The sequence below is a fragment of the Camarhynchus parvulus genome, chromosome 3 (assembly GCF_901933205.1).
Source record: "Camarhynchus parvulus chromosome 3, STF_HiC, whole genome shotgun sequence".
Lineage (NCBI taxonomy): Eukaryota > Metazoa > Chordata > Aves > Passeriformes > Thraupidae > Camarhynchus > Camarhynchus parvulus.
Genome location: NC_044573.1, coordinates 25075497 through 25136916, shown reverse-complemented (window position 1 = coordinate 25136916; position 61420 = coordinate 25075497). Strand labels below are relative to the sequence as shown.

The 61420-nt window shown below is 37.2% G+C and overlaps 1 protein-coding gene across 3 annotated transcripts; it reads right to left on the bottom strand.

Annotated features, from left to right (window-relative positions):
• Nucleotides 1–2434: 2434 nt before the first annotated feature.
• PLEKHH2 (pleckstrin homology, MyTH4 and FERM domain containing H2) lies at nt 2435–57632 on the bottom strand. Of its 3 annotated transcripts, none has more exons than XM_030945739.1 (30): nt 57568–57632; nt 53185–53314; nt 38705–38767; nt 37527–37676; nt 36995–37078; nt 35366–35447; nt 33642–33824; nt 31307–32295; nt 30216–30291; nt 29681–29775; nt 28904–29048; nt 26655–26791; nt 25513–25623; nt 25162–25248; nt 24490–24648; nt 24145–24225; nt 21826–22005; nt 20947–21055; nt 20731–20843; nt 18421–18600; nt 16366–16463; nt 15726–15903; nt 13900–14055; nt 12424–12521; nt 11887–12028; nt 11016–11161; nt 9333–9462; nt 8318–8404; nt 6480–6617; nt 2435–5236 (listed from the first exon to the last, which is right to left on the bottom strand). In XM_030945739.1, the coding sequence occupies exons 2-30, from the start codon at nt 53305–53307 to the stop codon at nt 5054–5056; spliced, it is 4503 nt and encodes a 1500-aa protein (XP_030801599.1). In that variant the 5' UTR covers nt 53308–53314; nt 57568–57632; the 3' UTR covers nt 2435–5053. The 3 variants fall into 3 exon arrangements, with proteins under 3 accessions (XP_030801599.1, XP_030801597.1, XP_030801600.1); XM_030945737.1 differs by lacking the exon at nt 57568–57632 and adding an exon at nt 56586–56741; XM_030945740.1 differs by lacking the exons at nt 28904–29048; nt 29681–29775; nt 57568–57632 and adding an exon at nt 56586–56742.
• Between the last annotated feature and the right edge of the window lie 3788 nt (nt 57633–61420).

Here is a 61420-nt window from a genome sequence, read left to right as displayed (position 1 = left end):
CCTCACCGGAGGTATTCAGGAACCAACTGGACACAATCCTGAGCCGTGTGCTCTGGGATGACCCTGCTTCAGCAGGGAGGTTGGAGCAGATGACCAACCCTTCCAACCTGACCTATTCTGGGTTTCTGTGACTTCGTAGTTACAAGGGGCATCCAAAGTAAGACACTGTAACAAACGGGCTGGAGTATTTCAAATAAATGTATCAAAAATCAAGTCCAAAAATGGTGGGCTTGGATTAGAAAGTAGGATTTACAGGGTGCAGTAGGACAGCAGGGTGACCCTGGGTATGAAATGGGTATGGGATGTAGGTGAACCCAACAAGTTTAAAGTGTCCTACAGAGAAGTGGCCCAAAATCCAAGACAGCAATTACAGCTCTCTTCTGTAGCTAAGGAGCTGCTTTGTATCTTGAGAGAGTGGAGACAGAAAAAACTGACTGAAATAATTCAGTTACCTGTTTGATCAAAGCCAGGAAAATGGCCTCATTCACAATGATTAACTCAGATTTCATTTTAACTGTTTCTTCTTCCTTACTCAAAGAAGGCTGAGTATCCTAACCCTAAGTAATGTTCATTCTTTAAATAAGATTCTTTTTTTCTAAATTTAGCTTGCATAATCACTCCGTTTCAGTTCCAGAAGCCTTTATATAGCTATTTTGGTTGTTTTTAATTACTTCCAGGTTTTTGCATGCAAATTATTAGGAATTTGCTACCCTTCTATGGAAACCATGGTCTTACAAATTAAAATCCAGAAAAAACCTTAATTATGTAGTGTTATGCAGTGCAGATCATGCTGATGTCTGTCTAAGTGCATTTCGTTCATCAATTTCAGTTCAACAGAACACTTCTGATATCTTGGTATATATATGAAGCCAGTGCTGGTCTGTAATCAGCATCTAGAGGTAGCAAAATCCTTGGACAAAGCTGCTCTTGCTCTGCCAAAGACAGCAAAACCATGGTAGGAATTGCTCCTGGCACTGTGACCTATGCAGGCATTACTGTAACAGCGAGAGTGTAAAAAGCAAAGTATTTTTACAGTGATTTACTCAGTGTCAGAGGTGGCATATCTGGAAGATGCTGCAGTACAGATCTGAGCACAGTGAAAGTGTGTACAGTTAGTAAATGCACTGAAACCCAATCTGGAATTTATATTGGAGTTTTTAGTATTTTATATTTCAACTTTCTGTGTTTCTTTTGCCCTAATAAACTTTAAAGAATACCCAAAATAACACAGGCACAAAACTTTATCCCCCTAATTCAGTATTACTGAGTTACTTATCATCTTAGTTAAAATTAACTCAGACCAATGGATTGCACTAAGCTGTATGGACTATTAAAGTTCTACCTAAAGCTTTAAGTGGTGCATTCCTTTACACAAGAATGATTTTCTTCCTTCAGGAACCATTAAAACCTAGGAATACTGGTAGTCTGACAAGGAACTTTAACACCAAATACCTAGCAGCCTTCTTTCATAGGGAAATATATGCTTTTATTTCAAATTTAAACAAAATTTAAATATAAAATAACAAAACCCTTTAACTTATGAATTGTATTAACACCTTAAAGCTTCATCCTTTGCCTCATGGGCTACAGGAGTAAATGGGTCCTGCTTGTTCTAGAAATCAGCTGTTCTTTTACTAATACTGTTCTTTTGCTAATACTGCTGCTCAAAAACTGACAAGGCAAAGTGAAGTTCAAGTAATATATTAATTTACATTGCATTCCAAATAGTCTTCTCAAAACAATGTGATTTTTTATACAGACATTTGCGAGTGATTTTTCTGTCACTGTCAAGCTCAGATACATGGATCATTTACACGGATTGTTAATTCTGACCACTAACTCAAAGCAAGCATGAAAGATATGCTAAAGTTCATGGTAGAAGGTGAAGTCTCCTTGCAAGTGCTAACATATTAATCCCATCCTGCCAATATTTTTACAACCTAGGTTCTGCAAGCTTTGAGCATAGGAATTTTTCCAGCAACAGTCCCAGAAGCTGCTGCTCACTGACAGCTCCCACAGAATCATCACTGCTGAGGTGAGAAAGGTCAGGTTCCTACCCTGCTTTAGTCATGGATTATGTAGCACAGTATGAATTTCTTTGGTGCATGACTTCAGGTTAAGGCTGAGCTCTGGATCACTCATGAGGCTTGGGCTGGTGGGGAAGGCAGAACAGATTATCTGCTTGGACTGAAATTTTCAGCCTTGCTGTCTTGCATTGTATGGTATTCTTTAAGTAGCTCTGGAGCTTGATTACCATGGAGCAAGGCCCTGAGATACACAGAGCTGTGTTTGGGAGTGTGCTTGCACATCATGAAAGGGACTCCACTTGCTGACCCTGTTACCTTGCAGGGAAGTGTCTGCTGAGGTTACTGTCACTACAGAAACCTCACTCTTGCTGATCAAACTGGAAGCAGCTCCATTGTTTAACACAGGGTTGTCACAGTAACTGTGAGTGCATTTATTTCATAAAATAACTCAGCATTTCTGGTCATGTGACTGGGTGGCATTAATGGTGACCTATAATGAGCAGTTAGTAAGTCTGGAAAGTCATACCAAAAAAAGGGATCTAATGCATGAATTGCTTCTGGTTATGATGATGTAGGGACATACTGCACCAGCAAAAAAAAAAGCACAGCAGTGTCTATAGAGTTTCCTACCCAAAGGCAGGCAGGAAGGTCATACTCTGCTCATAGACTGTACAGGGCTTTATAAAACAACTGTTTGTAATGTTGTTAATGAGATCTCCAAATGTGCACATCGGCTGTTTGTATTGTTTATCACGTTGTTCAAAGTTCAACAAAGATTTTAAAAACTACAGTAAGTATCAAGCTCACTAGCAAAGTGCTCCTCTTTGTTCCCCTTCTAATAACAAAAGGCGATCTGCCACATTCATTTGAAATTGGTCAATTAGGTAAGACTACTAGTTGGAGTATTCCAGGTTATCACAATTTCATGATTACAAGAAGACTTTTTTGTTTGTAAATTGAAGTTTTTAATCATATTTGAGAAGCTTTATACTGTGACCTAACGGACACAGTAACATGTTTGTATTTGTAAACACCTTTATCCCCTCAAATCTGAAAGTTAATTATTCTGCTGATTGCAAAGGGGTGTTAATTCCTAAATGAATTTCACCATGGGATCTCTATCACTTCCCATGGGGTGCAACACAAGAAGTAATGCCATTGGTCTCTTGGAGCTCCCAAGATGCTTCCCTGGATGATGGCAGGGACTGGTTGCCTAGGAGGAGGTAAAACCTCCTGCTGCTGGCCCTGCCTCATGGAAAGAGAAGGGTCTAGTGCCCCCACCAAAGGGTGGAAATTACCAGGAAGCCCTTTCCACCTTGCAAAAGTGAAAGCATATGGATATAGTATGTGAGTTGTTTGGTTGTAATTTTCAAGAGGAAGCATTGGCCCGTGGTACCATTCATCAAGTGGTGCTTGAGTCCTGTGCACTTCAGTAGCTGTGGCAGGACTTTGAGAGCTTTCTAAAGAAAGCCAGCTTGCCTGCCTGCCTTCCCCCTTTTTAAGACCATGTTCTCTTCATGGCCTGTATCTCCCTTCCAATCTATTTTCATTTTTTAGGAGGATACTGTATCCCCTGCTTTTAAGAGAGGGCAAAAAGCTGAAAATATCTCTCAGTATAAGCATTTGAAATGTTTAGAGAACATAAACCAGAGATTTTTCAGTGTGAAATTACTTCAGTTTAAGTAATAATTAAACAAAAACCAATGAGGACTGGGTGTAAGGGATTAATGATCCATGATCATTAACATGAGCCAAAGTGGAAACTGTAAAATGTCCATGAATCAGTGATTTATGTTTGAGTACCTTCTTCGTGGTTGTACCTAAATTATCTATGAGAGTACGGTGCTGATCCATTTTGGAGCCTGCAGAAGTGGTTTATTTGCATTGGAACAAAAAAGAGAAGACTGGAAGAAAAACAATGGATGTAATTTCTATACATTTGACCTATGTAGCACTGAGGCTTGCACCTGAAAAAGGCAACTGGAAAGTGTTCCTATGTCCAAGAGTGCAGATGCAGCATCATGTCTTCAGTGTGCAAGAACATTATATTAGTATTAGAATAGGAAATGTATAGATACAAATTAAAACCAAGAAGTAAATATTATTCAGACTCAATGTATATACATTATACATATTGTACACAGATTTTAGGTCTCCAAGTTTACTCACAACATTTCTGTCAATGGTTTTATGTGTTATTCTTGTGTTTTGAATTGTGAGTCATTCTTGCCATCTGTATTAGATTATTATTCTGGATTAAAGGAGAAATTAGGTACAGGGTGTTGTTTAACAGAACTGTACTAAATACAGTGTCTATCCATTTTAGATTCTTTTCAAAAGGCTGGAGCAGAGAAGGTTTATTTAGACATTTACCAGACCAAGGCTGAAAATTTGCCAAATATAGCAGCTGTATAACAAAGGCTAGAGTGTATCATGAGAATACTCTTTAAATTTGTAATAGTTACATGATGTGCTTATGTGTTTGTTGGTTGTTTTTTTTCAAAGGAGAAACAATTATACACAATTTGTTCCTTTTAGTCCCATGATACTTGTATTGCAAATAAGGATGATGCTGGAAGTGAAAAGTATTTTGTATTTGACTGCTTTTCTAAATAAAAATTCTTTTTCAAAATGAAAGTTATAAAACTGGTCTACTTTTGAAAAATAAGAGATGAAGAGCTGAAGACAGTTTGGTCCCTGAGAATATATCTGTAAAACTGTAAAATCTATACAGTTTTTTCCAATGACACCTTTCACCATCATTATAAACAGATGTATTTTTTCTGAGCTGTAGGCACAAGCAACCCCCAGTCAATGATAACCCTTAACTGACTCATCATCTTTCCAATTCAGGCCAGAGCTTTAATTTAAGGGTTACTCCTGTTATATGCAACTGCATGAATGTAAACCTGTCCACCTTCCTTTTGTTTATGGAGCTGCTTATGCTCTACATCTTGTACCTCAGAAGGTTTTCAGTCCATGTAGAAACCCTCTAACAAGGGTTATTATCATGATACATAATCCTTTCATAACAAAGTGGGACATTTAGTTGGTCTGTTGATTGCAGGAAGTGGCTGGCTCCCCATCTCCTTGAGTTTCTGTCCACTTTGAGGTGCCAGTAATGCTGGAGCAGAGAGGTGATGAGCAACTCCTTTCAGCTGATGAAAGTTGTTCATGTAGCTGGCAATCAGTAGAGTGATCTCAAGAATCTATAACAGGAACATACAAAACTCTTTGAAAAATACAGTGATGTGTTTTGACTGCTGAAAAAATAGCTAACTTTTTAGCAAGTGACAATCACCATCAACTGGATAAGTACTTGTACTTTAACAAATTAATGATGGAGGGAGAGGAGATAATTAATAAAGCTTTTTTTATTGCTCCTTTAAATAATGTAATGTTATTCCCATCAGGACGTATCAAAGATACTTTGTCTTTCACATCTTAAATGATTCAGAGATGACTTCTTTAATTTTGAGAGAGATGTTAAGTCCAAAAGATGACACCCAGAGAAGTTTTGCCAGAGAGCTCAGAGAACTCAAGATGCAGGGTACATAAAGGGAATAAAGACTTTGGGGAGGTTTTTATCATATTTTCTCTTTGTGACTCATACAAACCTTGCTGAGATACTGAACAGCTTGCCCAGAGAAGCTGTGGATGCCTCATCCATGGAAGTGTTCAGGGCCAGCTTGGATGGGGCTCTGAGGAACCTGGTCTAGTGGAAGGTGTTCCTGCCCATGGCAGGGGGGTCAGAGGTCCTTTCCAACCCAAACCATTCTGTGGTTCTATAAGGGCACAATCTGAGGGAAACTTCATCATGTGTATTTTACTATGCTTATTTGTATGAAGAATCATGTTTTGAACCCAATTTATATGTGGAATTTTGTATTATTTCATAAATTTGTTCAAACTAACAGCAAAACCTTTGGGGTTTTGGTTTTTTTTCTTTTAATATAGTCAGTTTTCTCAGTAAAGGAGAGAATCTAGATTTTAAAAGCAGGACTTTTTTTTTCTTTTCTTTTTTTTTTTTTAACCAAAAGGAAAAATATCCTAGGATTTCTAAGAATTGACTGATCTTTTAGATGTCGTGTTTCACAATTTCACTGTAGATCCCAAATGTACTTTTTGAAAAATCATCTCTGGTGCTGATTAGACAAAGAGAGTAGGTTTTAGGTACTGCATGTAATTTCTGTCCTTATCAGCCTTCTTTGTCCTTCTATGAAAACTTTGGAATGTTATAGACAGGGACATGAAAAGAACAGGAACACATCAATACTGTCACAGTTAGCCCTGACATTACTAATTCTTCGCTCTCTAAAATCATCTGGCAAAAGCCAGTAATCTGAGCAGGCTGGGAGTAAAGAAAGGTGTTTCATCTTTCACATCTGTTAGGGATTACCCACTAGAGAGATCACAAAAGCAGATGGAAACTGTTTCAGGTATTAGACCAACCTTTGGCTTTGTCATTGCAAAAAGGTGTTTTTCAGTTGATTTGTCCTTTGTCTGAGCAGTGTTAACAACCAGCATAAAATCATCTTGATAGCCTCCAAAAGTCATCAGGGTCTTATATGTATATGTAACTGTCAGTCTCTGGAAAAAGGAAACCCCCAGAACAAAACACAAACAAAGCTGTTAAGCAGGACCGTGCAGGAAAAACAGATTATGAGAAATTCTTCTTTTAAAAATATAATTACACCTATATTTTTCAATGGAGGTAGCCTCTTATGAATCTTGTAATTAACTATGAATTTTGGGATAGCTTCATTTAGACTTTCATGATGAGGAGTTTTCACTGTAGATGATAACTCTTGTAAGTTTGACCTCTGTTTCTATTCCAAATTAATTAGATAAAAGATATAAGAACATTTCAACTCAAGTGTGTAATTCTATTTACCCAAGTCTTGATTGACTTTGAGAAAAGTTAATCTTACAAATTCCACTTGAAATTGAAGCAGTATCTAAATAAATTAAATGGCAGAGTATGAGACATCTGAAGGAATTTAACTCCAGGTATTCTTTTTGTGCAGTGATATGTTTTGCAAACACAAAAATTAAATTCTGTTCTCTTTTTTTCATATCGCTGATGAAATATAAATGCTCTTCAAGGCTCTTCAGCTTTTCATCCCTTGATTCTTACTGTTCAGGGTTTAACACCACAATAATGGCCTCCAGGTTAAGATCAGCATTTAATTTATTGTTACACTGCACATTAATTCGCTGCAGATGTTTGCATTTAAAATTCATTGTCAGACAACATTTGTACCATAACTGACCTACTGTTCTTCCTTAGTAAAACTTTTTTTGCCCCAGTTTTGAAATAGTATTATCTCTACCCCTTGCAGCATCATTTCTGATATCCCTGATCCTTCCTACAAAAAATCCCAATGTTCCCTGGAAGCTGAGCATTCCTTGAATGTCAAGTAAGGCCGGCCAGTACTTAACCTGGCAATGCCCTACAGAAATGTCACAGCTCCAGCAGTGTTTGTAGAGCTCTCTGCAGTCTGGTGCAAGCACGTTTTGCTTGTTCCCGGAGAGCTGCTGTTTCCTCTCCTCATGCTCTTTGTTTTATTATTTCTTTAACTGCAAAGAAATGTAATGTAAAGGCCCATATCAGCACAATTATAAAGCTGAGATTTTAATTTTCTGATATTCAATATTAGCACTTGCTAATAGCAGCATGCCATTCTTTTTCTTTGCAGGATATAAATGAAAGCAGGGATCTTCTCAGGCATTGCTTTTCACACTGATTACAAGTCGTTTTCTATGAAAACTTGTATTGCAAATCAAAGAAAAATCTGAGCCTAAAATGACATAATTAAATAACACTGGGTTATATTACCTACTATTAAACAAAAATAATACAATGAAAATAACAATCTATTAAAGTAACTGCTCTTTGCATAGTGTATGTATTATGAATAATACTGGAAAATTAAGTCTCCAGGAAAAGAAAATTAATGTTATTGTAATAACATTACAATAACTATGGATTTCCTGACATCTGAATGATTAAAACATTAACATTTCATTAAATGATATAAAAACTGTATCTGATAAACAAAAATAAATTCTGTGCAAAGAATTCATTACTTACTTCTATTATTAGTGCTATTGTAATGATGATAACATTAAAGCATTTTAAAAGGAATGAATTTTTGTTTTAAGAGAAGGACTGGATAACTTAGCATGGAAAGCTAATGCCATCTTTTACATAGTATGGTGGTGAATCTCACCAAATCATTAGTACTAAAATCTATCTTGACCAAATTAGAAATAGGAATTTCACTTACCATGGAGCTGTAATCCAGGATGCTTATTCCATCTTCATGGACAGCAAACCATATGAAGGACTTCTCAACTGAGGCTGTTGCTAGAGGCTACAGAGAGAAATGTTCTTTAGTTACTACTTCAAAATGAGGCAATATGTGAATAATTATTAATTCTCAGCTATTACAGACCTTTCTCCATCCATAGTTCTCACTTCAGTTCCCTCTCAGTGTAAAGGAATGGCTTTGGGCAGGTATTTCAATTCCTTTCCTTTTCAGGAAAGGAATTGAAATACCTGCCCAAGACCATGTAGGTGGCCAGTGGCAGAGCGATGAACTCAAACTGATACACTTGAAACCTACCCTGGTGCTTAGTCCAATGAAAGATATAGTCTCATTAATAAAATAGTCAGGTGTCTTACAGTTTGTCCACTTCCTCATATATCTAAATACACAAAGAACAGAGTGCAGACAAGCAATTATATATATACACATATATATGTTTACATACACACACACACACTGGGTTTATCTATTGAAACCGAAGGCATGAGGTGACAGTTCTGTTTAACAGAGCTGTTACTTGAATCAAAAGAATTAAGATATCAGTAGTTCAGAGAAATTGAGAAGGGGCCAGCATAGAAGGGAGTGCTCTAAATACCCTTGACCACATTTAGTCCTTCTGCAAGGTTCAGCTTCCACAGCCAGCTAATGATACCTTTTCAATGTTCTATTAGTTATCAGGTAAAAAGGGTCTGAACCTAAAAGGCTATCTCAAACAAAGATAGAAGGAAATGGAAACACAGATTAATAGTGTAAAACAAGCAATAAGAGTATTGGAAAGTTACTATTATGATACACTTAGTACTATGGCTGTTATATTTCACCAGTCTATGACTTAAAAAGTAATTTGACAGGAGGTTCAATTGGCTCATGTATGCACAGTTATTTTTAACAAAAATGTATTATTATTTGCAAATTATATTTATATTTAAGACCCTGCTCCCTCTCCCCAGTCAAAATGATTAAAAAGTCTCACTTTTGCTGCAAAGAGTTTAGCCCCAAAGAAGGGCCATTTCCTGGCCACGGTGAGGTAAATGCGCACACAGTCTGCGGCGCTGTGCCCACGGAGAGCCATCCATCTTGTTGACAGTCGCTGGCAAAGCTGTCTGTTGAAATGAAGGGTGGAATTTACTTACTGAAGGGAATTCCAATGCTTGCCCACAGCAAGTTTAATGAGAAACAGAAGAATCCATTTCTTAAAATGGTAATTTCAGTTAATACAAGGACTATCACTGATACAGTATTAAATAAATCCAAAATGTCATTTAGTATTTTAATGCACATGAAAATTATGAAGTATCTTCTAATTTCTGGAACATTATGATTAAATATTGATGTAGCAGTTGCAGCATAAAGGCAGAAAGTCTGGGACAGCTTTTAACATGTCTTTACAGAGAATCAATGTACCTTTATCAGTACTCAACAGCTATGTCAGCTGTCATTCCAAAAATCCATCCAGCTTAGCACATATCTTTACCTGTGGCTGGTAGGAGTCGTGAGAGACATAGCTTAGCACTACTCCCTTTTAGTGTATCTGGGCACTGCTACCCAGAATGCTGCTCCTGATGCAATGTGCTCACACTGAGGCTTTTTTTCTGGCTCCTTTTGTCAATTTGTGGCTCCTTGGCAAGTTTGTTCAATAGTATGGAAAAACTAATTCTCAGAAAATCCCCAGAATACCTTTCTAGGACACTGACCTGCAGGGATGACTTACCCAGCAGCCATAAGGTTATTAGATGTAGCCAAAGAAAAGGGAGGGCTAATGTGTAGTAAAGGGAGATCCAGCACTTGCAGCTTTGGTCTTAATGTTTATGAAGTCAAACTGCACCCTTAGCAAAAACAATATAGGTAATAGGGCAGGCACAGAGTGATCCTTCCCATGCCCAGATCTCCAGCTCAGCCAGTTGGAAGTGTAGGACTACTTAAACAGTCCAACAGATGTTTCACTTTTCCTCCATGAGTTAATCTAATCTGAGACCTTTCATAATTTGTTCTTTGAAGTTAATTGCATAAGCCTGAATGCCCCATTGGCTTTTGAGTATGTAATAATGTTACTATGTTCATATAATAATAGCTTTAAATTTTCTTAACCTGAAAATTTTCTGTACTGAAGAACATTTCTATGATGTTTACTGGACTTCAAAACAGGTGTATCACTGACTTTGGATAATTTATTACACTGTTCTGCTCATTTTCATGTCAGTAGGTGTTGATTTAAATGCCTTGCAGGTTATTAATTTTAAATAAAGTGATACCTTACTAGTAAGTCCACTAAGTTACATTGCAAACTTGACTGGCTGCCAGAGATTGCACACTAGAATAACAAACAGATCATGTCATCCTTTACTTCATAACTCTTTAGTCTGTACACAGTCAGACCTCATTTAGACCTCCTGAGTAAGAAAAATAAGAATTTCAAAATCGCTGTGTTTTGTAATACTATGTACTAACTGCTACATCTTTTGCTGGAATGTGTTATTAATAATGGTCCTTTGTTTAGATTAGAAATGTGCAGAGGAAATGGGTTGTTTAGATTAGCAAGAAAATGAGTTTCAAGCACAGGTTAGGCAAATATAGCTCAACATTATTCCCAATGACAATTTAAAACTTGTTTCACTCCTAGATCTTTAGAGAATATGACTCAAAAGACCCATCTCACCTTAACTGTTCATCTGAACAACCTTGCTTGTATCTCTTAGGGTAGAATCTCTCCAAAACTTGCTTTAGGGTTTGGTTGGACTTGGACTGGGAAGTGACCTGCCCTGCTGGAGTTGAGAAAGGCCGTTCAAAATCTCCAATCTCTACCTAAGGGGAAGTCCATGAAAAAAGTTTTTTGTTACTCTAAAGTAATTTTCTAGCTGGATACTATGAACTGTCTTTTGATCTATTCGACCAAGTATAAAAGAAAACAAATTTGTCAAATAATATATACTTTTCACTGATAAAAAAGTCACACTAGTGATTTTCTTATTTTCTATCTACCATGGAAAAAAGTTAAATATCAAACACAAATTGTACAGATATAATATTACTTCTGCTTTTAGATTGCTCTATCTCCAGCTCACACAAATCAGTTTACATTTCTTGAATAACATCATCAAATTACTTTCTCATAACCTTTCATTTGAGCTTTTGATTTTTTAAAAATAAAACATCAAGACCATGTCTAGTAAAGGAGTCTTAGACTTTCATTGAAGAGCTGTTCCTTTGGAGAATTAACTTGCAGAAATCATGGAAGGAATAGTGAATGAAGAAAAGGTACATGATCACATGATATTAAATGCCAGAGGGCCTTGCTGTGCAAGAGGGAAATCACATTTTAGCCATACTGCTGCCAGCAGCACAAAGGCTGTGAAGCATTTCCACTCCAGTTAAGAATTGCCCTACACAGAGATCCCAGCCCAGTCTGTTTCCTGCACACTCATATATAAAAGGTGAAGGTCAATTGAGTGTCAAGCAATCCTGGATCAGTTTGTTTAAGATTTTCTCTTGAAAAACTGCTGTGTGAGTTATCCATGCATAAAGATTACCTGAGCTAAAAGGGCTGTCAATTCCATTGCTAATTCTTTGTTTACAGGGAAAAGTCCATTGACTATTTGATCATTTGTCTGATACACTAGCAGCAGCTTCTCTCTGTCTGTCTCGCCATGAACTTGAACTGAAAAATAAAGCCTACAGAAAAGACAGAAAGTTATTAAATGAAGAAGATACGGAAATGCATTAGCCCTGAGGATTAGCAGTATCTGCTCTGAATGTGACATGTTTATTTCAGTGGCAAAACACATTAGCAGAGCAACACTTGTACTTGAACCAGTGGGTAAATATTTAATGTCAATCTTCTGACTTCAGTGGGGATTTTTTGCAGCCCTGTTCACCTCTTAAGAACTAAAAAAAAAAGGTAACTCTATTTTAAAAAAATTCTCCAGTTACACCCATTTACTATTTTTATTGCAAGCTTCAAGTCAGCCAGTGTTTCTCAGCCAGTGTTTCTTCTCAGATGAAGAAACTGCAGAAAGTGAAAAACAAATCTTGGGACAAGGCAGAGATACTCTACTTGCTAAACAAACCTGTTTTTGTAAGTAAGACGGACAGTCCTTGTGCCTTCACATTTCCCTGGGTGTTGTTCTTTGGAGGCTTGTTCCCATTTTGAAATAATGTCACAGATCTAGAAGGAAAGCAATACAAAACTGATTTGGCATGCCTTCCTATTTGAAAACACCTTGAAAAGAAACTGTCGACTTATTTTCATGTCCTCTACCTATCACCTATTAGATACGTACACAGCTTGAATTTTTAAACTCGCCAAAGTATAACTTTACTTGTATTTCTTAGTCAAAGTGTTTAATAATTAACATTTTGGGTTTTTGTTTATCCTGCAACACATGCACTACCTTTGGAAACAAGCCATAACATGGAAAGGCCATGATTTAGCAGCTGCCAATGAATGTGTAATAACACAGAGTGAGTTGTTATATAATTATTCAAATGCCTTTGATCTCTGCCTTCTACTACATGCCCACGTTTTTCAGGACTTTTTGCATTAAGTTTGTTAAAAAATGTACCAAAAGTGGTTCACAACAATCTGCATAGGTGGGTAGGTGGGCAGAGGGGGAGGAGGTAGAACAGAGATCCTAGGACCCCAACTGGGCTTCATGTCACCATTCCTTCATGAAAGAGCCTTCCTGGAAGCAGTAATGTGAGCAGTTTCTAAAGTTACAGTTACCTAGAAAATAAGTACATCTTTTATAAATTTTGCCTTCCATATGGTAATTTTTCTGATTGTGGTGACACCGCTTGTTTATCACCAAGGCCAGGTTGTACCACACCTTGTAACTCACAAGTGCAGCTGTGAACATTGGCCAGAGAGTGCAAAAAGCTACTTGGTAGAAATACAAAAAATTAATGATTCATTAGTTGTTAAAAGACCTGGAAAGTATCTAATATTTTACTAAAGCACAGATTATATTGCCTTTTGTCACTCCTTACTGCTAAGAATTTAATTCTAGCAATAGAGGGAGCTAAAGTTTAGAATTCAGGAAAATGGCAAGCCAAAAATTGGAATTTTCTTAAACTGAGCCTTAAGCCTATTCTGTATTAGAGAAGGAACCATTTCTTTTTTTTAATTTCCCAGGATCTCCACCCCAGTATCAATGACTTCTTGGACCTCACATGGTCATCTTTTGGAGCTATATCAGAAATGTTGACTGAAATCTCTAAATCCATGTTTGACTCTAATGCTCCTTAAAGAACTTAAATTCTACTCCTTAAAGAACTGTAACAGCTTACTTTTTGTTTTTTAACACAGCTGTTACTTCTCGGAATAATACAGATCTCTTGGAGAAAGCTTTTAACTGTAGTTCACTGAATGAACTTCAGCAGCTGAAAAAGTGATCTTTAAAAAAAGAAAAATCTTTCACATTTCAAGAAAAAAAGACAGTTTTCAGCCTGAAAAATGTTTTCCTTTGCATTGCCTGAAGAGATCTCTGTCAAATAAAGATACTTTGTATTTTTATATGCACAGCCCATTAAAGGCTTTTGTTTACCTTGATGTTTCCTTGAAGACAGTGCTCTATATCCTTGCCAGAGGGATCATCAGAAAACAGTGCAAATCCTGACTGAGCTGGTTTCCTCATCCCTGTATCTTGGTTCAGAGTGTTCAGAAATTCCTCTACTGTGGTAGAGGCATCAAACCCAACAACCTAAAAAAGAAGCCAAAATGTATTTTGCTATCAAACTCATACCTGTTTACACTTTAAATCTAGGATTTTGAAATACAGTACTTCTAGAATAATGGTGGAACTATAAGACCCATTCCATCCATGAATGTAATTGGAAATTAAAAATTGCCATAAAGGGCCTGAAAAAGATTTCCACATGGGAAGTCAGTTTAGTGGAATTGGTTTGCTTGCACTTGTTATACTTGGAATTCTACTACAGAATTTATATGACAGATAGCAGTCTAGTATCTGAGCTTTTTGTGAAAAATACCACTTGAAAAATGAAGATTATAATTTCCTGTACCTTTCAATATAGTGCAGAAGCAAATGAGATCAAGTAATCATTTTTCATAATGTGCAACTTTAGAGGGATATCAGGTGACAGATCTACACTGGCAGCTCTAAAACAGTTTATGAATGTTGCTTTGTCACTATTACACAGGTCAGTAATATACAGAACCTTCTAAATTTTACTTCCCCAAATATCAATTTCTGTTTGCTGTGACTGATATTGAAGCATTTTAGCAAGAGATTGCAAATATCTTCTTTACAGGTAGCAGTGGCTGATGTTCACTTAAATCTTTAGCGTATTGAGAGTGTTTTCCTGTATTTGACATGTTGAAAATGTTTTGGTAAAAAAATGTCTTGAAAATGGATCATGAACAATTGTTTGAACTTCTCAGTGCCTGGCATTAAAATAAAAATCTGATGAATCTTCAGAGATTAATACAAGAGTTTTTAGTACCATTATAATTGTTATTTGCTGATCCCACTGAAGAAATTTATGTATTTAATTACAATTTTCTTAGCCCTCATAACTATACAATTTTGGGCAGTAAATAACTAATGAGCAGTTACTCCTTTTTTTCTCCAAACTTCAATTTTGAAACCCTTTAGGATGATTTAAATGTTAGTTGGTTTAAATGTATGTTGGTTTTTTTCTGTTTTACTGGCAAGCAGTAAGCAATTAAGAAACTTAGAGATGAAAAAATGCAAAGTACTTCTGTTGCAATCTGAAATAAAAAAAAATTATTTGATATAGCTTTGATTTCATATAAAAAGTTGCTTTCTATCTAGGAATACTCTGAATTGTTAAAACTCTTCTCAGCCATCTCTCACAGCTGGAAACATAAACCAGGATGTGAAGCAGCATGCTTGGAAGCCCATGGAATGTTTCCTAAGGGCTTTGACTAATGACGTCCCCAGAGAGTTAAGAATGGAGCCATGTTTGTTCTGTAACAAATATGGTTATCCTTCAGGACTGATAATGGGAGTTACAGCTGTGCTTCCAGGCCTTCACTGAGATATCTGACTTCCAAGATGTCTGATGAAAGGAAGTGGAATTTAATACCTTTCCTTTTCCTTCAGTCTAATTCATTCATCTGGTGGTCAGGTTAAATAAGAAACAGAATTTTGGCAGTTCTCACTCTTGTAAGGTTTTGCTTTTTTCTTTCTCTTCAAGATTTTCCCCCAAACCTTTATTCTTAGTTGATCAAATCAGATCACAAGTACTTTGTGCCTGCCATTCCTGGCACTGGCACAGGAGGAAACTCGAGCCATGTTTACCTTCCTCTTTTTGATGTACTGCTTCGTGTATATGCTGACAGCAGGGGGCTGGGAGAGCTCAGATTTCGTGGCCTGCATGACATTACCTGATATATGCCATTCATGAAATGAACTGGAATGCTGAAGGGCAGGGAATGGTGGTAGGGATTTCTCAGGAGAGTGGAAAGGATTTCCATTCTGGAAGGTCTGGCTTCTCGGTCTCCGTTCTGCTGGGTACGTTCTACACAGCGCTGGCAATATATAGCGTATTTCCCAAATTCAGTCCTGTGGCAAAAAGAGAAATAAGGCAATTCCTGGGGACTGATTGAAAGGATAGGAAACTGTGAGTGAATATTTCTGGAGAGGCCAGATGGGAGGACATTCAGATTTCACTCTCTGAGATTTCCAACACATTTTTTTGCACGTGGAATTAGAAAGAAAATTAGTCTACTGAGACCAGCAGAATTGTGCCAAAGATCAACATGGCTCAGGGTATGTTGTGTAATGGCCATATTTTGGTTTTCACAGTTTTGCAACAGTCAGAGTATGCACTGCAAAATATTTTTTTTTAACTTATAATTTTCCCAAGTGATGCACAGAAGTAACATGCACTATATTTTAGTAGCAATTCTACTCAAATTCATTTTAAAATATACATCAAAAGATCTGATATATTACAGGAAAGATTGAAAACAAGGTACTTCAAAAAGACCACTTGACTAGCTGGGTAATAATATTCAGGCACACCTGGAATCTGCATTCTTCTTTAAGTGAAGTTTAAGAAGCCAAAGGAATGGATGCTGGGGCAGGAAGAGTCCAACACAGAGGGCCAAGAGCTGCAAGCCCTGAACAAAAGGAATACATTCACTGTTTTAAACATCCTACAACATAAAACTTCCTGCTGTGCCTGCTGGCCAGCAGTGCAGCTTACTGCCAAGTTGAGACTGCTGAAATAGCAATGAAAAAAACAGAGAAAAAGCTGAGTAAATAAGCATATAACCTCATTGAAAGGCCTAATACTCTCTGTCTATTTACATGTGTACAGCCAGTTTCTTTTGGGGTTGGAAATGGGAAAGCAGCTGAGTTTGTATAAGAAGCAGTTAATACAAAGGAACAGAAATACTTAGGCTGCATGGCCAAGCATTGTGATATGAGGAGAAGCCTGTGCAATTTTAATTCAGCTCGCCTGTTACACATATTATGAAGCAACACATAAGACATTTTGTCTCCTACCAAATTTACAGTAACTATTGAAAAAAACAGTAATCCAATATTTTGGTATATTGTTGTTGCTCAGTATGCATTCATTAGTTTCACTTAATACAGAGTGCTGTCATGTACCCTGATACACACTTACCAACATTACAGCTACTTTTCTCACAATCAGTATATCAGTGCTTCCCACTAAGATTTAAAAAAGGGTGTTTCTCTATCTTGATTTATCTGACTTGCCTGGTATTAAACAGAAAATTGACAGCACTGGCACAGATACTCCCTTTCATCAAATATCTATACTTTGATGGAGGATGCTCTTGGGTCTGTTGAAGGTATGTGCTGCAACAGAAGCAAGGGTAGGAGACTACAGCAGGAATTTAGGACTTAAAAAACTTAGGGTAAGGCTGAAAACCTTTTACTGCATGTATTAGCTCTTAAAAATAATTCCGGGGGGTAAGGATAACAACAACTTGTTTACCTTCATTAGAAGGAAGGCCTTGCCAATGGTAAGAAGAGTACCAAAGAAGAATTATAGTAAGTTTAAATTCCATCAGCCATACGTAGCTTCAGTGTGTGCTAATTGACGTGAATGTACCACGTCATAAAAGCTTTGTGAATGTTTTAGCAATGCACACATTGAATCATAGAATGGAAGGAACCTTAAAGATATCTAGTTCCAACCCCCTGCATTGGGCAGGGACACTTCCACTAGACTAGGTTGCTCCAAGATCAATTCAACCTGGCCTTGAACGCTTCCAGGGATGGGGTACCCATGGCTTCTCTGGGCAACCTGTGCCAGTGCCTCTCCAACAGCAGCCATCTCCCAGGTACAGGCTGTTTCTAGCCAATAGGTATGGCTGCTGGGCATGGGCTACTTTCTGTGGGAAGAGAAAAACATGTCTATTACAGAAGCCTTGATATAGTAACTTCCTTTGTCATTTTCTGATCCATCTCCTAGTTCTGTAGGCATTGCTCCATCATAAGTGTAACATTCCAGTTCTGTTAATTCTGTGCAAGCTCCAAGTATTGGCTTTCCTTTCAATTCATTTTGTGTCTGGATAGCAGTGAATAGCTGGTAGTGGACAAAGGGAGGAATTTCAAGTATGTATTAATAATGTAGCATGGAGGGTGAATGCAGAACAGCATGGCACACAAGAGGGGACATCTATCAGAAGCCCGGATATTCCACTACATGACACCATAGCTTTACTTCACACTCATATTCTATTGAGTCATTTGCTATGTGGTTTAGCCCACCAAGCTTCCTGAGGCAGCACCTCTCTTAGGAAAGAAGCAGTAAAAAAGAATTAGGTTTCTTACATTCTTACTTAACACTTGACTTGAAGACAGCCTGTTTTATGTCCACCCTGTACCAACAGCATGGGCTAAGATATATTCTACCACCAGATACACATACTTTGTTGGAGGATAGCATCAGCTTTGTTTCAGGAAAACACAGCAGCAGTGAATTGGATCTTAACTCAGTAGATGCTGCAGAAAAGCAGAGCCTCTTTACCATCCTAAACACTCTGTGTAGTTCCTTCACTGCTGCTGAAATCAATATCATTAAAATAAATACTGGGTTACCTGTATTGGTCCTGCCTGGTTTTGTGGATGTCGACGCCTGGTCTGTTTAATAAGTTGGCAACAGATCTCATTTTGAAGTTCAGGATGTGTGAGGCAGATCTGCAAAGCACTTTGGGCCAAAGATACATGGTAATCAATGGCAGGAGAGTCAACTGCAGCATTTATAAACAACTGGCAGGTCTAGATATAAAATAATAAGCAAGTGAGTTTACACACAAGGGAGCTTCAGCAAATCTTTAAGATGTTCTGTATATCAAAAGTGTACTTTAATTAAAATCACAATTATTAAGTTTACCAGTAGACTTGGAAAACTCTGCTGGTTCTGCAAAATGGGGTGAAAAGGGGCCAGAATGGATGAAAATCTATACAGAGAGACTTGAGATAAAACACCTCCTACAACCCGTGCTTTTCACTCTGTATCTAATGGAGTGAACTGTAACAGGAGTTGGAGCAATTGTGGTGGCAGGCAAGTTTAAGGACAAGCTGGACACACCTCACCCCTCTACAGGACTTGGAAATTCAAAGTCTACAGCTCTCAGTGTCAGACAATGTAAAATGCTTCTGTAAGTAGTGAGCACAACACAGCAGCAAATACACAGATAAAAAATCCATAACTCAGAGCCATTGATTTACATCTTGGCTTTCCATGGTATTTTTACTGTAGGTTAAGTTTGACCTTGCCTATACCCAGTACTGTCTCAGGAAAGCCAGCATTTGTTGTGCTGTGTTAGAAGAAAGGATATATATCACTTCTTGCATTTACTGTATTCAATAGTTGAATTTTTAAGAGATATAAGCAAAAATACAAGAAGTGGATGGAGCCCAATTTCTAGTCTATTTTTATCATAAATGGGATAACTGAAATACGACATGATCTAAATTCCCTACCTGACTTCTAAGCTGATTTATATGAGGTTTCAATGAAGGTCATACAAGTATTCTCTAGTTAATTTACTTTAGGCAAGTGTCTGTGATTTGAATTAGGTCTGAAAAGTGATTTCCAAGTAGATGTAAATTTGTTTTACAAATCAAAGAAGGACATTTCCTAGTAAATTTTCATGCTGCAGGATTGCAGAAAATAAGATGGATGTACGTCTTTGAAGTGCTTCAAACATCCCAGAGAAACAAGTTGGAAAGTTTGCCTAAAAGTGTCTATGACGAAACATACAGTGCTTGTCTTGAATTCCTCTCTAGATCTGAACCATAACATCAAAATTCTCCAGATAGTTGATGCTTCAGGGAATTTGTTCTTTAGGCCCCGGGTAAGTTTTGTGGAGAAAGTTCATTTATCCAACCTCCGTGCTTCCAACTTGTAATTTATTTCACAACGTACAGACAAAGGAATAGCAAAATTTTATTTTGTCTCTGAATTAGCCTTTATAGCCTGGAAGAGGTTAATGGCATTGCAGCATACCCCCTCTCATAGGCATTAACTACCTACCTGGCCTCCAGCTGGGAAAGCTGTAAGGCACACAAGATTTCTCAAGAACCTAGCTGTGGCTCAGTGGTTATGAACCAGTATGTGTCTCCTAATGATAAAGCATTTTTACTACATTGGGACACATATATATGTATGTGTATTTTTAAAGATCTGTGAGAATCTTAAAAAGTGAACTCAACTCTTGTGAAATACTTTTAATAATTTTTCTATGGAATATTTTCTCTACTTATATTACTGAATAATTGGTCTTTTAGGAATAGCTACTTCATATGAAAATATTTTCTTTTTACTAAAAAGAGCAGTACAATCCCTGCTTTCTATCTCAGTTTTAAATAATCCATGACTTGCCTGAGTTTAAAATTTACTTTCTTTTTCTTCTGATTTTTAAAATATCTCCCTGATTATTTAAATGTATCTACAACAAAACTTTTTCCTATGATTTTTCCCTGAATCTAACTGAAAAAATAGTATTTCAGATACGTTTTTCTGAATGCAGAGATCTGTCCATGCTGTTAGATTATTTGGAGCTATGAACTTCAAGGTAAAATTATTATCACTCATGATGGTCATGGATTTCTCTACTAACTTGCACTTTATTAATAACTTATCACATAAGTAGGAACACCAAAAGCTGAAGCCTAAGCTGCTCCCTCACAACTGAAGGTTATCTCTACATTGGAAGTGATAGTCTTTGGTGAGGTAATATGGGCACATTTTGCTGCTGTCCATTAGGTACCTCCACTAAAGATAAAAATAAACATCTCTTTTTTCTCATCTGTTGAATATATCTGGTAAGCCAACTAACAGCCATTCTTTAGCAAAGAGTTGAAATAGTCAGTTAATAAAAAAGGCATCTGCTATGGTTTTACCTTAAATAATTTAATTGCTTCAGTTTGCAAGGCTTCTGATGGCAGTGTTGTAAGAGGGGAAGTAATTCCTTCTTTGCTATGGCAAAGGGTAGGATGTCTCCAAATCTGAGAATCTGATTGGATAAAATATATACATTTTGCAATGAATTCAGTTCATAAGTACATTTACTAAATAAGCATTGGAAGATCAGTATGTTGAAATGAAAATAAACTTACTGGCATCACCTTCCACATTTAATAATTTGCAAAGAAGTTGTTCAAACTCAGATCCAACATTTACACTGCTACTTCCAGCTGCAACTGTCAGATGATAAAGCCACGTGTCCTAAAGCAGAAAAACAGAGCAGCTCATTCGTTCTGTGCTGGAAGGAGCTGCTTCCTCAGGATTCTGCTCTCAACTTAAAACCCTACCATGCACTCCTTTTGAAGCCCAAAGAAGTTTGCCTTTGGTTGAATAAACACACATTCATGGTCTCTACATTACAAGGAAGACTGGACAGGGCTCTCCAAAAGTTTTTACCCTCAGAAATAATGTCTAATTATCAGGGCATTCTTCCTTTCCTCTTCCAAATGCTCAAGTCATTTTTTATCACTGCCAGATCCTGGTAGCCGAGGGATAAGTCCAGAAAGCAAAATGAGCTCTACAAGATTTATTGGGAGCAATGAAGCAACAATAATAAAAATGGTTTTAACCCCGCCTCTCATTGCTCCTTTACTTTAGGGTAAGTCTGTGCTATATTAGTTTTGTCAGTGAAAATGGATACAGTACCCTGTAACCTCTTAGCTACAGCTCTGTCTAAGTTACTGTATGTGAGCAAAATTCTCATTACAGTATATAAGATATTCTGCAACATCTACTTATGTAGGCAAGTCTGCATATTTTTGTCTATTTTGTCTATTAACAAGGATTACCTACACTAGCATTGATTTGCAGACAAACTCTGATCAGTGTTAATAAAGGAGAACCTTCTCCTTATGATATGAAAATACAAGCCAGGTGACTTGTAGTCCTTGTCCTCCTCTAGAAATAGTCATATAACAGCACCATACTCATAGATGTGCTACTGAAACTCAATAAAAACATCCATTTATTACCTTCTCGTGTTTGGATCCTATAAGAAGATAAGTGGGTCCTTGGTCTTTGGGGTGGATAACAACAGTGTAATGGGTTGATAATAAACTGCGACCACTGGCTTCGTAATCTTCATCAGAATCACAGGATCTATCAACTTCTTCAACCTTTGCCTCAAAAAGCTTGATTTGACCAAGAGGAAACTAAAAATAAATGTCAAAATTGGTGAGAGGGGTAATGTTTGTTTCAGTGCATACTGATTTTATATTATAAATTATTATATTTATTATTATACACAATTTTTTCTTATTTTGCAAATAGAAATTAAAACATGAACTACCATCCGTACCCATTTGTATTTACTCATTTTCAGTCCTGCCAAGGAATGTCAGATAAGCCAGATGTTGCAGAGAGCAAAATGACACTGATATGTGCCAAAGTCTGAAAATGAGGTTTTCAAAAATTATTTTCCAGATCTGCCTCTATATATAGCTAATGCAATAAATGTATATTAGGGTGAGAGAAGTCATTCTTCAGAGTTCCCAAACCTGGTTCCAAGCAAAAATTTCCTGTGTCAAGCCTAGAACTTTAATTATGATCTTGTTATTTTAGAGGACAGGAATGTATTGTTGATGTATCTGGTTTGTTCATACTCTAAATTCAAAAGGTAGCTTTTTTTGTGTGATAGACCTTCTAGCTGGTTTCTTCTTCCAGTCTGAGAAATCACAGAGCTTCAGTGTTGAGATGTTTATGTAGTTAGCATCGTTTAGCAGAAAATATTTTATCTAAAAAAGACATTCAAGAGGAAATTTTCACAGAAATAATTATTTCATAGCCCTTATCAACAGGAAGCCTCAACAAACATAAATAGAGAATGAAATCTCTTCACAACTGGGTGACAGGACTGAGAGAGGCTAACTGGCTGCTCTACACAAAATTCCCTCCCTGGTAAGGATTAAAAAATGATGTGGTGATTTGTATTTTCTGTAGTGCTTCTGAAGCATTCAACTTTTTGAGTAAGATAAGATTCTGAGAATCAAAAGATGTTGTTTCACATGTAAGTAGTCAAGATTGATTTATTCACCAAGTTTAACTAAAACACAATTGGCTGGCTTTTTAGTTTGAATTCCATTTTGAAAGGAGGTCAATTAAATGGACTCCATTATTGTATTAACCACTGCAGATTGTGTAATTTATTTCTGCACAGCCACAGTCAGCTACAGAAAACATGATTTTAATTAGCATATTGTTGAACATTAGAAATAAAGTAGCTTTGGAAAACTTTTCATACATATGCTGCTTACAAAAGCTGTTCTCATTCTGTTCCATGTTAGCAAACTTGTTTCAATTTTACTTTAAAAGGGCAGCTAAACTTCTTCCAGATGTGAGGGAAATATTCACAAGAATCCAGCAAAATTCTTGACTAAAGAGCATGCTAAAATGCCAAAATATTCAGTTGTAAAAATGTATAAATTCAGATATGTTAAATGGAGATTTTCCCTAGGAGAAATTGTAAGTTAATTTCAATGTCTCTGTAGGATGAGCTTATACTCTGGCCAGTTGATTCCCAAACCCTGTTTTACATTGTTTTAAAGAACAATTAAAATAAAATGTTTTGATGGATGGTTACTGCTATCTTATTCATACAGTTCTAGAAACGGGTTTTTGTTGAGGTTTAAAGTAGCTATAAAAGGAAAGGATGACAAAGGGAGTAACTGGCTCTATGCAAAAGCTATGAATTACTGACTCCAATGTAATTATCTTAAAACAGGAATACAAATACGAAAATTTCTACTGACTTTTTTTATAAAGGCTCAGTGGACTGTTCAAAATCCTGTTTCCGACCTGCCTCCATTAAAAAGATATTTCTTGGTGACAAAATACAATGCCCTGGGAGCAAAGAGACAGGTGAAAGTCATGTCTAGGAAGCGTCCTGGCTCTGGCAGCACTGTGGACGTACAGTGACATGCCAGAGAACAGGATTTAGAAGTCAACTGAGGGACAGAAAAAACATTTAAATTCTTGAAACTTGCAGTCACTGCCCACTGCAAGAGACATAAGAAAGGGTCTGCTTCCAGAACTACATGGCAGCTGGGCCTTTTCTGATGCCTGTCAGAAAGGGACACCTGAACTCCAGGCAAATCAGTGCCCCCTTCATCTAGGGATAACATGCATAACATGGATCACATCCTGTAGAAAGAAACCAATGGATGTGGTCTGCATTAGACAGAATCTTCCAAGTTGACAATCTGTGTATAATACCAAGGCAAACTGTACCTTAATAAAGATGTAGATTTCTGTTTAAAGTCTACATTCTCTGAATAAACAAGAAAGGGACCTACCTTGTCTTCTTGATTACGGAAATAATACAAAGTTTTTCCAACTAGGGTACACCAAACCCTTTTGGAATATCCATGTTTCACCTGTAATTACAGAACATCAGTAATAATCATGACAGAGAAATACCGACTATTTTCACCATCTCTGAACTCTGATGATACTGGGAATGCATGTCTTGGTTCAAATTCCTATCCACATCACTGGACATAAAATGAAAACTGTGTAACTCTCTTAAGGGCAAAAGAATCAGAGCATTAGATGAGATGCTCATTTAAAGCCCAGTAAGGCCACTGTTGGCCTAAACAGTGTTGGAAAAAAGCAGACTGGGGGAAGAAGTGTTTTCCTACCTTTGTAAGTAATCCTTTCATGGTTGGCTTGATTTCAGACTGTACAAAGAGTGGGCTGGCAGCCTGTATTTTAAGAACATTCTGCAGTACTTTGATCCATTCCTCTAAGATGTTGGGGGAATCTGCAGTCAGGTAGTGTGTTCGTTTCTCTGTGGTCAGCTGTGTAGTAACAAGGAGTCTTGAGCTTCAAGAATTGACATATTTGACCCCACAGTGTGGGGTTTGTAACATACACCACCCAAAGCAGCTTCACAACTTCAGAGATTTTATCTTCCCTGAAGTACTTTTTAGTAATGAAACATTCCATGACCAGACAGAGCAGAGAATCTCATTCTAAATCTTTATCTGGGAAGTTCCAGAATGGCAAGTTGAAAAACCCAGTTCTCCTTTCAGACAAATGAATTCTCTCTACCCCAGTGGCTGACCCCAAGACTGCTCTCTTTATTTCTATCCCATATGTGGTGATCTAACCTTTGTGGCAATACAAAAAAAGACTCCAGGCAGGCCTTTTTATATTTTCTGTCACTGAAACAATTCTTTGGTTTCAAATGAAAAGCACATTATTTAATTCCAAGTCCACTCTTGGACTTCCAGTGCAACAGGGACTGGAACAAGAGGTTGGCTTTGGGGATGGAGGGCATGCTGAAACAGCAAGAGGAGAAAAGCAGGCACCTGAATTGTTTGTTTTCCATCACCCCTTTCAATGTGGCTGGATGCATTTAGCTCAATTTGACCTTGAGGCTTTCGAATAACATCACTCTGGTATGGAAAGAATGGAAAAAGAGTATTTTAAATCTACCAACAAACAGCAATAAATTAATATACTACTAATTTAAACATTAATCTTGATAAGTACTTTCTAGTTAGACATTGTGTACCTTGTACACCTCTTGAGGAAGTGAGTACTGAATCACTCTCTAACAGCTCAGAAACCAGAAGTGCATGCATTTCTTTCCTTCTAGCAGCCTTAGATTATCAGTAAACAATCTAATACAAAACAACAGGTAAGTTACATGTACTTACTGGAGATTTGTAATACAGCAATTCACCTCCTTTAAGCACAAACCACCGTCGTTTCCAGGTCTTTACTTTACCACCCATTTTTAACAGATATCCAGATTTTTCCAAAGGTTCCTGGTTGTTTAGAAGTTAGATAAAAAGTGGTTAGATACACATACATACCTCTGCCCCTCAGAAATAGGTATAAATACAGACACGGAGGTATTAATGACTTAAAAGCATGCTACATAATAATCTGATGAAGCTTTTAATCCAAGGACAACATTTTTACAGGCATCAATTAAGACAGATGTCATGCACATGGGATAACTAATAAATATCCCTACTTATTGTTATAGTACATGAAGTTGAGTAAGTGCCCTGAACTATACAAAAGAATGAAGAATATGATGATTTTACTTTCTGGTAGTTTATATTAAACAAGGAGCACGATAAATAAAAGATAAATGTATTCTTGTTTCCCAACTCCAGGTCCAAACCTGAAAACCAGATATAAAGCACTGTAATTCTGAGCTCCTCACAGACAGTTTTGCTCTGTGAAGAAAGCCTAAAATAATCTTCATTAGCAGGTAGTCAATCCACTTGTATGTTAAGACACTAACTACTAACACAAGCCATTGAAAGCTCCTGGAGGCTGACCAATACCTCATAATGGTTTGGTTTCTTTGGCCTGTCTTCACATGTTACTCTACCTAGGATTTCTCTGATGTTTTCCCTGTATGAGGAAAGGATAGAAACTTATTACTGCACATAGATTTCCACTGATGACTTCAGCTCCTTCTTGGAATGCCCTTCTATTCACCTAACTATTCAAATAATAATTTTAAACTGTTTTGAGTATTTCAGATATGCAATCTGATACCAGACCTGGTTCCAAGAAAGGAAATTTCAAGTAATTTGAATTGTATTCTGGAGTTGTCAAGCTGTTTTTCCTTCATTATATAGGAAAGCTTAGAATTATCTTCCACTTTCCTTCACTAATTACAGTCTTACTTGGCTAACACTGTTGGTATATTTTGCTGTTTGTATTCATAAGGCAGTCTGTGAGTCAGCAAGTCTGAATGAAAGGGTTTGGTAGCAGTCTTTGAACATAAATATACACATAGTACCCCAGGTGCACTTCTTCACAGAACTTCAGTACTCACATTTTTTCCATTATCACTAGATGAGGATGAGGTCTTAGGAAGTTTCTGCTCTGGCTCTGAATAGTCTGTATCTACTGAATATGCATCTGGAGGAATAGCATAGTCACTTTCTGAGGTCACAGAAGACAGAGATGCACCTGTGGTAAAAGAAGAAGGAGAGTTCTTTATATATAGTTCTTTTATTACATTAGAAACAACTGAGATCAGAATAGCCATGCAGAAGAAACATTGTAAAAGAATCTGTAGGCAAACATAAGTATCAGCATAAATCCAACAGGAACCAAGAATTTTATACAATATCAGCACACTGAACTATTAGCTAATTCTCATTTTATTCATAATTAAACAGTTAAAGTCCCTTGTAAATGGAACAACAAAAAATGTCTTCTTTATATTATCACCTTCTGTTACATTACCACAGCTTCTTTAAGGAGGCAGTTACTGCCATGAATCATACTCACTGTCTAGAAAAAAAAAAACCCAGGATCTTTAATTAAACTAAACAACCTTCCCCCTGCACTTTCTCTCACTCACTATAACATCTGGATTTCTCAGGCAACTGCCCATGTACTAAGAAGTCATACTCAACATCTGCTTTGTGTTGAAGCTGTAGGTGACTGTGTTTTGCAATCAGTATGGATTTGTATACCAGGGTTTTCTAAAAGTTTGGTTTTCACATTTCAGGGGGATTTTAGAGTTTATTAGCTTTAATCCTGAAAAAAAATGCATCCTGCTTTAAATTCTAGTGGATCAGGAATAAAAATTCAAACTCATCCCTCATTCATTACAGAAATATTTTCATGCATGTGAATGTCTTCTTTTGTAAGGATTAGTGTTCCACTCTGCAAGGTTATACTCTCCAAAAATGAAATGAAAAGCCTTTTTTCCTTTGTTTCAATAATTTCCCAACTCATTTGCCAATTTTACTCTTAAAAAAGGCTTTTCTCATTTATTGGTTGGGTAAGCCACCAAGACTTTGAGAGTGGGTTCTTCCCTTCTCACAATGGATCTTTCATAACACATTGCAGCAAGCTAATCATACTTTTGGTGAAATGTGTGACTGCCTAGATTTTTAAAGAATGTGATCTCAATGAAGACATGTACATATGTGTTTGTGGTTAAGAAAGGTTTCCACACATGAAACAATGCATGAACAAAAGGAATGGTTCCATTTTACAGACACAAAGTGCAGGTGAAACCAGCTTTTAAATTACCCAATTTAGCTTTCCTGTTGTGTAAGCACGTAACATGAGATATGTCTGCAACCATGGCACTGGTTTCTGCTCAGCAGGATGGAGCTGCTGGGAAGCTGGATCGATGGGTCCTTCTCACACTAATGTGGCAAAACTACATCACTGGAAACAGGACTGGACTCCAGCTGTGGCTGCCACTGGAAAATGCCGAGTGGGACCAGTGACTCTGTTACTCTCCTGCAGGGTCACTGAATGGAGCTCCTGGTAACTGGGATTTTTGCATGTATAACTGAGACTACCAAATAATGTTATTTAGCTTTCTAAAGCCATATATAATGAGGAATCTTAACATTTGGCCTCACTGGGATCTTGGACTCCCTTAGTTTACACAGTGAAGAAATACTCACAGACATGTAACACTGATAACATCACCTAATGAGGAAGGACTGTATCTTTCAATATTATGAAGCATATTATTTCCATTTTGCAGATGGAAGACACAATCACCTAGAACTGTGAGATTTGTCTTCCATAAAACACAGAAAATTACCAGAATCAAGTGTTCTAACCAAATCTTTGCACAAGACCTTAAGACAATCACTGTAAAAATGAAAGAAGTCTTCTACTGCATGAGGTGACAGAACCAAATAATTTATTTTCCACCTGCTTCCTGATCACACGAAATTGTTTTATAAACTTGAATATATTTGTGTTTTCTTTCTAATGGCAATGTTTTTTCTAGGTAATTTTTATTTTTCTACAGTTAAAAGCCACAGGAAGTCCTCGGCATGACAGAGTATAGCTAGAATGGTGCTTCTTGCTTTAAATGTTCAAGTCACTTTTCCCTCATGACAAGAAGATTAATGCCTTAAAAAGGTATTTATAATAACAGCAATAAAGCCATTTCTCCTGACTAAGTAACAGATCTGGGCTGTGAGAGCCTAGATTTTAGATGTTCATGCTATTTAGTGAAGAAATCAATTCCAGGCAGATCATGTAAACTGCCTGGTTTTTCAGAGTTCCCAGAAGTTACTTGTTCTTAATGGTTTCGCCCACCTCGTTTCATAGCCCGAGGACTCCCCGGACCACTTCTGCTCCGAGAGTCAGACTCGGAAGTCCTTGAGCTGGACCGAGAGCTGTCTTCTTCCTCAGATCCTGATGACTCATCCAGAAATGGGCTGTTGCTTATTTGAGTTGCTTTCTGCAGAAGTGAACACAACATTCTTTGATACCTTGCATAAAGGGTATCAGTCATTTCCTTCATACTGTGGCAGGGCTCTGCTGGCTCCACAGTACTCAGAGCTGTTCTTGCCTGGGTTGTGAGTTTTGGCACAAAAATATTAACATGAAACTGAATTCCCTCTGCCCTCTGCATACTCAACCACACCCATGCTTTAAAACAGAAACCTGAGGTAGCTCAAGGCATGGGTCTTTCCAAATCACAAAAGGCTGCCAGAAGACAAACAATGCTGTGATTACTGACCGCTGGCTGTGTGACTAGAAACAGCTTTGGCACTGACACAAAGACATTTCTACACATACACACACTTTTAATTATGACATTGAACAACATGTGGTTCTGCTTAATAATTAACAAGCCTTTGGAAAAAATCAGCAAGGAACCTCAGAAGAATTGACCTAGGCCAGTAACATTTTATAGGCAGTATTTTTTCCCCAAGCTATTTGACATTTCTGTTACTTCTGGGGGTCTTTGATCTCTATACATCAACTTACAACATATTTGGCATGGTAGTATCAAATGTGAAATAGCAAGTTCCTGGATGTAAAGCCTAATGATACTTTAAAATTTTCTTTAAACAGTAATACAGTTACCCCTTTCAAAGTGGTGTAGACAGGAGTGGTCATGTTCTTATATATCAGAGAAGTATATAATCCAGATATGGAGCATGAAGTCAGTGAAACAGCATCTAAAAAAGCAACATATTTTATAAATTGCCTTCCTAATTCATCCCCCAATTAACAAAATAATTTTTTTTTTGCATTGTATAACTGCTATAAAAAGCAAACTAACTCTTGAACGGTTTTGGATGTGAGATTTATAGCTTTTTGAAATTTACAGTGCTTTTAAAAACATAAATAAAATTGCAGTCACGAACACTAGCCCTTTTAAAATTGGTACCTGGTATAGACTCTTCAAAGTAGTGAAATGCAAAGTAAACTGGAATGAACAAAGTACAAATTCAGCACAAAGTCAAGATGTGAGGTACCAGAAGATAACCAATAATCTTCTAGGCTTTAAATAGCTGTTAACTAAACCTTTCTAAAAATATTTTAAAGGTCCTTGCTCACAAATCACCATAAGAAGAGAATTTTTGTTGATGGGACAATGAACAGCTAAACCACTTACTTTTATTTAGAGATTCCATGGTGAAAGCTTCAGACATCCTTAAACCAGATTTGGCTACAGCATAAATTCTACTTTCCTATACAAGCAGAATGGATTTGATAGTAGATAATTAAAATACAACAATTACTTTTGTTCTGTTTAGCCTCCTAATCTTTGTGTTAGTGCAACTATGTGATATGATAAAATGGTTCATAAAATGACATTGCCAATAGCAGCTGAAAAATGCATCCTTCTTTTCTGTGCTGTGCACTGATAGCCATAGCCTTTTTTGACATTTTTCATACAATGTAAGTAACTTATTCCTAAAAATATTATTATCAGGTGCCAAAGAAGCTACAGAAAGAATGTTTTTTAATGGAAGATTGTGTGTTAGGAGCAGAGAAATACCATTAGAAGACAACTTTTTGACCATTTTGTGTTAAAAAGCTACAATAACAAAATGTATAATGCAAAAAGTTCACTGAAATCTAGAGAAGTTGTTACATAATGTATTATTTCTGAATAATATTTAATAAATATGTTTAATAAATTATTAATTAAGAAATCTCTGACACTGAAACAGCAGAATTGGTGAGTTTTAACACAGTTCATTTTGGATTTTGTGTAAGACATATTAATATCTATTTTAATATCCTGACTGATGGCTTTAAAATTTTACTTGGAAATGTGATCAATTACTTCTGTAATTTGTAGTTGTCTGCTGTCAACTTAATTGTCTAGATTGTGAGTGGTATAGTGGTTACAGCAAGGGCATTGACACCACCATTCTTGGGCTATGTTAGTGTTCAGATAAATAAATAAATGCAGTCATAAGCATTACATCCTTGGATACACTCAAGAAGACATACATAACTTACATCTCACATGAAAAACATGGGTTTGTCTATAGAATACAGACTATGTTTTTCAGTGGCAGGAATACTGTGCTGAAAATAAAACTAGATTCTGAGCTTGTAGTTATGATTCAAATAAATGCCCTGTCTTGTCAAGAAACAGAAAGCAATTAAAATAGAGCCAACAAAAATCACAGAAGAGAGTAATGAAAATAAGTTAGTTTTGCCAGCAGGAAAAATCCCTATAAATACACTTACCCAGGAAGGAAATCGATGCAGTGGAGGTGTTGGAGGTTTGTTGGTAGCACCCTTTTTTGTCATATCACATAATTCCTGAGCTTCAGCATTTTGTGCTTCAGTGGTGTCATAAGTAAACACTCCTTCATCACAGCTAATCTCCATTTTCTCTAAAATGTCAGCATCTTCTCCATCCACCAGGTCTATGTCTGTTTCCTGAGGTCTCCACGGACGGATCATGCTTATGGCATTTCTGTTCCTACCAAACATTCTGTCAGAACTCAGCTGGGGCTGGCTTAGGTGTTTCTTTGCTAACACTGAATTTAGACTAAAGACATTAGGAGTCCGTAACTTTGGATGTGGCAAATTTGAGGGAAAATCTGATGGAGTTGTGCATTGAGAACCTGCAGAAGTTGCTAGAATTGGGTGTTTGGGTGTTAGAGAAGGAGTTAAAATTGGACTTGGGGTATTTGCCTCACTGGATGAGGATGAATAATCAAGTCTCTGTGACTGAAATTTCTTACTCAGTTCATCTGAAGAACTGTCTTGGTCTTTCTTTTTCCTTGTGAAGTCAGAGTTGCACTTTCCACCCGGATTGTTCAGGCCTTTTCTTTGGGACCCTTGCTGCCATGAGTAAAGCTTCTTTTGCTGCGTCCTCTTAACATCAAAACTCTCTTCTTCAAAGAGAGAACTACTGTCATCAGATGCTGTCAAATACATTTCACTTCCCACTCTACTGTACCTTGCGTTCTCTTCAGATGTGTGGCTTGAAAGAGTTGATGCACACCTGGATTTCAGTCCTTTATTGTCTCCTCCATCCTCATCTGAGCTCCAGTCACTCCCAGTAGTGCATGAGTTCTTTGACATGTCACTGTCTATGTCTTTGGATGAGCAGCTTGTTCTCACATTTTTGTTCTGCTCTGAACCAGAGGAACTTTGTTGCAATGACTTTTGACCTTTATTTGTCTCGTGTACAGGACCAGCAAAGGTAGTTTCCAGGATATCCTTCTCTGGAGGACGAATATAATGAACATGAGAAAATTACTTTAGCAAACCTGGCCTATAAATGGTTTTGTCATCATGCCTGCAAGTAGTAAGTAGGTAATAATTTCAAATGCATGAGAACATTTATGGTTTTTAATATTGTAAATAATAAACATTAAGAAAAATATAGATTTTTTAATGTGACTGAATGCAAATTATGTTTAGCAAAAAACTGGAATAAACATTACTCAAAGTTCTAGCTGAACTAAAAATGTCAATAAATATGAAGATAAGCAGACTGGAGCCATATTTTTAAGCCATGTATGTGTGAAAACAAACAAACAAAAGTAACAAAAAGCCAACTACTTAAGAGGGCATACAAATTTAGCTGCTTTATTAAATCTAAGGAAAGTTAAAGTTTAATAAAGCTTGTCAGAAAGGATTTTCATTAACAAATCAAGTATTCTGAGCATTTCTACAGTGTTTATACACAGAAATTTATTCTGGAAGCTATTATTGTATTCCCAATGGTGAATGCTTAAAATACACAAGAGTGTCATGGAAAGTACTTCAGGAAAGACGCTGTGTTAAAAATAGCTTTGTTCCTGCTCTTTGCTTTTACCTGGTTTTACAAGAGAGAGCTAGAGCTTGCAACATGTAAGTGAGGCCTGGATGTTCCCAAATTAAACTGGATGCAAGAACTAGGGGTTTTCTACACAGACACTTGGAAAAGTCTGTGTTAAATACCTGTGTGAAGTTAAAGTGGACTGAATAACATGAAGATTTTAATTTCACCCACATTAAGTAATGAAGTCCCCAAAACTACCTGTTTGCATCTAGGCAAGCCTAAGGTTCTATGTCTTATCCTTTCTCTTGAAAAAATCACTCTTGCTTCAATTCCCTGCTCTGTAAAAATAGGAGTAATAATACATAGCCACTTTCCTAATGAACTTGCTGTAATATAAATACACAAAATATTCATAGGATCTCTTTCAGTTTCTGATTTTCAAAAGACCTCAGCTTTCCATTTTGGATACCATGATTAACTGTGGAGAAAATACTGAAGTCATAAACAGTGCAAGGGATTTGAGCAAAGGACCAGAGCAAACACAAAGGTCACAACCACATCTTTACTTTGCAGCCAAAGCAGCCAGGAGCCTCTGCATGCTGCCAGATAATGTATTAGTGGCGTTACAGAGACTCTAGTGCTCAACACGATGATTTCTTCCTTGTAATAGAAGAGTAGCAATGAAGAGGGAGACAGTGCTGGTATGCAATTTGAAGACAGCTGGTTGGGATGCACTGACAGAGTTGTTGATTTTAGTTTCCCACTTGTGTCAGAATAAAAATGGCAGTGTTGATGACAAGGTACCTGGCATGTTTTTGCCTTCAGGGTAGTCTGACTCCTTAGATGAAGCCTTGCTTATTTCTTCAAGCTTAGGAGAGGATTGAGGACTTCTTGCTCTATTTGAAAAGCATCCAAAAGTCAAACTGCTTAGTCGCTGACACTCTCCAGGTTTTTGTGTTGAAGTAACAGATTTCTTACCAGTAGCTTCTGAAGAATAGTAATTCAGAAATCTTGTGTTAGTGAGATACAACAAGCTATGCAACTCTTCTCTTTACAGTGCAAAGTGTTTATCTTTAAAAGTAACTAAAATTTAGGAAAAAAAAAGATAATAAAAATGTATTATAGGAAAAAAAAAGCTATCTGACATCTCTCTGTGTCAGGAGAAACCCAGAGTAATATTTCTAGTTCTTAAAAATTGATATAATAATAAAAAGAAAAAAATCTTTCAGCAATTTCACAGGAAATACAGAAGAGTAAGTTACCAGGTTTAGAAGGTCTATGTGGAGGAGGACTTCGAGAGAAAGTGAAAGCAGAAATTGATAAACTGCCTCGAACATGAAATCTGTCCATCCCTGTTCATAAAAATCCCTGTGGTGGACCCAGGAACAAAAGGCCCTTACCTTACCTTAAAACTACTTAAAACAGTACCATGTGTTCATAATTTATAGCCTGTCACCAGCATGGGCACTGCAAATGGTAATAAATTTCTTAATATTTTTGGGCATATCAGTAACTGTGTGTTGGGAACTACAAAAGTTTTGGTCTCAAAAAGCCTTTAAATAGATCTCTCGGAAGAGAATGACTAGAAGTGTATGGAAGAAGTATGTTGCTACTTATCAAAAGATAGCTAAGGACCAAAACTATCCAGTTTCTTCATTAACAGAAAAGTGCATTTTAGTTTAAAAACTTTATATTGTATATGAATTTGTAAATTTCTGTATTCTTATATATTATGCATATTATGTGCGTACGCACTCCTCTACATGCATTTCTAAATATCTGTGTATTTACATGTATATGTAAGATACATTATCAAGAAGTGAGGGCTAGGTAGCAAATTAACAAAATTTTCATATGATAGTAAATTGTCAGATCAACCAAATGTGGAGAGGACAATGGGAATGTTCAGACACACTTAAGTTGGTGAACAGGCAGCATGGTGGTGAATCAAATTCAACTTTGATCTTATATTAATGCTTCTTGGAGGGGATATTCCACTCTTTTCTATTTACACTTCATGAGTTTTAAATTTGCTATACCCATTTGGAGAGGAACCTGGTGATACTGGGTCTGAATTCAGATTTTGGATCACAGTAGTAAAAGGTAGTAACTAAAAATATCTGATTGGAGTTCTGATTCCCAGCTGACCATTTGCTAGAAAAAGCAAATGCAGACTGACATTCATGTGTTCTTTAACAGTTTTATGACCACCTATGCTGTAAAGATGTGAAAGCCAAGATCTGTCTCCTAAATCCAGTAAAATCTTACTACCTGTAGAACCTCTTAAGTAACAGTGGTACCCATTCACCCCACTAATACCAGATGTGCCTTGTCTTTGTGTCTTTTCAGCATAAAACCAAATGATTCCTTCCTAACACCTTCATGTGCAGTCACTCTGGTGTCAGTTCATACTCTCTGAAATCTTTGTGATTTCACAGAATATTTTCAATCATGTAGATGCACATTAATAGGGAACAGAAAGAAATATGCCATAGAGAGAGAAGTTTTCAGAAGATTTGTACATTTACCTTGCAGTTTAGATTGTACTGTTTTCATCTCTTTGGTTTGCTTTTGGTTGATCAAGCGAAGGTTCTGATTTTCCACCTCTAACTAAAAGCATATAAATGTAATCTCATCCATTGGTGAAACAAATCTTAAAGTCATTACATCTTTTATGTTTTCTCTGAATTTCTGCTTATCTAAGGATAGAGCTAGTTCAAATAATAATGTCCTCTCTGCAAATCTAAATACCAGTCTAGGTATTTAGAGTAGTTCTTTCATTTAGAGCTGTTCTTTTATTTAGAGTTGTTCTTTATTCTGAACAACTAAATTTCCTGCAATGATTATTTGCTCAATTCTGCCAAAATCATTCCCCCAACCAAGCAAACCCATGACTGCTTTAAAAATCCTTAATAAATAAGAGGAAAAAGAAAACTGCATTGGCATTTTCAATAAAAGCAGAAGGCTAGAATTACAAACTCCCGTGCCACTTGGCAAAACCAAGAGTGAGCAGAGGAATCAGAGGGAATGCTGGTCCTAATGCCTCCTTACTATCCCACAGCAAAAATTAAAAAAAAAAAACCAAAACAGGTGCCAACAAAATTTCTACCAAACAAAACTCTTTGTACAGGAAATAAAAAAACCAACAACCCATTGCTGTAGCTCCCCAGTGCGAGGTAAAAGATGCTGGTTCAAACTCCTGCTCCAGATTAGGCAAACAGACTTGAATCTGAGTATCCCTTGTCACACAGAAGGGAGCCAGCAATTCCACTCCCCACTGAGTGACACTTAGTCACATCTGTGAAACTAGCTTGAGATTTTCCATCAAGAGTAAGTAAATACTTTGAGTCATACTTGCTTTTGTCCAAACTTTTTCATGGTAATTTTAGCTAAATTTAATGGCATTTTTATTAAATTATTTCTAAATCATTTACTTTAGCCCTCACAGATGAAAAGTAAATATTTTATGTAAGAACCTTCTAGTTTCTTACTTCAAAAACAATAACTTAATTGTGTTTCAACTTGACTATAACTTCCAGTTAACTACAAGAGAGTAAGATTTTAACTTTTACAGGCACCTTTTTAAATTCTACACCCAGGGAGGTGCACCCCAAAGCTGGCAGCTTTAGGCAGGGCAGAGACATGGTTATCTTACCACAGCAGAGAAAAAAGGGAGACAACTGGTCTCTTGAAACTAGAGCTGGTGTCCCTGAAACTACTCATGACTAAGAGTAGTGTGGGCATTGTGAAATAAAAAATGATCAAGGCCTTTTTTCTGCCAGGCCCCAGCAGGCTTGGTCGGCCTTCTGGAGATTATTCACACTTTAGGCATCTGCTTGAATAAGCTCAGTTTTCCAGCTAAGCTCTCTCAACTAGTGGAGAAGTTGACCTTTCAGAGAGCAGTGCTGGGTCCTTTCTCCAGAAAGAGGACCCAGATCATACTGGCTGAACAAATCAGACATCAGAATTTAGGTGACATGGACACTCTGCTCTCTGTGACGTCTTCAATTCTCCTCTTTCCAGCAAATAACTATAAAATCAATGAAACTGGGAAGGAATGTTTCCAATGCATGCAGGCCTTTAACAGCCAAAAGGCCTAAGGGATATCCAGTCACACCATAATAATTCCTGTGTAAGTATTGTAGCAAGAGTTATACCTCATGAAGCTTGACTGTCACCCATTCTTTTATTTTAGCTGCTTTTTCTTCTATGATTTTTGCTTCTTGCAGTCTTATTTGCTTCTGGAAAAAATTGACATAAGCATATTTTTCACTGAGTAATATAATCTGCCTGAGTAGCATCTTCAGACACAAATCCTAAGATTGCTTGAAGTAATTCAGGCTCCTGGGTAATGGATGGTGTTTTTAAAAAAATGAGGAATAGAGTCTTCACAGAGGCTGCTATTCCTCTTTGCTCTAGTAAGAATGAAAGCTCTTCAGGGGGGACAGTGAAGAGGAATATTATCTTTCCCCTCTTAAAGGTCACATGTTCTTTCAATGGAAGCCAGAGCTTAATTTGAAAAGGAATAAACATTATTCAAATTATATACTTCCAATGGGAACCTCTTTAATCAAACAACAGAAATAATGGTAAACTTTTCTGTCCTCCATTGATCTAATTTTTTATTTTACTTTTGTATAATTAAAAAGGGAATTGATGTTTCTCTTTTTTAACACCATTATTCCTAACCTGTTCTTCAAGTTGTTGCTCCAATTTTTGTATTATATCATTTTTATCTTGTATCAGGATCTCCAGATCTTGACATCTCTTATACAACCTGGTTTCTGATTCACTTGTTTGAACATTTGCTGCTTTTAATTTCTCTTCCATGATCTGCACCTATTTGGAAAGTCAAATATAAAAGTTTAAGGAGCATAACTCCAAGTCAAAGGTAGTAATTTAATCAAAAAATAAACTTAAAATTGCCTCTGCACTTAAGATTCAAGACAACCCTGAAAAGTTTTGAAGCCTGTTTGAGAAGAAACCCCACAGTTCATTATATCTCCCTATTCATTTAATACCAACAGGACTGGCAAAACACTGGAAGATCTTACACAGGTTTTGTTACTATCTGTGAGAGGCTTCTAGTTTTGTAACACAGAAGCTTTTAGAAACACCAGTATGGGAAGAATGCAATTTATCTACAGGGAGCTGTAAACAATGTTTTAATAAATAAACAATTGCACACTATAAAAAACCCCAGCAAATTATCGGTAGCATTCTCAAAAATTGCTTAAAAATACTTGGCTTGTAGTCAGGAATGTTTTCTAACTCCAAATTAGTACATGAACATTTTAGTCTTACAATTTTCAGTTTCTATCTGTCTCACAGTAAGATATGAGAAATGTTTCAGGGATACCAGAGATATGGTCATAAAATGTCTACAGTAGCTTAAGTCTGCCATTTGGAATCAAAAGGCAATTTCAGTTAAATATTTAGCTACGATCTCATTCTTTAAATGATGTCACTTCTACAAGAGGAACAAACAACACAGAAAAGTTCTATTTAGAGGCTGTATTGGGTAGCCTGATTTTATTTTCTTACAGATCTTCTAAAAGAGATCATTGTTTCCTCTCCCTTTTGGTTCCACATGCATCATGTATCAAAGATTCATGATGCACCAATGAAGAAGCTCATTCCATGTATCTACTTTTGGTTTGTGATGTTAGTTTTGACTTTATTGAAATGAACTGAATAGTGAGCAAAGAAAGGTGTTAGAACTCTGTTAAGACAAATCAATAGACTTTAAAGGAAACTGTCTTCTTCTCCATTTTTAGAAGTACTTAAAAATCAAGCAATTTTTTGAATTTCACCTCATTAAAGTACCACATGCACACAGCTAGTGGAGATACTTATTCCATTTATACCTGCTGAAACGCTCTCTCTGCTTGACGATCAGCATCTATAACTTGCTTCTCAAGCTGCTGCATCTGTAGATGTATAAAAACATACAGTTACATGGCCATGCCTTCTGCCTCTCATCAGAAAAATATATTTTCATGGTCTGTTTTGAAAAAGAAAAGGACACATGGTGGGCAGGAGCATAAAAATAAAAGGATAAGCTGTGTGTGTCAGACTGAGAAAAGAATCCACCATTGTGACTGTATTAAAACATTGTAAATACTCTTCAACAGAAAAAAATATATACACCTTTTTTCATAATTAATTCTCTGGCTGCCATATGACACACTGCTTTTTCTCCCCTGCTACCAAGAGTAAAAATTCCTTTGACAATAGTCCTGAAACTTTCCTCATGTTCTTCCAAAAGAGGCAAGAGTAGAGGGAACTGGGCTGCTAATCCTTCTAATGTTGACACATTTAGTGTTTTGGAGAAATATACTACAAGGACTGTCCCAGACTTCTCCACTGTTGCACGAAAGAAGGCAGGATGCGGCACAAGGGACAGGATGTGGCCTCAGGTGCTGCACAGCAGCAGTGGATGAAGACAGAGAGCAGTGTCCATGGAGAAGTGCAGGTCACCTCTGAGAGGAGAAGACTCTGATCTCTTACTTTATAGCGATGCCTCATGAACCATGGGCTCAGTCTTTGCCCAGGGCCTTGGAAAACCCCTGCATTTTACAGGATTTATTTTGAAGGCTTTCCCAACAGTACAGAAGAGGCCAGAAAGATATACTTTATGTACATATTGTTACATTTTGTTAACAGCCCTTTAGTCTGATTTTGCTGACTTTTTTTATAAAGTAAGCCCTGGTTTGAAGTAACACTTGAAAATTCATAAGGTATTCCATGACTTAAGGGCTTAGTGGGTCTCAGGAAATATCTAGATAAGACCTCAGTTCATCAAATAATTAATACTGCCATACTCAGTATTCAGCTTGAAAATTGTTCTAAGAAAAACATATGATTCAAATAATGCAAGTGGAACCCATTTATTCCTTCAGTTTACTGCATGGTTTTAAAATAATCAGTTTCATCCTGTCTTGTTTGTACTCAATTTCTGGCATCTTTCAGTTTCTTTTTCACTCTCCATCTCTTCTTTCCTCTTCCCAGTTATGCTGCTAATCACATGAAACTTTTAACACCATATCCCTACAAGGACAGAGTCATCATTTTCTATCAATCAATAACTAAAAATGGAGAAAATGAGATTTCACTAACAGAAAAAAAATAAGCAACTATGACTCACCTTCCAGTACTTTCTCATACAATACAAAACCCCAAAGTCTACATTATAATAATACCATAACACACCACTGATACAAGAGCAACAAACATTTCACAATGCACATGGTTATGGTCAGGTCTCCAGTGAGTTGTTTTGCAAGAACAGTTCTAAGGATATGATCTTCCCAGTCATCCATTTGCCAGATGAACAGGGAGATAAGCCTTCTTGTTCCTCTCTGGTCACATATTTAATTTCATATTTAAATGACCTCATGTTAAGATTTTAACTTTGAGTTTCATTTTTAGAATTTTGACTTCTAAGTTTGCTTTCCATCTGTCTTTTTAGTTTTACATTCAAAGAGAAGTTTGGTTTGCAAGACTCACTTTAATATAATTTTTCAGACATTTATTTTTTAGTGAGTTGGGGTTAGAAATTGAGGTTATTTCTGAATATATGGTCAGCTAACATTTCACTGTAATAAAGGCACTGTTCTAAACATAGTGGAAGTGCAGGTACTAATAATTAACTAATACTCTATAATGTTCTGAGTCTTAATATTATGACAGAAAACTATTAACATTGTGACAGAAATGATAATATTATGACAGAAAACTTCAGATATTTATGTTGTGAAATTCACCGATGAGTAGCAAGTTGTTCATCAACTTTCACAGGCAATTTGGAAATGCATGGCAGCAACTGGCAATTGATGTTCCATAAGTTAAAGACATTTCCTCTTTAAGGCAGTATCAGAAACGTGACAGATTTAGTAAATGCAATTAAAACCTGAAAATGTTGTTTGCCAAGTTCACCCAGCTGCCACTGCAGTGCAACCAGCTCCCACTTGGCTCAAACCTGCAAACAGCTGGGGTCTCCAGCAGCATCTCATGATCTCTGAGTGTTCTGCTGCTCTTCTACACAACCACTGGAGTCCTGGAGAATCCAGTGCACTGAAGGCTCCTTCCATGGCTGTGCACTGACACTGCACAGTGCACCTCTTGTCAGGAACACACACTGTTGCACAGGACCAGGAACAGAATAATATGTTCATGTAGACTACTGAGACAAAGAATATGATTGGAATAAAGGTGTTGCTAAGATGAACATAAAGGCAGGAGCCAAAGAAGCTGAGAGAATACTAGCAAGTGAAAGATCATTCCAAGATTATAAAGGGAAGAACAAAGTCTATTTTTGTCTCTTCAATAGTTAACTATTGAAGGTTTCAAGAAGGTGTGCTGAGAATTCTTGTGTGGTCTCACAATATGGATATGTCAGTCAGCTTCCTGGCAACAACTAAATGTGAGATTTTATTTGCAAAATTTCTAAAGGGTCATCAGTTTCTTTTGGGAGATTCCTGTTAATAAAAAGCAATATATGTTATTCAGCAGTTCAACATGCTGAATGCCCCAGTTCAAGACACCTCTTTTGTAAGGAATTGTTCTTGTCACCCACATTGGATTGGTGCAAATCACCAATCAAATATCACAGCTACCAAACATGATCAAATATTGTGGTCAAATCAAATATAATGGTTACCAAACATGAGCACATCTGTTAAAATTAAATTTGCCAGCATTTCAATAATTTTGGTGCTGCATAATAATTACTGAGTGAGTCCTGATTTTCCTATTATTTAGAGTTTTTATAGGTTTGTTTTGCAGGGTCTATTGTAACAATAATGAAACTTAAAAAATATGGTTTTGCCATTTGCATAAATAATCACCAGATGTTTTTTCCTGAAAAATTAGATTTACATCTGTACTCTGACTGCTTTGCTTGTTTATAAGCCTGTGACTTTCAACAGAAGAAATGACTACCATAGCATACTCTGAAGGCGATCTAACATGCTGGGCAAAAGACTGGAACAATTTCTAAGGTAAGAAGTTTTCTTCACAAACCAAACATAACCTTAAACCTTTTTCTTAATTGAATGACAAGTTTCTTAACAGTGATCACATCATTACTGAGAGAAGGGGGAAATAAAGGCCTGGTTGAATATCTAATGGTTTAAATCAAGTCATGCTTTGAACTCATCTAGAATAAAATGCAGTGTTAAATCCTCTGTACCCAAAGAACTATGAAGGCCATTTCAGACCATGCGTTGATAGCTCAAGATCCTCAAATAAAAATTAAAAGAAAATCCTTAACCTGAGGATGGATGTAGCAGGTAACAGCACCATATCCATGATCAGAGGCAAATGTCAGACACAGAACTCTCAACTGTGGCAGCATCCTGAATACTGACAGCCAACAGCCAACTCTGTCTTTATAAAGAATTCCATTTGAGAAAAAGAAAGATCTGTTGAACCAGACCTCTGTCCCACCAACTTCTTTCTGTATACACCTCGGCAAATTGCCAGCATCACTGGATCATATTTTGTATCAGCTGTTAGGTGAGAATTTCTCAAATGAACTAGTCTGTAAAAGATCAGCCGACATAAAGTTGGCTTCCCAGGAAAAACACGGAGGGCCATCATGTTATTGATAACATTTGTCATGTGATACATGGTCAAGCTCAATTTTCTATCATGTCCTAAATAAGGTAAGTTGAAATAATGCCCCAGTTCAACACACCTCTTGTAAGGAATTGTTCTTGTCACCCACATTGGATTGGTGCAAATTCAGTATGAATTCAGAGATGTCCTATCATAATCTATGCTGGTTTTTATTTTACAGTCTTAAATATACAACATATAGATGCATGTTGACTAAAGAGCACAGGTACAGAAGAACAGATGCTACTTTAACCTGCACTTTCTCCTTCTCTCTTTAAGTGAAAAATCCTCTTACAATTTCCAGAAAATAGATTAGTGCATGCTGCATCAATTAATGAATTATAGAAAACAGTTTCTATTGTTAGAAATAGATTTGGTTTTAAACTTAGTAAGGAAATAACTACTCTACATCTGACATTCATCAAATTGAGCTATTTTTGTTCAAACAATGAACAGAGAAATGCCACATGTGAATAAATAGTGAATGCTTTGAAGAAACATGGCAGCAATATAACCAGAGGTGTACTGCCTTGGAGGTCTGGACATTGAAGTACAACACACAGTCACTGGGAATTTTGTACAATACAAAAGCAAATCATAAAGTGATTCCTTTTCAAAGGTCACCTGTACGTTTCTTGGCTGTATTCAGAAATGTTGAACATAAATATTTTTGTGCGAGTAAAGAAATTTTCATTTGAGTAAAGCACATATTAATTTTTGTGCAAGTAAAGAAATTTTCATTTGAGTAAAGCACATATTACATGAAATTAGCAAAGGGTAGAAACTCAAAAGTCATCACTCACAAATTTCAAAAATATGCCTATTGTATGCATATATGTGTATATATACTTTCATTTCTGTACATATGTGTAGAGATCATTATTCCTGTAGTGTGTATTAGAGAGAAATTACAGCATTAAAATAACTTTCTTGTTACTTGAAATAGCTATTTAACAATTTTAAAGGGAATCTTTTATTTTAAAAATGAAAATTATTGTAATTAATTTCTTTTTGAAATCTGAAAAATGTTTGTGATGTATAGGAACAAACTCCTATTTTTTACCCAAGTCAATATTCAACATAATTTATCCCATTCATGTTTGAAATTCACATTATAACCAGTGTGTAATATAGTGTCTCCTGGTTTTTAATATTATAAACAATACAGTTGAATCACACAGATTTTTTGAAATACATATAGGAAAAAAATACAACCAATTATGAACAAAAAAAAAAGTATCACTTCTCTTTATGCCTTTCCAAAGATGTTGATAACAGCTCAAAGTTTTTAAAAAGGAAAAATTAGTTAAAACCTAATGTTTATTAACAGTTTGTTGATGAAATGTAGAACTTCTAGTGATTTGAGAATGATATGTTTAGAGTCTGTTGTTTTCCTTGCACTTCAACTTTTCAAATCTTCATCACCTGAAAAAAAAGCCCTAACTATCTGTGGCTGAAAAATAATGTTTCCCATTAAAAAAAAAAGAAAGCAGTAAATCTGCCCATTTTTAGATACAGCAAACTACCAGTCCTCATACCACATAGGACTTACCAAAACCAGAGACATGGGTATATCGTTGCTTCTATAAATAAATAGGAGAAGCAATTGAGGGATAAACAGACCTCCAACTGTCTTTCAGAGGTGCCAGTAGATATAAACAGGAGATGAATACACAGAGCCTGGCAACTAGTAGACACTCATTTTTCACATTGAGTAAGAAACATTTTAGAAGTATCTTCTAATAGAAGCTATGAAGACAAAAGATCTAGGGGTTTTTTTGTGTGTGTTATACTTGGTAAATTTATAAATGGTTTGAAGACTATGCCTTCCAGCTACTTCATCTAACCAAGATTTCCCCTTTTTACTCTATATTGCTATGTTTAGACCAAATATTTCAACAAATCTCTGCATTTCCAGATGAAAAGTTAGTACTTCTTAAAAGCAAGTAATCTGCTTCTCAATGGCTTTGATGACAACTGGTTTTCATGTTTTACAATATGCTGTGCCCAATTATATAAAGCCTTGCACACATTTTTTAGTTAAAAGCAATGGTAAAACTGTTCTAGAAGCATGACTCCTTTTCCAAAAAGCTCTCTCTTCTAGTGGTTTAGCTTAGGAAAATAGACAGTAATATTCCTCCTAGTTCTGTAACTCATTTATTAAAAACCTGACTAGGTGTGTTCCATCCATATTTTCCAACATTATTCCTTCTGCCTTGACATTTCTCTTCTATGTATAATGTATTCTCTATAAGGGCAGTGGTAGATCTTTAATAGCTACAATAAACTTTAAAATATGACCTGACCAGTTAAGCTATATAGACAAAACACCTAAAGAAAAGAGAAGTAAAATACATATACTAACATTTCATAGGAAAAATAAACAAGAAGATAATTTGTAAAGAAGGAATGAGTACATGCCTTGTGAAAGAAATACTTTGTTCTTTATTGACTGATTTTTTTATCCCAAAGGGAATACAATAATTAGAGAGACTTATTTTTAATTCAACAGCTTTGCATTTAACTTATTAGTAGAAATCCATTTTGTTATATAATTTAGGAAATGATACTTCAGACCCATCTGCATTTATAAAATTAAATATGCCTTCAGTGAAAAATTGGTATTTTGGCACAATAGCTTTTCCCTAGAACAATATGAAGCCTATAAAAGTATTACTCAGTTTTTTAGTCCTCAAAATGAAGAATTGCTTTCTGAACCTATTCTTTTTTTGTCACAGATCTCCTCAAAAGGGTTAACACTAAAGGGCAAGTCGCAATGGGGCTCAAATGTTCCTTAGGCTACTTACAGACCAAGCATGTATTGTATATGAAATTATACGGTTTGTTATTATTTCCTACATGAAAAAAAAAATCAGATAAAGAATTAGTCACCCGGATTAAATTCAGAAAATTACAGCCTTGTATTTCCTTTAGATCTCACCTGAATGCTCACCTAGATCATGACTACTGCAACACAGCTTAGGCTCACAACCTGGCAGTTTGCAAGCTGCCACTTTTCAGCACTCACCCATTGTTTTTCTTCTCCTATCTTCTTCATTTTTAATACCAACTAACAGGTAAAAGGCTACAATTCTTCTCATGAACAAAGCACTGTCAACCATTCATCTGCAAATTTGCCATCTAACCAATTCCTTTTTATTTTGTCCCACAAATGTAGAAAGTGCAAAAACAATTTGATTCTTTGATGTCAAAGTTGCATCTATGTGTGCACACGCACCACAAAGAGACACACAGCCACTTCTGCAGATGAGCAGCAGTTCTACAATCTGCATGTGCAGAACTGCAATTCTGTTCACTTCTAACTGCAGAACTTCTGACACTGCTCTCCTAGGTAGGCAAAAGTCACTTAATTGCCTCTCTTCCTTCTCCTTTTTAGCAATTCATCTCATTCCAATGAATTTTTGTGCTTAGCACAAAAGCTTTTCCTTAGAACAAAATGAAACCTCCAAAAATTATCAGTCTCTATTAGCTCAGTTTCCAAAATGAGAAAAACACAGGCTCAAAATTTCTGTTGCTCTCCTTGATTAGACTACTGAGTTATTTTACTTCTTTCAAGTTCTTTTCAATACTTAAACATGATTTAAGAATTATTTAGCTCAAAAGGTTTTCTGGTGGTCATTAAATGAGTGAAAAGTACATATCAAAAAACAATTTTTCACGTATCAGTTGAGTTCATTGTAGTAAAATGAATTATTTCCTTGGGAAATTATATAACTTAAAAATATAAAACAGAAAAGGCCAGAGAGGGAACTTTACCAGAATTGGTAGTCTGCGACAGCTGCCTGCAAACATACAGATTTTAAAAAGTTACATTCAGTAGTGGGATTTGAGGAGGCAGTGTAGTGAAGGACTATTAAGCAGCAAGTAATGCTGGCTCAGTAACTGAGCTTTTCCCAGTGTCAGTCACAGAACTTTCCTAAGCCTGGTAAAACACTAGGAAATTCCCTCTTTCTGGTAGTCATCTTTCCCAACTCAGATCTTATCCTGATAGTTAAATTGCAGAGACACAACCAAACACAAATTAGGTAGATGGCCACTCTTAGTACAGACATTATCAGAGCATCCAAAATCTTGAAAAGAGTGGAGATACTGTTGAGCAAGAGGGAAAAAGGTACCAAAGCCCTTTGGCAGGCAAGGAAAAAGAAGTCTCACATAGTGCTTAACATGAAAAAGACAAACATATATCAAGAATATGTTCATCTGCTTTGTTTTGTACTGATGACTCTACTGCAATTGAGCAAATTCTGCTACCTGTGTCTCCCTGAATTGTGGCTTCTGATTAGAGCTGCAACACGAGTGTCCACCTGAACCAGGATGTGCCACCTCCTGAGAGGTGATGGCTTGGGAAACAAAGGTACCACTCACAGCCAACATTTTCAAAAAAGAAAACTTGACTGAAACTGAATTTATTCATGACACAGAAGTGTACAGGACACTTTGGAAACCCATGGTAAAGGAGCAAGAGATTCCAGAAATATATATGGCAGCATGTTGCACTTTAAAGACAAGACAACAGGTATTTGAAGCAGGAAAGTACACTCCCAGGGAAATGAAAATTGAATGAGCAAAAAGAGTTCTCACCAACAAAAATGGGGAACGAAATTTTGTAGATCCTATAAGTGAAATGCTAAACAAGTATTACATTGGCTAAGGACCCACTATCACAGTTTCCACAACTTCCATCAACTTCCCGATGTTAGGTGGGCTGGGACAGAAGTGAATATCACCAGACAGGAAATATTAATCCTCTGACCTCACAGCAAACGCTGTGCTCTTCATGCCATTACCCAGCCATGCCTCTACAAGAACAACTAATTTATTGCTTCCTGAGTTCTCTTTTTTTTTTTTTCCATTTTCAACCTCCTTAGAAAGAATGTCATTTTAAGATGTACAAAAACTACAAAACAAAAAAAGCTCCACCATTTTAAAAAGGCATAGCATAAACTTAATAACAGACAAGGAATAATAATGAAACTATAAGAAACGTGTGTAGATATTAAAAAGGTGTAAACAAACCTACTACTCTATTCATATAAACTTTTATTCTCCTTAACTCTCCCTGCTTTCTCCTATTTGTACCTTCTTAACTGCAACTGTATTATTCCTCATGATGAGAAGAATTTTTAAGGACAACTAAATACTGAAAAATAACCTTCATCTGAATAACTTTTGTTCAATTGTATTCTGCTCCCCTTTACCCTTCATAATCCTTTGACTGCAAATGGAAGTACTCATTGTGCTTTTTTACAATTTTTATATTGGCAATCACTGTGTAAGTCAAATCAGTTACTGACTTTTCCTCCAAAAACATTAAACATGAAATTGCCATGCCAGAGATAACAAAACAGACTGCATCTGCTTCATTTTCAAATGTCAAATGACATCCCATAAATAGGACTGTGAAAGGAATAAAAATACAGTGAGACATGGATTTAGCTGTTGGTTTGTAAGACGAAGTCCAAAACGCTTTATGCTTTGGAATATACTGAAAATAGTACTTACCTAAAAATTGATTAACATTCAATTTTCATAATCTGTTCAGAAGGCATAAATAATACTACATTTGTGATGTACACAGTCATTGCTAGCTGAGCATGTATAGAGAGAATATCCAAGTGGAAGGTTAAAACAACAAACATATGAAAAGAATTCTCTCTCATAATCATTTATATTTGTTGAAAACCACTTAAAGCATGACATAATGACCCTCAACACTGCAGGAAACAAATTTGGAGACATTCATAGGAAGCTTGAGTATTACTGGACAGCCCATAACACAGCAGTTGGGTTAGTGCCATATTCAGTCCTTATGGGGTCTGATGAAATTCAGTGGAGGCTGCCCAAGTGGGAATTTAACCCAGCTATGTAGTTCCCCTGCTAAAATAATTTTTTAGTGGTAGGAAGAACATCAACTTTATACCTTATGTTGCATACATATTCTAGGTGAAAAATGCACTTAGTGGGAAAAGAATGAAGGTCACCAACTTTTCCTGGACTTGAAATGCCAGCTGGAAGCTAAACTTGCAGTAGAAACATGTAATTTTTTACTCAACAAAGGGGCTTTTTTTGTAAACTCTCCACATATGTAAGACTGAAGCTGCATTAAAACACAGGTTTCTGCTTAAAGCTCAGTTTCACAGCCATCCTAAATTTGGCTTACTAGGATACTTTCTAACATCATTCCTTAAATTCCTGTAAAGACCTCTCCCACTTACAGCAGCAGCTTCTGCTTCAAACTCAAACAAGGTTTCTTTCTTTGCACATTAGATTTATAAATATAGACTTGGCAAAATGAAAAAATATGAAAAACAAATAAACAACAGGGAATGGATGACATTTTCTGAAAACACTGTATATTCCCTTGCTTTTCTCTCTTCTCCTCAAGTTCAGTGAAAAATTAAAGCTCTGGTAGCTGTACTGCTGCAATGCATTTACAAGGCAAATTTCTCAAACTCCTCAGCTGAGTTTCAAGGATGACTACTTCCTAAATTTACAGAACACAGTCAATAGTTTGTTTTTCTGAATCACAACACTTCTGTTAGAATAATATACTCAATACTTTTCTTGTTAATTCTTCATTTATTTGCAGGGGTGCTATTAAATAAAATAACTTTGCAAAGGTATTGGATTTCTAGTCTATAAGAAAAGTACTTCAATTAATCCAGCCTGAATACATTTATGGTCTCACACAGCTCACAACTATTGGAAATGGCTAGATTCAAGACATCCCTTACTTAAATCTGATTGTAGACTAAATTATACAACAAGTATAAGAGGAAGAACCCAATGGCAGTTTGTGGCAAGTCATACACGTGGGGTGATAGGACATAAATTCCTTTCCCTGATACTGTCTTGCAGAGATACCTCTCAAACACAGGCAGAGGAGCAAGACTGGAGAATTACCACCAATGCATTTCTCTTATCTTCCTGTTTTGCCACAGTATCATTCTGTTTTCTACAACGATTACATAGTATAATACCCACAGGGTTTTACGTCTGTCACACCACAGTGCTGTGATTTTGTTGCTGCTTTGAAGTGGAACACTGTCTGCTGCTATTGTTCAATGTTTCAGTACACATTTCATAGAGTAGAGATGATTGTAAACAAAACCACAAATAAAGGCATGTGCTAATCAAAGTAAGGGTGAGAATTATTTCTGACACATTTGCCAATGTGTTTCATTCTATAACAAGTAACACATCCAGAAAGTTCCTATAAAGCCTGATATCAGCTGCATTATTATTTTGTCATTAGTATCAGGATGACTGTCAACTACTGGCCAATTGGGTCTTCATTACTCCCTTTCCTGTTTCCCCAAAATTTTTTTGAGTAACAATCCCATGCAGTTCAATTTCAAATTAGTGGGAGTGTATTTTTCCTTTAACCAATACTGAGAGCTGTCAGTATAATTTCAAAAATTAAAACATGTGAAAAAATAACTACTGAGTTATTGGCAAATGAAACCAGCTCAGAAATACATGCAAATATTTTATTGTCCATTTTGAAAATGGTTGCTTTTGAATTGTGCCAAATGTCTAAATTTGCAGATGAATATGATCAAATTTTATTTAGCTGTGACCAAACTTTGATACCTGTCCCAACCGAATTCCAGTTTATGAGTGAAAGATTCATATTAAAAAGTCAAAGTGGCACAGTAAGGAGAAAGATAATTTTTCATGAAGTCTGCTAATGCTCTGCTCTGGGGAGTATTATGTCAAATTGTCCCAACTGAATACTTGTTGGACCTGTGGTCTTAAACAGAAAATGTTTCTCTCATATAACTCCTGTAATCACTTTGCTTTTTCTAAAATTTCTGAGAAAGGTAAGGCAAACTAAAACAAGAGGGCAGTAACATAAGTTCTGAAGTTTTTTATCTATTTCAGAGTCATATTTCTCACAGATGAGAGCTGAATTTGCCTTTGAATACTTTATTTTGAGCACAGTGCTGAAGACTTGTGGTTTTATCCATCTTGTTTTGTTTGTTTGGGTTTTTTGTGTTGATATTTGAAATTATATGATTATGCATACACTGCTATTAATTTAAAAGGACATTTCTAGCAGTTAAGAGCCTGTAAATGCAAACTGTAAATGAACAAAGTGAAAAGTCAAATAGCAAGCATTCGAATTTCTAAAATCTTTCTTAAAACTTATATAATTTTGTGAAGTACTGTTCATGAATCTTAACTTTTTGGTTGCCAAAACTACAATCAGCAGCAGCTGCATAAAACTTGGTAGTAATGGCTGCTAGAAGGTTGCCAGGAAAGTCATGTCCAGTGTTTAGCCACTTTCCATCCCGAAATGCAGTGATCCAGATGGGGTAAAGAGACAGAACAGATATTCCTGACCTAACAGCTGTGACTGTGTGAGCATCCCATGATCTGCTGAGTGTTACAGTAGCCAGGCTTGTACTCTTGGATGGATATTCTCTCCCAAGACTGATGATAATAACTTGCTCATCTCTGAGCTTTGCTAACTACAATGACAGGCACAGGTAATTTTCCTTTTTCAACTTTTTTTTTTTTAATTCTTAAATGAAATTTCAAAGGATGGCTTTTGCACGGTTTGTTATTCTTCCCAAACCTAATATTCCGCAATCCCTCTTCAATAAGAGTTTGCCATAAAGAAAAGTTGCAGGATTAGGAGAAAATTAAGAGTTTTCAACCACACTGCTTTCTAACAGCAATATTTTTAATTACACCAAAGCGGAACTATTTGGAGTACTAACTGTAAGAATACAATTTCAGTGAAATTTGGACTATAATAATTATTATTATTTGAAAAAAGTTTTTATTATTAGTTGTTTTATACTGCTGCAAATTTTCATGCCTACTTAATGAAAATAAGTCTAATGCAGAAAATACTAAATTTCTTCATTCCGTTTTTTTTTTCCATCTCAAATTGAGGTTGGGTGCCTCCATAGAACAAATAAGGCCATGAATAGATAAAATGAATAGTAAAAAATTGCCAAATTTTATTCAGTCAATAACTAGATGATGTAGTTGAACCAACTATTGATCTGCAAGTCTGATACCCGTAGTAAGTAAATTAGTAGAAAATGTAACAGCAAAATTAGGGCACATGTGGATAAGTATTATAGGTAAAGAAAGAGTTAAAGTGGCCCTTGGAAAGAGAAGTGTTTTCTTACAAAGCTAATGACGTTTCAGGGGATCACCAAGGCTGAAGATATAGGGAGGGTCTGGTTATTATAACTATTTGAATTTTGCAAAGTGTTTCAAGGAATTAAAAAGCCATGGGGTAGGAGGGAATGTGCCTCCATGAATGACAAAAAGGACTGAATAAAAACAGGACATTATTGATTACTTCCTACAGTGACCAGCAGCTATCAGGGGAGATCTGCAGAGATCTCTTGGGGCTCACTGCTGTTCAAGGGAGACATTTAGTAACGGACACTGAGCAGGGAATGGCAAAGTTTTTGGTAGTATTTTGTTATTCAGGATAAGAGAAGCTTTATGACAAGCATGATGTTGTGGACAATCAATAAAATAATAGATGACACATAGGGATATAAAGGACTTTGAGTAAGATCCCAGAATTAAGATAGGTATCTCCTTGGAAACATTCTCAATTGTTAATTTTAATTTAGCTGTCAAGGAAAACAATATTAAGCATTATTAGGAAAGGACTGGAACACATCTGGAACTTTGTACATCATCCAGAGTTCTTGGTAAATACAAAACTATCTGTTTCTTCCTGCTTTAATACTATTTAGCTCTTGCCCCCACCAAAACATAGCGAAGTGGGAATGATTCACAGAGGACTAAATGTGGAGATCAAAGGGAGAATGGATAAATCCACAAAGAAGAACAATTAACTTACATGTGAAAAATAAAAGTATTTTCGCTTACATACTATCAGGTTATCTTAATTTTATTTTTCTTTAGGGGGAGCAATTGATGGAAAATTTAGCTCATGGAAGAGTTTCTAAAATAATACATTTTAATTAGAAATTCACTGAAGTGAGCTTTTATGATGACATAGTTACAATAAATCTCTAAGATCTTTTGTCTCTTGTACTCTTTTAATTGCCTTGTTCTGTCAAAATATTACCAGGTAAATAAAACGGTTGGGGTTTTATATTTCAGATATGGGCTCAATTACAACTGGCTGTTGGGATACACATATTTGAATACACCAAGTGAAATGTTTCTTCACTGAAAAATAAAGTAAATATTTACATAATATTTTAAAATTAAATTATACAATACTTTTCGACTTTCTGGATACAGACACTCTGATGATGAGCCATAGTTGCAGATGTCTTCTTATAAGAAAATGAAGTCTGGTAAATTATATGATACATTAAAGAATACTGGGGAAAATAATACTTCTGGATTTTCTCTGTGATGATTTCTGTGTCTTAAATCACATCTCAAATACTTAATAAATGTGTTAAATATTATTCAGTGTTGTAGAAGTGATTACTGGATACATATTTTTTTCTGCAGGAGAGTTGCCAGTGTGCTCTTACTTGAAAAGGAACATTTCTTGCTGGCAATTCTGACGTGTAAAATTCTTTCACAGCATTAAAACATCATAGTTTCCATATATTTTGTTGTAAAAAGCTATTTTTCCCCTTCTGAAAAAAACCTCAGTACTTGTAATCCCAAACCATGACTTGTGATCGACCCCCATAATAAAATAAAATAATTTATACATCATTAAAATTCATCCCACGAGACTTACCTTTTCTGCTAACAGTTCTCTGATCTTGCTTGCCTGGAGACGAAATTTCATTAACTGTGACTCCAAAGTTAAACATCTTTCCTTCCAGTTTACAGTACCTTCTGGCTCTGAAAGTTCAGCCATATTTATGCTGGAAAAAGAAAGGGAAAAATCCCCATATAAAATTCAGTCTGTATTTAATGTCTGACTTTATTTTAATATGCATACTAACCTATTTTATATAAATCTAAAGAATGCCCCCAAATTTTACACAAGTACAGTTTCATAAAACATGGTAAAAGTATGTTGGTTTTCTGAGGCCCTTATCGTAACTATCAAGTTCTGAAATCTATGTTGATAATATTTAGGTTTATTGTAATTTAATTTCTTCAATTATCCTATGGCTGCAATTATTTTTCCTTGATAAGCAGAGACACATCTCACATTTTGATCTTCAATTACCGCATTTACCCTTTCTTACTCAGGGAACTGAGCTTTTGTTTAGCAAATGTTATATAGATGTAACTGCCTGTGAGTTAGTAGCACATTTGGTTTTATGCAAGTTAAATGTTGGCAGACCACTCTTTTAAAAGTCCTTTAAAATTCTGCTTAATCAAATTGCCTTTAAAATTCAATATCCTTAACAAGATGGAAGTTTCTGATTCCAAATGTGAAGGTGGGTGAGCAAACGGTCACTAATGGACCCCCTACGTGAAAAACAATATTTTTGCATTAGCTGTTGCCGATCTCAGGACATCCTGGTTCAGGCATGTTTCAGTCTCAACTCTGTGCTTTTATCCACGTTTAACTGCTCATACCTTCTGGAAATTAGCCTCAGTGCCCTTCTGGACAAGCATTTCTGGAAAAATTATTCAGGATGAGAGCTGTCTCATCATGGTTTGAGTCTGAGAAGCCAAGAAAATCATCTGTGTGTAAGCAGAAGGACTGGGCTCTGTTGTATTCCAAGTATTTGTAGACAGTTTAATAAAGTAAGTGGATGGCTGAATGTAACCATTCAGTCCAAAATTCCCTTGCTAAGTAAAGGCCTGGCCTTTGCAGGGTTCTAGACACTTGGGTTTGGCTTTGAAAATAAAGCCTGAATAGCTCCTAAGTATCCAATTTATCTCAAAAATAATAAACATGTAAAAAAACCCCATTCAGTGGAAGGCCACTGGAAGAACACAACAAGGAAAAAACTACAAGTCATGATATTATATTGCATTCATTTTGTCACCTCAACAGTGGGACATGGGTGAGGAAAGGCACGTAGCCACCGTTTTCAGTGTGATGGAAGAGGCTGATAGAGGAAGATTAAGGTGAAGACAGATCTCCACACTGCAGGTCCTGACACAGCATGGATAAGTGACTCCACAGAGAGCCCCCTCCCATGACTATCCCAGGCCTCCAGAAGCCCAGCTTCAAGCACTTCCCTTCCTCCCTGCATTGGAAGAGTCAGCCCCACCTGAAACCCCTCAGCTGGAGACCAAACACCTATGAATTTATCTTCTCCGTTGTTTTTGACAACAAGAAGAAAAAAGGAAAAGCACCACAAGACAGATCAAAGTCCTTCACTTTTCTTTGCTACAGTAATATTTTCTATTTCTCTTCTAAATTCCCATGTCTCATATGACTCTCAAATTCATTTTAACTAAACAGGTGAAAAACCCTGGCTCAAAACTTTCTTTCCTTTCTCATACCCTAGACTCCTTGTTTCTTTCATTCCATACCTTAACTTAGAAGGAAAACTAGGAAAGAAAAACTGTGGTTTGTAACATTTTGCCACAATCACTTGTCTGAAGGTAACTGCTCCATTTTTTGCTCTTTCTTCCTTTGGTCCTGCAGGCTGGGATTCAAGCTGCTAAGCCAGAGGCTACAACTCTCCTTTTTCAGGAATCTCCCACTCAGGAATCCCCAAGGAATCACTAGGATGTAAGTACATTATTAAAATAGTTTCCTAAGCTGATCCTAGAACACCCACATTCTAAACACAAGCATTTCAACTGCAGTCCTCCTTGGTGACTGAGACACCTCTGGTGTTTTCTGCCATTCTCCTTTTAAGCTTAGCAGAAAATTCTCTGCACTGTCAGGGAAGCAAGTTGCTCACTGCTGTCCTGTCCCTAATCCATGTCCGGAATCCCCCTGTTCAAGGGGGGAAGGTGGCACCGCGAAGCAGCAGCTTCTCCTATTTTGGAGGGGAGAAGTATTTTCAGCTGCAGATTTATCTGAATTCTGGTCTCCTAAGTAATGAGGAGTGGCAACATGTTATTAGACTATTTAGGATATTTTAGGTTTTCCCTTTTTAACTAATTGCAGCTACATAAAACAGAAATGGACGAGGCCAACATCTGGTTAACAGTGGGATATTTCAGTCTTTGTGGCCGTGAAAACACAAACGGGTCAAGTAATGAAAGAATTTTTGTTTTTTGATAGGGTGCAATATTACAGGGTGGAGTTTAAAATGTTTGTCTTTCAACAGACAAAACATTTGAGTAGATGGATTTCTGGCAGTGAACAGTGTGTCCAGCCAAGTAGTTTCCCAATGTCCAAACTCATTAATATTCCACTGCATAAACATTATGGATAAAAATATTGAAAATAATTTTTTATTGTGGGTTCTTTGCTAGAGATTGTAATAATTTACTTTGTATTTTCCAACAAGCTAATGGGTTCTGGAAATATTTACAGGCACATAACGCACTGTTTACACTTGCAGAGTGAATGATCTTACTTAGAATCAATGACTTCCTGTTTCTTGTCTGATTCCCCAAGGGAGGATAAAAATGAGTTCATCTTCTCTTGGCTTAATAGAGTACTCTGAATCAGCACTCAAACCTACACAGAGCCCGCCCCTTCTTCCTGCTCCAGTTCCCACCGCAAAGCCCTCCGCTTCCCCTGAGCCTTAAAAAGTTAAATCTTTTGAAAAGTAAACTAAAAAAGCACACATTAAAGCCCTAAGTTCTAATTATGTCATCAAAAATTAATTGAGACAAGTTTGACAAGTCTGGAAAGATTAAATTTGTCTTTTTCATTTTTTAAGTTTATAAACCACTTTCTAGGCTTCAAGAAGTCAGAATGTCACATTCTCCCCAAAGGGATTGATATAATTTCCTTTTCTTTGCTGTCTGCTTGGAAATTATCAAAATACATTTCAGGGGGGAGGGAACAATGTTCTAATTTTTTGAAGTGTGTTAAAAAAAATTACATATTCCTTATCACATTGTCAGTGTTTTCCTCTGTTTTTAACAAAATGCAGTGTTTAACTAAATGCTTCATATTCTGTCTGAATGTTCTGGATGTCCTTTCTCTGCTGGAAGAAGTCTGGAAAGTTCTTCTCTTTCAACAGGCATGGGTTTGTGCAGTGCATAGTGGATTCCCTTCACTATCCTGAAATATTTACTGCCCTAAATGCATTTGGACCATACCTCTTGAATTTCAAGTCCATTTCTTCCATCTTTTCACCCAAACTCAGCACTTAAAAATATTTTTGGTGCCATAAAGTTTGGACTGGAGAAGGGAAATGATGAGACACAAAGTGGACCTGTGTAGGAATCAAGGAAGTCATTCTCAGGTTTGTTGCTGGCCAAGGCCCTTACTCACCTCCAAACACTGATAACTTTATTTTCCATTTGACTAATTTTGCATAATTCCATGCTCAAACAAACTGTTGCCTGCGCTATTTAAAACTTCATTCAAAATCTGATGTAGGAATGCTTTTTCTGCTGCTTCATAGGTATTGATGAGGTTGTTCCCGTCAAGTGACGCTTGCTCACTCCAGCACCGGGCACAGACCCCCACAAACCCCGATTTCAGGGGCCAGGCTGCCCCCTCCCAGCTCATTGCTGCCTGCTCGGCTGCCCAGTGTCAAATGCGTGCAGCAAACAAGATTAAAGCACGCAAGATCATTTCATGTCCTTTTCTTAATGACACCAGGAATTCGCAGTGTGACACCACACTACGTCCCAATTTAATTTCTTGAAATTCTGAAAGCTAGCCCTGTAGGTATCTCAACAGTATCGTCGTTTTGCACGTTTGTTTGGGAGTTGTGTTCTCCTCTCTCTTCTATATTCGGGAGGACGGTAGGGATGCGGCAGCAGCACCGCTAACGAGACGAGAGGAGCCTGGAGCTTACGGGACCTTAGGGGACCTCAGGCATGGCAGTCCCCAGCCGCGGGGACACCGCCTGGGGACAGCCCGGAGTCCTGCCGTGACCCGACACCCCGCGGTGATGTGACCCAGCATCACCCTCCGCCACCCGCCGCCCGCCGGTGTCACCGGGGGGCACCGCGCCGGCTGTCCCGCCGCGCCCCGCCGCCGGGACCGACCCCCGCCGGCAAGGGCCGGGGCCGGCCCGGGCGCTGCCCGCTCGCGAAGGGAGGGAAGGGGGCAAGGAAAGGGAGGTCAGACCTGGCCGGCCGTGGCTCGCCGCGCCGGGCGCCGTCCGGGCTGTGGGCGCTGCCCGCGCCCCTCGGCGCCCGCCCCACCATCCCCGGGCGAGCGGCGCGGCCGCCTGAGCGACGGCCCGGGCGGCCACTGAGCAGCGGGGCCGCCCCGGCGGGGGCCCGGGCGGGGCTTGCGCGGCCCTGCGGCCCCGGCAGCCGGCGGGAGGAGCGGCCCGGAGCCGGGGCCCGTCCCGGGCTGGCGCTGCCGGCGGGATGCGCTCCCGGGGCCGGGGCCCGTCCCGGGCTGGCGCTGCCGGCGGGATGCGCTCCCGGGGCCGCCGCCGCCCCCGCGCGCTCCGGCCCCGACGGCGTCCCGGGGAGCGGGCGATGGAACCCGGCTGGAGGCTGGAGAGCTTCGAGGCCAAGGCTGGCGGAGGGGTCCCGGGAAGAGACGGCCTGCCCATACCCCTTTCCCATCGCCGTTTTTAAAGTTCCTTTGTGAATTAGGAATTTTTCCTCTTGGTTTCGGAGACGATGTTAGGAAGAAGCATCCGCTTGCTCTGCAGGTCCTCGGCTCCAGCATTGGAGCTCACTGTAATTACACGTCTTGTGAAAGGTCATTTGTCAAGTACATACCGGAGCGTTGGAACCGTGCGGTCCCCGGGGCAATGCTGGGGATATTACGGTCTAAACGGGTCTCGCTGCGCTGCCCTATCCCATGGGTAACAAGCCGCCTTGCATTTGAGTTCCAGCCGGGATAAAGCGGCAGGTGCATGTGCTGCTGAGTCGTGCTGGCAGCAGGCTCTTTGTCCCCTCCGGCTGAAGAGCTGAGAGTACATCTCGGGCAACCGGCCGTCTCTGGCTCTTCTAGAGGACTGACTGAAGTATTAAAAAGTATCTGGAAGAAGTAATTAGTGTGTTGCCTGGCATGTAGAGGAATCTTCCTTATACACGTTCATTTGGACTGAGATTTAAGGATTCTATTTTGTTTGGATTATGATTTATGGAGGCAAAATATTTCACAGACTCTTCTGGTGCATAAACAAGCCACACTGCATCATTTTTCTGGGGGTTATTTATAATGTAGGTGTGTAGAGTAAACTGCTTGTTCACATCTGTGAGTCATTTAAAGTGCAGTTTTTTCTTTTGGAAAAAAAAATAAAACCCAGGTCTTAGAGGCTCAAATATTCCCCATCTGGTTATATACACAATTTCATTTTTTCCTATTCAGTTCGGTACAGGCTCCAATTTTCCACCCGCTTGCAGTGACCTTAGAGTATCCAAACAACTTCACTGAAACAGTTTCATTTGCTGGTACTTTCCTAAGTGCTTCGTGTATTTTTTAAACACTGGTCGCTGAAAAGAGTGTTAAAAACACGCTTGGTTTTTAGCAAGGAGTGCATTGTGTTCCACCCAATACCTTCTGCCTAGAGTGTTGGCTGCATTAAAAACACACGAGGCGAAAAAACCCTTTCTTTGGATTACAAGATTTAGCCAAAAGAATCAAAATCATCATCTGGTTCCTAACGAGAGCTATACAAAGTGATTTAGCATCGGTGTTCAATGAAAACTTTGTCCGTATCGTTTCCTCGAATAGCGACACGCTCGCTCTCTCGGGATACTCCCAAGCCTTTGAATCCAGAGCGACAGAGCTGGGGGAGGCTGCGGGAATGACGTGCTCGGTCCGCAAGAGGGAGAGCAAAGCCTGCTCGCTCAACGAGGGTTTCTTGCAGTTTGTCTGGTGGATTGACATTTTCAATACCCTCTCAGTAATAAAAATGCCCTGCAGTGATGGAGCTCTCGATACTGATACAGAAGAAGGAATAGGGATCTTCAGGATTTTCTCTCAACTGCCCTTAGCTGTGATGTAGAGGCGGCTAGAATCTGTGTTCCATTACTGAAGGGAATAGAATTACAAGTAGAACAACTGGGATGCATAGAACAAAATACAAAAATAAAAACTACAATTTTATTTTGTAAATAGAAAGCAAGGGGCAAAGCCATAAATCTTCCATGCAAAGACACAGAAAACTATTGTACATGTAAGCACAGATTCAGGAAGAGAGTTCTTCCTCCTTACTGTTGTTGCTCATGGAAGGTACATACAAGCAGTAATAAATATGCACACATTCCTGAAAACATGTGGAGAAAGGCAAAAAACTGATACACAGTACACTGTAGAAACAAACTGAAGGTATTTGCACTTGGAGTGATCATTTGTTAGCTGGCTCTAGAAGCTGCAGAAGTTAGCTGCAGAAGTGAACCAAAGTCAGAACATTAATATTTCTCTCTGTAATGTGAATTTTAAATATTAGCCTCCACATGGGCTGAAGATGTTGCAGATTTTTTGCTGTCTGTAAAGTAAGTTCTAAGTTCCTGGTTGTCTTGTTAAACAATAACCTCATTTGTTAAAAAGTATTATGAACATTGTATTGCAAAACATCTACTCTAGGGTGTGAAAGCTAATCCAAAAAACGCCACCAGCTTCATTCCAGAGACGATCAAGTTGTCATCAAATCTGCAACTAGAATGTAAAATTTTGGGTTTATGAGACTTTTCTGCGCATGTAAAATGTCATTCTGACATGCTGGACCAGGACCTTACCCCTTCATGACAAAAGGAGCTTTTTCTGGTCTTTTCTTACATAGATAAATATTGAAACCGCTTAAGTTTAGATATTTCAGTGGTGTGTCTACAGTTGGACCCATATGCCAGGAAACATCTTGTGATTCTAAAATCTTAGATCATACAGTGTCTTCTGTAGGTTCATTTTTGTGTAGATTCTTTGAAAGGGTGACATATATATTTGAGACTTGCAACAGAGGAAAAGGTTCCCAATTTTTACACTAGTTGCAATTACAAAACTGTGGTATAAATAAATTTATCATTTTCAGGTGACAGTCAAATTAATTTAAAAATATCTTTCTTGACAGAAAACTTTTAAGGTATCATTTAAGTGGAGGAGAGGAAGGGAGAAAGATCATTCCTGTTCAATTATTATTATTATTATGAGATGGCTTAAAGTGTTGCTTTTTCAAGGCTATGACTTGTCTTTCAGTGACAGAAAAGTGGCATTTTATCTAAATAACCTCTAGTATTTGTGCTTTGTGCCTTTGGATGGAAGAATCTGGAGTTACTTCACTTACTAATAAAGGCTTTTTTAACTTAGGAAAACTACAGTTTATGAGAAGATCCATGACTTCCCTTTAAAAGCTCAACCTCTTTTTAATTATCTGGCGCCACAGAGTGGCAAAATTCTATATTGCTCTAAATAATCAGTTTCTGAGAGTTTTCAAATGATGATATAATCATGTCCATCTGAAAGAAACATAAAATATAAAATATTTTACTTACTGGCACAGGCATAGCTCAAGAGGGCTAGAATGTACAGCTTAAACATTAAAGTTTCTGCGTATGGGTTAGATTTTTTTCTTTTGAGGAGAATTTTCGCTGGTGGATGTTGATTTGTCAAAACTGTAAAGTTTGTGAGCACAAACCCAGTGCTTAGGAAAAAAGCCTTCTGATGAATTGCTGAAATATATTGAGACATCCCAGTGAAAATGGCTGTACCTGGTCAGCCAGTCCAGTACCCCCTCACTTGATTGTTGTCCTCAGTGCCCAGGGAAGTGTCATTACTTCAGAATCCTGTCCCAGTCACTAGAGGTTCAGGGACTTTGTGAGACAGAAGTTTTGTCATTTGAAACATTTCTTGGGTTTTTTTCTCTTGTGATTCAGTCCAGTTGCTTTTGAACAAACATAATTTTCAAGATCCAGAATGTCCTAAGATGATGATCTCCATGGTTTCAATAATTCATTTGGTTTTAGACGTCACTGCTTGTTTCACTTGATACCCCTAAATTTTTGCAGAGGCAATGAAA

What these genes read in the sequence shown, in the direction of transcription:
- PLEKHH2 (XM_030945737.1), bottom strand. Translation starts at nt 56,614, where the DNA reads ATGGAAGAAATGGACTTGAAATTCAAGAG. An exon ending in TGCATCGATTTCCTTCCTGG is followed by an intron (nt 30,292 to 31,306) that starts GTAAGTGTATTT and finishes CTGCTTGTATAG; the next exon opens with GAAAGTAGAATTTATGCTGT. An exon ending in AAGAAGAATGCAGATTCCAG is followed by an intron (nt 15,904 to 16,365) that starts GTGTGCCTGAAT and finishes TTTTTGCCACAG; the next exon opens with GACTGAATTTGGGAAATACG.